This window comes from Zosterops lateralis (genome assembly GCF_965231275.1).
Source record: "Zosterops lateralis genome assembly, chromosome: 21".
Classification (NCBI taxonomy): domain Eukaryota; kingdom Metazoa; phylum Chordata; class Aves; order Passeriformes; family Zosteropidae; genus Zosterops; species Zosterops lateralis.
This window is the reverse complement of record NC_139781.1, coordinates 6,358,632-6,419,711: the sequence shown is the minus strand read 5'-3', so window position 1 is coordinate 6,419,711 and position 61,080 is coordinate 6,358,632. Positions and strand designations below refer to the sequence as shown.

Genomic DNA, 61,080 nt, shown 5'->3' with positions numbered 1-61,080 from the left:
AATCCCCGGGGGGGAACAGGGGAGGGTAGAGACAATTAACAAGGATGATTAAGTGCTCTTTGTAGCTATTTGCATAAGGCAGGCAGGGGAGATGGGAAAGGGATGGGAAATTGTGGGGCAGCATTGGGTAGATGGGGGGACATCTACAAATAGTGGGGCAGATGGGTATGGCACTGGGACAGTGCAATGGGGATGAGACTGCATGCTGGGCGTGCCATGGGGACTGTGTGGTGGGTTGTGATGGGGACAGCACAAAGGGTGTGATGAGGACAGTGATGGGTTACAGTGGTGGCAAGCACAGAGCCACCAGAAGGCAGCTGATGACTCAAGAGAGGCTCAAGAGCAGCCAGGGAGGGAAGACACGCGGCAGGGATGGACCCCAGGCACTGTCAGGGCACTGGTCTTGCTCAGGCACCCATGGCCCATCACCCCAGGGAGCTGCCAGATCCCATTTCCACAGATGGGAGAGCACGCACTTGCTAGTGCTCCCTGCCCTCTGCTTTGAGATTTTGAGATGTGGACCACACCAGGAGGTACAGAAAAGCTCCTCGATGTGAGGGTGCAAGGCTGATGCACCCCCTGGCCCCAGCAGGGCCACTCATCCCATCCCTACCCACTGCTTCTGCCCAAGCACTTGAAGAAAAGTGGCACTGGCAGAAGAAAAGTGCCACTGGCAGATGGGTCACCTCCTGCTCCTGGGAGAGTTTCAGTTTGGGACAAGGAAAGAAAATAGCAAATGGTCCCTGCTGTAGCTCTGCTATCAGCATCCAAACACCACTGTCCAAACGCTGGCCAGATCCTGCTCAGCTCCAGGCACAATTTGTCACCAGAGGCCCTCCCTGTCCCTCTCCATCTGTGGCAGCCGGTGAGCAGGAGGGGGCACCGGGCCAGCACAGCTCTCATTACCTTCCCCATTTGCTCCTCATTTGGGCCAGTCGTCTTACAACAACAAACCCCGTGGAGGACAAGCAGGGCCAGGAAGAGTAAACCAAAAGCTCAGGCTGGCTCTGAGGAGTGGGGAGCTCAACCTGCTGGTGTTTCACTGCCCCTCGAACCCCAGTACAGGCAGCACAGCCCAGAGTGGACACATGGATGGTGGTACAGTCACCTGCCAGCCACTAAGGCTGTCCAGAAGGATGACAGCAAGCCTCAAACCTGAGCCCATTGGGTGAACCTACCCCGATATTCACAGACAACAAGCAAAACGAGGCATCCCAGCTCCCCAATCCTTCCCGACGCCCAAAGGGTTTAATTCTGATCTGCAATAAGCCTCTGATCCCGGCGGAGATTTACAGGTGGATTGTGCAAAGCTGTAGCTGAACAACTGCAGCCCCTGATCCCATGGGCTGGGGCCCTGGCTGCTCTCCCTGCCCCAAGCAGCCGCCTCCAGTGCTGGGTGACCCCCGTCTGCAGCCACCCTGGGTCACACCCTGCACCTCCAGCCACCTCTGTAAGTACCACAGAGCTCCCTCCTGCACCTTTCTGCCCTGAGCACCCCAGGTGTTTCTTTTCCAGCCGCTGAAACAGTGTGGGAGGTTGGTCAGAGCACAGGAGAGGAGACAGAAAGGTGGGAAAAGTTGGTGCCAAGCATTTGAGGTGGCAGCGCGGGGGGGACAGGGGCAGAGGGGAGGCCCTGGGTGGTGGCAGCACATTCAGCCGGGAGCGTTCCCAGGGTGAGGGAGGCCACTGGCCGCCGTGCCGGGGCTCAGCCCGGTTTCGCAAGGCACCACAGAAGGAGGAATTTTTTTAAACAAAGCAGAGAGAAAACAAACCAAGCCTCTCCACCAGCTCTGCCAACCCGCCCGCCCGTGTACGGGGCTGTGGGCGGGAGGTGGCACCGGCACAAAAACCCAGCACGAGCTGCACCCCAAACTGCTCACCCCTCCACAGGACAGGTCCCCCGGCTTGGCTGGCATGCTTCCCAAAGCATCCCAAAGGAGATATCAGCCCTGATGGAATCCTGCCCTCTGTGGGCCTCCAGGCTCTCCTGGGGAAGTAGGTGCCACTGTCACACGCGTCCCTGTCCATCCTTTTCCCCAGCAGCACAGAAAGGCTGATATCCGTGGTTCAGTCTCAGGCAGCCGTTTCCCATTGTCCCAAAGGAGCCTCAGCAGCTCGGGGTGGGTCGTGGGTGACTGCAGATGCCTTGGGTGAGCCCCATTCAGATGGGGATGAGGTGCCATCCCCTTTCCTCAGCTGGAGGAGCTTTGTGTTCACCACCTGAAGTCACCCCCAGCAGGTCTCAGATAAGATGGTGCAGCCACAGCTTTTTGGCTTCCTCAGCTTGAGGCATCACAGAAGACAGGGGACCTCGAGGAAGGCAGAGGGCACTTTCCCCACACCAGCAGCTGGCTCTCCATCCCTGCCCGCGTCGTCAGTGCAGGGGAGGGCTTTGGCGTCCGTCCTTCCTGGGCAGCGCTGCTCTGCCTCTGGAGCCTGCCCGGGGAGATAGCGGAGGTGAAAGGGCGCTTGGCACTCCTCCACTGGCTTGGGTCAATCGTTAATCGGGGAGGGATTGCTTTCCACTCTCACAGGTAACCTCCCCGCGGCTCCCACCCCGCACAAAACCAGCACCCCCGGCAGTGGGGTGGAGCTGCAGCGCTGCGAGCCGAGCCTCTCGCAGGGCCATGGGAACGTGAGCACACGGGAGGGACCCGGGTGACGAGCTGCGAGCCCTGGGTAGGTGGCAGAGGTGACAGCCAGCCCTCACCATGGTGTCCATGGGGCTCCAGCTGCTGGGCTACGCCGTGGCCTTCCTGGGCTACATCGGCACGCTGACGGCCACGCTGCTGCCCAGCTGGAAGGTCAGCTCCTACATCGGCTCCAGCATCGTGACGGCCATCAGCTTCACCAAGGGGCTGTGGATGGAGTGCGCCACGTACAGCACGGGCATCACCCAGTGCGACATCTACAGCTCCCTGCTCAACCTGCCCGCCGACGTCCAGGCGGCCCAAGCGCTCATGGTGAGCTCCTGCGCCGTGTCCTCGCTGGCCTGCCTCATCTCTGTCATGGGCATGAGGTGCACCGTCTTCAGCCAGGGCTCTCCGGGCAAGGACCGGGTGGCGGTGGCGGGCGGCGTGGCCTTCGTCCTCGGGGGGCTGCTCTGCTTCATCCCGCTGGTGTGGAACATCCACGTGGTGCTGCGGGATTTCCGCAACCCCGTCATCCCCGACAGCATGAAGTTCGAGCTCGGCGAGGCGCTTTACCTCGGCATCGTCTCCTCCCTCCTCTCCCTCATCGGTGGCTTCATCCTCTGCGCCTCCTGCCCAGACCGGGACACCACGGCCGCCTACTCCAGTGCCTACCAGCCCCAGCTGCTGGCCAGCAAGAGCTCCCGGCCTTCTGTCAGCCAGGTGCAGAAGAGCAAGAGTGAAGTCAATTCCTACAACCTGACGGGATACGTGTAGTGGCTGCAGGTGGGATCCAGGCTGGCACCTCTCCTGGCTCCCCAGAGCGTCCGGGCTGGCACCAAGGGAACGCGGTAAGAGCAGAGGACACGGCAGCATCGCCCGTGCTCAGCCCTCTCATGTGCTTGGGGGGGTTGACCCAGCTCCCTCCCTGGGATTCTGAGAGCCTTGTGACTGCTTGGAGATCCCAGCTGGTGGCTTACATTGATGAAGGACCCTGAATCTGGCTTTGTTCTTTACTCCGTGCTGCCGGCTCGCAGGCAGCCCCTGGCACAGCGGGACCCCAGCCCCCAGCCCCGATGAACCTGCCTGGAAAGGGGAGTGGGCTTGTGGCCCCAGGGACTGGCTCACTGGCCGTGGAGGCATCACAGCAGGGTCAAGGGCATGTGTGTGGGTCTGCAGTCACTGCTGGGGGAGCTGAGTGCTGGTTGCAATCCGATGTCGCAATAAATATGTCTTTCTAGCCAGACTGTATCCGAGCTTTTCTCTGGCACTGAAGGGCCAGCAGGGGGGCTGTGGAGGGGCCAAGGTGTGAAAGGTTCCCCTGGCCCTTGCTCTGGCCTGCCTGCTCCACCCCACAGCTGATGGCTTTGTCACCCAGGAGCCCCGGCAGGTGGGAGCACTGCTGAGGGGGAGGAGGGCCACTCCCTGGCACAGTTTGTCCCTGGGCATCACGCAGGGAGATTGCCATGCACCACTACTGCCAGGGTGCCAGCAGGGACAAGCACAGCTCCCTGTGGGATAATAGCAGGCAGCACCTTCCCCTGTCTCCCCAACCCTTCTTGCTTCTAGGAGTGCAGGTGTGATGAGACTGGGTGCCTACAGGGGGATTCATTGCACATCCAAGTCCCTGGGTGGTGGGGAGCCCTGGCATTCCCACATCCCCATCCCAGGGAGCACTGGCACCCCTGGGGCAAACATGGTCCCAAGGGCCAGAGGCAGCTCCAGGCTGTGGTGGAGTCTGAGCAGCCCAGCTCAGCTGCAGAGAGACCTCACAGGCAGGTCCTGAGCCCTGACATCCTTGAAGGGTCTGACTTGGGAGAAAAATGCCACCAGTGAGACATTGGAAAGCTGCAAGGGATGGGCAGGCAGGAGGCAAGGCTGTGGAGGGACAGGCTGTGTGGCTGCAGCCCTGCACAGGAACAGCAGCAGAACATCCACACAAGCTGCTGGTGGCACTGGGGGATGCTGGGCACGTGCCAGGGCATGGCAGGAGAGGAGGTGCAGGCAGCCCAGCCCCACAGCCCACCAGGGAGCAAGAACACTTTAATCCATCTTATGTACCACTGCCCCACCTGAGAGACCCCCTGCTCTGCTGTGCTACAGCACAGGAACACCCACAGACCTCCTTGTCCTGGCTCCTCGTCCCCCAGGGAGCAGGAGGCCTTGGTCTACCTGCTGACCCCTCATAAAGCAATTTAGATTAGGTCATGGAGAGGAAGGGACCACGTCCTCCACTCAAACGTCACCACCATCACCCTTGCACCAGTGAAATCATGTTTGCTGTGGGGTTAACACGCTCCTGATAAAGTTGGGTCACACTTTCTCCCCTCCTCAGAGAGCAAGGAGTCACACAGTGACCTATCCCCAGGGTGACACTCACTGAAGGGGACCAGGGTGGATCTCAAGGCAAAGGCCAGTGACCTGATTTCCAAGGCCAAGGGACAAAGCACAGCATCAACCCTGCACCAGCTGAGTTATTTATTCCTGCCCTGGGGAAAAGAGTGCCCTGGGGTATGCAAGAGGCTTAACCTGCTGGCAGCAGCCCCCCCGGACGTGCTGTGAGTTCTGAGGGTCCTTTGGCCATAAATATTTGGTTTGTTTTTTTCTGGGCAGCTGGTGGAGAGAGTGGGAGAAAAAGTAGTCGGCACAAAAGGTCACACCTTAGAGGGGAGGAATTCCTGGGCACTGGGTCCTTGCCCCTCGCCTCCCACCCCTGTCTGCGGGCAGAGGCTGTGCTAATTAAACAAAGGGGCATTTGAAACGCTCAGAGCTTGATTGGTGCTGGGCTTATTAATGCTTTAATTCAGGGAGCAGAAGGGAAGCTTCCCCCAGAAGGAGAAAGGCAGCTGGCACAGGCAGAGGGGCAGGCAGAGCTCAGAGTCTGGGCACAGAAACACCCATCAGACTGAAACAGGGACCAGCCTTTCCCCAGGTCCCTGTGCCACCAGCCCTGCCACAGGGGAGCCCCTGCATTAAGCACTGGATGGATTCAGGGAGGGGAACGTTTCTCCCCTCCAGCTTTCCTGGCCTTCAGTGTGAATGCACACAAAGATGTGAAACCTGGTTACAGGGCAAGGCAGGTTGACACAGATTTTCCACTTGGGAAGGAGGATGGGGAAGGGGAGGGAAGGACACTGGGTGCACAAATGTGGTGACAGTGGTTATCTCTGCATCATGCAATAGCCATGCTCCTCATTCTTGATAAACTAGGTTCTTGAGGGCAGCCTGGATGTGGTCCAGCCTAGGGACAGAGAGAACAGGAGCCTCGGCTGCCCTGGGGGACAGCTCTGCTGATGGTGAGCATGAGTGAAGGGATGGAGCTGAGGCAGCCAGTACAGCACAGAGCCAGCCCCTCAGATGGTCCTTGCCCCTCACCAGCTCAGTGGCAAAAGCTGAGGGTGCTCCAGGATTCCCTGCAGGAGAGGCACAGGGGGGCAGAGCCAAGTTCAGGACAAGATGGGCAGCCAGGGGGAGAGCAGGGGTGGGAAGAGGGCTGGGTGGGGAAGAGCTCTCTCCATCTCAAGCTCTCACCTCTCAGGCCGGTGTGGTGGTGTGGGGAGCCTTGCAGCCCTCACTGGAGGGCCAGGCTGCAGTGACTAATCTCTGTCATAAGGAAATGAGTCCTTCCCCTCACCTCTTCTCACTCTGGATGATGCCTCAATGGAAGGAATGGGGCAATAAAATACTAATGTTCCCTTATCTTCAAAAGCAATAGAGGCACTATAAACACTCTGTACACCCCAACCCGGGATCAGGGATTGCAACCTCATCAGCTGGTCACGAGAAACATGCAAAAAGTCACAACTTCTTCTTCCTCCCTCCAAAGAGGGAACAACACAGCCCATCTCCAAGGCCTCTACATCCAGCCCTTGCCCACCAAGCACTGCCCCAGGTGCAAGAAGAGCACTGGGCAGGGGTGCCCGGGTCAGAAAGGGCACAGGTTTGCCCTAGACCCACCAGGATCACACACCTCCTGCCTCCCTGGAGCCCTCCAGGTTGGCATTCCCAACCTGTTTCTCATCTCTGCCTAGCACGGCTGACCTGAAGCAGCAGCAAATAACCCATGCAAGCTCTCTGGGGAGTATCAGCCACGTGCTGGGAGGGCCCACCTCTGCCCACAGCCCCCAGGAATTGCTCAGATAGGAGAGATGGGAGGGGGAAGGAAATTCAGGCCAAGTTCCTGATGGGTTGAGGCACTTGGAAAGGACCAGCACATTCCTCCACCCTCTCCCCAGCCACAGCACACTCCCAACTGCCTCCCACACCGTGTCAGAGCCTCCTGGCCCCTCAGCAAGCCAGGGCTGATATGGAAGATAGCCCATGGCTTTGCTGCAGCCTTTTCAGGAGCAGCAGAGGATACACAATTGAAAGGGGCTGCTCCCAGACACTCCAAATCCTGAGTCCCAGGCTGGGCTCAAGTCATGCACTGGTAGGAATGGGAGAGGCATTCCCTGCCCCAGCCATGCCCCTGAGCCCAGGAAAGAGCCTCAGGGATTCACCTCTGGGCATCTGTGGTGCTCAGCTGGAAATTGCACTCACATTTTACCTCCCAAAGGCTTCCTGCCCTCCTGGAGCCGTGGGGATGGCCCTGTCTGGAGTCAGGGCAAACAACATGGGCTCTGGGTTCCTGGCTCTTCTGGTCCTGATAGGACCATGCAATGGAGGGGAGAAACAAGCTCCTCTTTGGAAAACACCTTCCATCAGGGGAAAAGCTGATGCTCAAACTCATGGCTTTCCACAGTCTCCCGGAGGAGACCTGTTTAAAGGCACTTTAAAGGATCTTTGGGTCTTGAAGGAAAGAAATGAGGGAAACAGGGCAGAATGAACTCCATGACACTGCAGGGGACAGAGGCCTTTGGGTGCACCAAAGGAGATTGCTAGAAAGCACCTTCCTGTTTGAAGAACAGCTCAGAAATCTATCAGGAAAGTTATAAAAGGTGTTTATCTCAGAAAACCCGATACCCCCGGAGAGGACGCGGAGGTTTGATCTTCCAGGCATTGCATTAACATCACAATCAGATTGTTCCGTAATAATTGAGTCTAATCTCTACTGGAGGAGCTTGGGGTTAGTGATCTCAGCAAACCTCATGTACATGCAATTTGTAGCAGCAAAAAAAGGCTTTGCAGTAGAACCCACACAAATTCAGTGAGCAAGGTATATTGTTGTAGTGGTACAAACATTTTGACTTCCTTTCTTCCCTGCACACTAAAACCCCAAATTCTAAGTTTTCAGTACTCCAACACAAACATAAGCTCTTTTTAAAGAAATATTGGGGAAAACATACTTCATCTGCAAAATCTGCCAAAATCTGCTTTGGAGGGCTGGTTTAGAGAATTGCAGATAAATTGTCCTGCACCCTTGACAGCTCCACTGCCAAGTGATGGTTCCACAGCCCCATGCTGGACAGAAGAGAGGAAGACCAGAGGATCCCAAACACCTTTACATGGACAAACAGAGCTGCAGCCACCTTAGCAAGTCTAGAGACTCATCCCAAGCAATCCCTGCCATCCTGTCACCTCCATGCTTGGGAGCATCAACATTTGGGCAGCTGCTAATAAGGTTCATGCCTAGAAGATGCTCAGACCCCAGACACAGCTGAGCCCCTCCAGGGTCTCTGCTAAGCACCACGAGTCTGGAAGAAACAAATCACTCCATAAGCAGAGAAACCAGGAGGGGCTTCACCAGCTTTGGGGTTGTTTTATCTCTACTCAGGATTTCAGGGTGTGCTTTGGATGACGTTTTTCCCACACTGGCAAACTCATCTTTCCTCAAGTCAGGTGTCTTTTTTCACAGAACTTACAACACCCTCTATTTCTGGGATGTCCAGCCTGCTAAAAAAGGCTGAGCAGAACAAGACTCACGTCAGAAGCAGCATGATTGCCTCGAACTCGCCTTCCCAGAAAAGCTGTCTCTGGGTTTCTCAGGTCACTGGAGCAAAGTCCCACAGCACCAGCTCTACCTGGCAGGTGCTCTCAAGATTTCTCCAACAGATGCATTTTCATTACCCAGATTTTTAGCCCTTTCCTTTTGAGGCAGTGAGCACAATTTCAGCCTGCAGTATTTTTCAGGGCATAGAAAAGCCCAGAGACTCTGCAGGCATTACAGAGCTAAGGGCAGACCTCAGCTATCCCTGGATCCACCGTTGTGATGCTGTGCCTTTTGAACTATTCCAGAACACTTTTACAGGAATGAGGGCTCTGCTCTTTGCCTCTGATTCTTCCCCAGCTGCCCCAGAAGGCAGGCACACATCTCACTGAGCAATGGGAGCCTCTGAACGCCTCCTCCTCAGCCTTCTGCCCTTACCAAACACCCTTTATTTTAATGCTTCCAGATTGTGAACTGGCAGGATGTTTCACCCCAAGCCTGGCTGCTGGCCGGGGCAAGGCTCACTCCACCTCAGTGCTGCCCCGGGAGGCAGCAGGGGAGAGATATCAGGAGAAAAACAAAATTATCTCCTTGTTTTCAAGGCAAGGAGAGCAGGCTTCAGGTCCAGAGACATCCTCGGCAAGGGGAAGGCACCTCACTCTGTTGCAAGGCAAAGCCCCTGGAAGTGGCTCCCAGAACAAAGTCCCCATTGCCCAGCCAGGGGAGCTGCCAGGATCCTGCTAACACACAATAAATTTCCACCTGCTGTGCAGACCTGTCCCTGTAGCTGACACCCCAGGGCTTGCTCACAAGCAAGGCTCTTGCTGTGGGTTGTGCCCTCCTTCCCAAAGCTCAGGGAGTCCCATCTCCCTGCTGTGCCAGGGTGCCCAGTGTCTCAAGGGGCTGATTTCTGCCTTGGGATTCTGCAGCTGAAAGCAGGTGTGTTTTACCTCACAGGTCACAGACAGATGCAGCTAATCCACCCAACTTCAGTACTGAGTAAAATCCCCATGGGGAATAAAAGGGAATAAGCTGTGCAAAACACAGTGTGAAGGCAGCTCAGTCCTATGTGAGAAGACAAGTGTACCCTCAGCTGTCCCTGAGAGCAGCTGCCCTTTCCCATGGAAGTTCTTGGCAAAGCAGAGGGAGGCTGACCAGAGGAAATGCAGGACTGAAGCTCCCAGCTCAATGATGGAATGAAGAGAGCTTTCAGCAGTGTGAGCTGAGGGGAAACACAGCACTGCTCTTCCCTGGCTCCCTGCACTGCTGCCTGCTCCTGCTCCTGCACACCCCCCATGCAATGCTGGGACCCAGGGCAGCACAGGCTGGGTCCCCCCCAAGCCCTGCCAGGGCTGCAGCCCCAGGACTTCATGGGGCACAGCATGGTGCTGGCACAGTGGACACTGAGAGCTCTGGGAGGAGAAGGCTTTGCCAAACATCTTTATCTCTGAAGATGCCTTTCTGACCTCCTCACCTCCAATAAGTGTTTATCTCCACTACACAACTTAATCCCCCCAAACTGCTCTGGCAGCAGCTCCTGGCACAGGCATCTTTGAGAGAGCTTTGAAAGATGCAGAAGAGAAGTGCCAGGTTTCAAACCCAGCTACTCCGATACCAGCTTATCTAAGGAAAATTAATAGCTGCAGTTTGCCAAGCTACATCCATTTAGGAAACGCTCCATCACAGAACTACTTTGTGTGTTATTTCCTCACACTGGGAAAAACAAATCAGCTCAAGAAATGCCAAAAGCCCCATATATTGCTGTAAGGAGCATATATTTTTATCTTGCTGCTGATGTCAGACACAGAGAGGTGAGAATATGAAGCCTGCTAACTGTTCACAGGCTGCTGAACACTTCCGTAGGCTCAAGGATCTCTGCTGATGGATGCTTGCATCAAAGCTGGCCTTTGCTCACCACCTCCTCATTCAGCAGAGCCCATTCCTCTCACTAACGCCTGAGTTTCTGTTTTCTCTACATCACCATGCTGGGCTTGGCTGGGCAGACTTAATTTCCTTCCCAGCAGCTGCTGTGGGGCTGGGTTTTGGCTCTGAGCAGGAAACAGGGTTGATAACACAGGGATGTTGGATTCTCACTGAGTGGGGATTACACACAGCCAGGGCCTTTCCTGATCCTCAAGGCACGAGGATTTGGGGGGACACAGCCAGGACAGCTGACCCCAGGGATATCCCAGACCACACAGCATCACCCTCAGCACATACAGCTGGGAGAAGAAGGAGGAAGGGGGAGCACTCTGAGTTTGCCTTCCCAAGTCACTGTGACATGTCACGGAGCCCTTCCTGGGACACCTGCCTGCCATGGGGGGCCGTGGATGAATTCCCTGTTTTGCTTTGCTTGCACACACGACTTTTGCTGTAGTTATTAAACTGTCTTTATCTCAGCCCACGGGTTTTCTCACTTTTACTTTTCCAATTCTCTCCCCCATCCCGCTGGTGGGGAGGGAGTGAGCGGCTGCGTGGGGCTGAGTTGCCGGCTGGGGTTAAACCATGACAATCACTCAAACCATGTTCTCCTTTCCCTGGGTGGCAGAATAAACCAGGAGACAGCTTTTAGCCCAAGGGCTTGACACATGCCATGAAAAAAAACTCTGGGGATGTCTGCTGTGCATAATCTTCTGAAAAATAAGGTCAAGTATGTTAGGGATAAAGTTCAGATCACAGAGCTACTTAAATGGATGGGAATAAAAAAAGATGCAGAGGAGGAGCAGCAGCATCTAAGATTACACATATGTGCCGTGAAGAACATTGAGATCAAGTCTGAAGGAGGTGTGGACACTTCCTGCTTTAGAAGCAGCTTTGGAGGAGAAAATAAAGGTCTGTCTTTTCACCCGCCCAGGGTGGATGCTTCAAGGGATGATTGGCTTTTGGGATAAAACTTCCCAGAATGGTCAAAAGCATGGATGGTCCCAAGATCATTGGCTATTCTGTACTTCAGAAACTATATTTCATGCAACCATAAAAATGGGTGCAAGCATCTCAAACACTGCTAAAGTAAAACTTTGGCTCATTGCAATATCCTGGTACAGATTCAATCTCTTCAACAGCTCTATTGAAAACTGAATATGATCGTGGTGTAGGCCTGTGCTTTGAGGAGCAGCTGGAGAGATGTCAGAAGTAAAACATCAAACATGAATGAAGGTAAGAAAAGCTCCTTTCAAACCATGAATGGAGGGAGATAAGGGAGCTACCTTCGATCTCAAGTGTTCCCACCTGCAGCCCTGACCTGAAAACACAGTAAACAGCACAATCTGAAAATGCCAAGAGAGGTCACAGCAGCAGCTCTGAAATGTTGAAAGATGAGCTGAAAATGAAACAGGATTCAACCAAGCAGGAGATGAGGAATGGTAGACACAGACACAGGTCCTACAGTTGTATAGACGTGTCCTTTCTGCCTCCAGTAGCAACAGAGAAAGTCCCTTTGTGGTAAGGTGTAAGTGCAGCCCTGGGGGAAATGACACAATCCTCACCATGCAGGATGGGGCACTCTCTGCCCACATCACTATGTTGCTCAACTCTGACTCTCAGGCAGTACACGCGACACATGTTTGGTGATATCACCTAAGCACTGGTTTCTGTCACATGGCCTCATGCCTTTCCAGGTAAAATGAAGTGTTTGAGTCAAAGGAGTGATGCTGTGCTGGCCACCCACGCACCCTCTGCTCCATACCCACGGCCTGGGCGAGGGAATGTCCTTCAGGAGGGACAGGGAATGTGTGACTGTAAGGGTGGGCTCTCCTCAGCTCCTTGGGGAGAGTCATTTTATGGCATAAAGGAGGAAATCAGGTTTGATTCAAGATGCTTCTGCACAGGAATTGGACAATATTGAATCACAGAAGAGACCTTCAAGATCATCGAGTCCAACCCAGCCCCAACACCTGAACTAAACCCTGGTACCAAGTGCCACAGCCAGTCTGCTTTAAACACATCCAGGGATGGTGACTCTACCACCTCCCCAGGCAGACCATTCCAGTACTTTATCACTCTTTCTGTGAAAAACTTTTTCCCAATACCCAACCTATATTTCCCTTGGTGCAGCCTGAGACTGTGTCCTCTTGTTCTGTCAGTGCTGCCTGGGGAAAGAGACCAGCCCCACCTCCTTTCAGGGGGTTGTAGAGAGTAATAAGATCAACTACTTGCACTTGTCCTTATTTTCTTCCCGTGAACCATGCACTGCAGGCAGCACCGGGAGTTGCAGCATCTTTTGGGTGCAGCTGCTCCCCTTTGCCACATCTGGCTGCTCCTAAACTCCTCATCTTCCTCCAAACTCCCCATCATTCTTGACATTTCCCAGGTTTAAAGTACAGCCGTGCTGCTGGCTAAAGAAGAGTCTAAAAAAACAAGCCTAAACAAGGCAGGGCAGCATCAATGGAAGGAGCGGGGCTAACCCAAAGCCTCGCCGCAGGTCTGAGGCGTCACCGTCCCGCCGGCTGTTCCCATGGCTACACCGGAGGATAAATCCAGTTCAAGGAACCTCGTGTCGCTACATTATTTAACAAACAGTCACGCTCGAGAGGAAAACACAGGCGGGGACCCAGTTTAGCAGCTGCGTGGGCTGATCGGAGCGATGAAAGGGCCCAAATCCTGCTCGGGCTCAGCACCACAGTGCCCTAACCCGAGCCAGGCAGGGTGTCAGCCACAGGGAGAGTCCAGCACGGCCACAGAGGAGCCTCGATGGTCCTGAAAACCATGTCTGTTTGTCCACAAACACAACCAGACTTTGCACCTGACAGAGCCCTGCGTACCTGACCCATTTATGAAACAATCCAGAGCCCGACAAGGGAAGGGAAGGGAAGGGAAGGGAAGGGAAGGGAAGGGAAGGGAAGGGAAGGGAAGGGAAGGGAAGGGAAGGGAAGGGAAGGGAAGGGAAGGGAAGGGAAGGGAAGGGAAGGGAAGGGAAGGGAAGGGAAGGGAAGGGAAGGGAAGGGAAGGGAAGGCCACCTGCATGCCTGTGTTCTGGCCCAGGTCTCAAACTCAGCACTGGGAAAAGAGGAAAGGAATGTGGGCACAAAGAAAAACATAGGAGGAAAAAAGTGGGGCGGTGTTGGAACCCTGGAGGCTGAAAATTTCAGGCTTTCTCAGCTGAGGGGTGCTGACCCTCAGGCAGGCACTATGTTTGACTTGAGGCTTTGGAACAGGCTTCTGAGATTGAGTGATAGCAGTGGGGTTGTGGGTGTGTAGTTTGAATAGAATTGTGTGATCTCACAGAGTGAAAAATGTAGATTTCAGATTTTAGTATATAGTAATGCATGTGAGTCAAGATAGAGGATTTGGGGAATTGTCTGAATCCCTCTTCTTCACCTTCTTCCTTTATCATGGGTCTAGGTGGTTTTCTATAATTGGGTGGAAAAGGTCTGCATTTCAGGCCTTGGGTGGTCATTATTGGGTCAAAAGTATAAATAATAAGGTGTCACCCTCATAATTAGGTGGTTATTGCTTAAATAACCTTGGAAAGAGTTACAAGCTCTCCATTTTACCTCATTTCTCTAACTTGCTAGATTGAGCTCATGGCCTCGTGAATCTGTAAATAGATAAGGTATAATAAACATCCAAGTCCAAACTCGACATCTACATTTCCCGTGTGTTAATCCTGACCTCAGAAGAGAAAAAGAAATCAGAACTGTAACAGGGAGGAGTTATAGGGATGTCGGGAGAGATGAACAGGTTTTGAGGGTGAAGGTGTGGATGGAACTTGGAAGTGCTGCTGAGAGTTTATATTTGGGAAAAGTGGTTCAGCATGGCAGCAGTGAGGAGAAAGAAGAGTGGTCTGGGGGGCAGCTGAGGCAGGGAAAACAGGAGCATCAGGAGGTGTTTGTCCCCATGACTGCCCTGAGCCAGCGAGGGGTGAGCAGGACTCTTCTCATCACACAATGATTTCAGTGTAACCCAGGACCTTCCTCCTTCCCCAAAACCCTGCAAGGAGGAGCAGAAGGTGACCTAGATCGGTCTGTGATTCACCAAGCAGCTGCAGAGGGCCACGACTCTGTGAGATGCCAAGGTCCACTGGGCTGTTCCCTGGGCAGGCAGTGGGGACACTTGTGGGACACAGCCAGGCCAGCAGTGCCACCGTGTGGGAGCAGGTCACCTCCCTCTGCCAGGACACGGCCAGCAAAAGGGTTCCTGGAATGTGAAAGAGAGCAGGTGGAAACGCAAACACACATACATGTATAAATAAACTCATGTCTCACCCTCCCCCTAACCCGAAACTTAAAAAGAATGAGAGACTCATCCAGAGAAATTTTCTCAGCCAGAAACCTGCTCCTTGCTGGAAACCAAAAGACTGTGTTGTCTCTCAAGTGTTTTTCAATAATGCCCAGAAAAATAACTCTCTTTTACTCTCACTGAAGTGAGACTGACAGGGCTGTAATTACCAGGGTCTTCTTTCTTACCCGTTTTGAAAACTAGGACTTTGGCCAGCTTCCAGTCTGTGGGAACCTCTCCAGGCTCCCAAGACTTGAAAAATAATGGAGAGAGATCCTGTGATGACAGGGCCAGCATTTTCAGTACCCTGGGATGAACCCCATCGTGTCCCACAGATTTATGTGCACCCAGCTGGAGCAGCAAGCCTCAGACAAGTTCACTTTTGGCTGGGAGTTTATCCTTTGGGAGTTTATCCTTCTCCTGATCACAACACAGAGCTCTGAGGGTACCACAGCCCATCAGTGATGTTGATGACAGAGGTGAAGAAGCCATTAAAAATCTCTGCTTTGTCCATGTCCCTATTTGTGAGGTGTCTAACCTTGTCAAGTGTGGACTGATCTCTGATCCCTCTTTTGCTGGTAACATGTTTTAACAACTCCTTTTTGCTGTCCTTCACAGTGCTGGAGAGCTTGAACACTAATCAAGCTCTGGCCATACGAATTTTCTCCCTGCAATGGTGAACAGCATCTCCCTATTTTTCCTGTGTAACCTGTCCTTATATCCAATGTCCTTACACTGAGACTTCTGTTCCCCTCAGAAACTGGAACAGTTATTGTCCCTATGACAATAACCTGTCATCTTTTTCTCCACAGGAGTGATTTGATACAGAATGCAGGTCAACTTGACCTTGCTGATAATACCTCCAACCTCAATGGAGCATAGTCCTCAGCAATGATTCTATTTTTGGAGCCTGGTATCTCTGACTCAAGGGCACCTGAGACAGTGGGGTAATCCCAGAGGAGTGCACAGAGAGATGCAGTGTAACCCTGGTGTGCAGCACAGACCACTGGGGACAGCTGATCCCAAGGGAAGGCACCAGCACAGTCAGGAGTTACATGGAAACAGTGTTGGGAGAAGTTCTCTCTAGGCACCTCTGTATATTTGTGTTGGTGTCCTGAAGCACAAGGGGATAAAAATCTGGCATGTAGGAGTTTAAACAGAAATGTAATTATCACTTTTTCTGGCAGCCACAACTACTGCACAGGTGTTTTCACTGAACTGTCCAACACATTCTTAGGTCTCCATCCTCAGAAAATATTGCTTACCTTGACATTGATCCCTTCTCTGTTGAACCGTGCCTTCATTATCTAGTTTCTAGGTTATAAAAGCTTATTTCTTGGCCTCCAGAGCCAGCTGATTTAATTTCCACTTAATGATAAGGGCTATCTTATCTGGCTTTATGGAATGCTGAACTTCAACAGCTAACAGCCATTGGGCCGTATGAACTGGTTGCACCCTGGAATTTGTTAATCATAGATAATAATTTCCCTTCAGTAACATCCAGATAACTGTCCAAAATCTACCAGTTCTTTCCGCTCAGCATTTGAGCTGAAATGTTTGGTAACGAAGTAAAGCTTCTTGTTCTGCAACAGGTCAGGAGTTCTCAACAAGAAATTAGCAGTTTCACCATTGGAATGTAAGTCAATCAGCACATTTATCTAAAACCCACCCAATTCTTCAGAAATTATCTAATATAAACGGAAAGATTCCTCTGGAATGAAAGGATGTTATTTTAAACAGGAGAAAAAAGGCCGGGAAGTGATCAAAGAAAACAGGCACAGAAAAATGTTCCTAATTTAATATCGCCTGTTTGAATGAGACTTGTATTAACAGGTACGTGTCCTTTGTCCCGCATCCCAGCCCGGTGTCCCCTGTCCCGCACCCCCAACCTGGTGTCCCCTGTCCCTCAGCCCAGCCCGGTGTCCCTGTCCCTCAGCCCGGCTCGGTGTCCCCTGTCCCTAGCCCGGTGTCCCCTGTCCCCACCCCGGCCCGGTGTCCCCTGTCCCTCACTCCGCTCCGCTCCCTCAGCCGCGTCCCCCGTCCCCACAGCAACGCCAACACGCCCCGCCCCGAACACCCAAACAGCCAATCGAAGCCGCGGCAACGCGAGTGGCGGCTGCACTGACCAATGGGTGCCGAGAGCGGGAAGGCGCGGGGGCGGGCCCGGGCGGGACGCGGTGACGACATCCCGCCGCGCGCCGTGGCCCAGCCGCCGCCGCGCCCGCCGGAGCTCGGCCCGCGCCGCCGCCGCCGCCGCGCCATGAGCCAGTTCAGCTTCGGGGCGGCCGCGCCCGGCGGCGCCTTCAGCCTGGGCGCGGCCCGACCCGCCGCCACCACCGCGGCCACCGCCGGCTTCTCCTTCTCCGCGCCCGCCGCCACCTCCTCCGGCGGCTTCAGCTTCGGCAGCGCGGCGCCGGCGGCGAGCGGCGCCCAGCCCGCCGGGCTCTTCTCCTTCAGCAAACCGGCCGCGGCCGCGCAGCCCTCGGGCTTCAGCTTCGGCTCGGCCGGCGCGGCCCCCGCGGCCCCGGCAGCCGCCGCCTTCCCGCTGGGGTGAGAGCCCGGCCCGGGCGGACGGAAGGACGGAGGGAGGGATGGAAGGAGGGAGGGAGCGGGGCCCGTCGGGGCCGGGCGGGGGCTCCGCGGGCCTTTCTGCACCCAGCGAGCCTCGCCCCTTGTGCCGGGACTCCCCAGCGCCCCGCCGTGCAGCGCTCCCCTCCTCGGGCGAGGGCTCGGCCAGCCCCGGCCCCTGTCCCGGCCGGTGTTTTCATGGGGAGCTCTAACACGTGTTGGGGAGGGCGACGTTTGTGTCTGTCTCGGGCTGGAGACGCGGGCACAGGGAAAAGCTAAAGCTCTACTACCGGATAGAAACCGTCTTCTTCTTTCTGACTCCAATCTGGAGTGCCCTGAAGGTTTTCTCGGCACTTTGGGAGGGATTTGTCGTTAAGGAAAGGCTGTGAGTTCTGGGCCGGTTCTGCGGAGCTGCTGCTGTCAAAGCTGCCAGATGGCAGCTGTGGGAAGGGAGCTCGAATGGGCCCGAGCAGGGAAAAGCCAGCCTTGTGTAGAGGGAGTGGAAATGGTGAGCTGAGAGAAGGAGCAGCTTCACGTGTGCTGCCATCAGATGTCCTGTGGTGCCTGGGTGGGTGCAGGTCATGCAGGGACAGTCAGAAGCAGGAGCCCTAACGGGGGATGGCAGGTGACAGCAGCTGGATGGGGTCTGGTGTCAGAATTGGGACACAAGCCTGGGCAGGTGTGCATGTCTTTGAAAGGAGGTTCCTGCTGTCAGCAAATGGTCAGGGAGCAAGGCAGCTGTGTACTTGATGAGTGGATGTGTGTCTCAAGCAGATTGTCTTCTTTTCCTGCCCAGGGCAAACACCCCAAAAGTGAACTTTGGAGCCAGCACAGCCACTGCAACTCCTGGGATCACGGGGGGCTTTTCCTTTGGTGCCCCTGCAGCCACCAGCACGCCCTCGAGCCAGGCAGCAGCCCCGTCTGGCTTTGCCTTTGGCTCTGCCGGCCCCAGCAGCACCAGCACGGCCCCGTCGGGGAGCACAGGAGGCTTCACCTTCTCCAGTGGCAGCACGGCCCAGGCGGGAGCAGCCGGGTTCAGCCTGGGCCCCGCGGCCCCGCAGGCGACGTCGGCAGGGCTGACCTTTGGCACGGCCCCCGCGGCTGCTGCCACCACCAGCACGGCCACCCTGGGAGCTGCCACCCCGTCAGCAGCGCCCTTCAGCCTCGGGGGGCAGCCCACAGGTGGGGGAGCGGGCTGGGGGGGCAGCTGGAGGCTGGGAGCCTTTGGCAGGGGCGCAGCTGGGGGTGGAGTGGAGCTCTGCAGCCTCTGCCTTCTGCTGGGGCAGGACGGGGCCAGGGGCTGCAGCCAGAGGTGTTTGTGACAGGCCTTGCAGGGTCTACAGTGCTGGGCAGACGTTGCTCTTTAGGCTGTGGGAGGAAAGTCCATCTTGGCCTTTTGCTCCTGGTTCCAGGTCTGACCTTTGGGGCGCAGCCTTCAACAGCAGCTGCCAGCACAACCACAGCAACACTGAGCACAAGTACCAGCCAGGCACCCACCCTGTCCTTTGGAGCCAAGCTGGGAGGTAGGCAGCTCTTGTGGAAAACAGCTCCTCAAGGCTTTATGGAATCTGCTGTCCTCCTGGCAATATTTGTCTATTGGAAGTGAACAAATGTCTTCTACTGGGGTGTGGGAAGGGGCCAGGAGTGTTTGTTCCTGTGAGTTTGCCCTGGCAGTGGTGATCTGTGACAGCTCCTGGAGCCACTGGACAGTGTGTCCTGTGCTTGTGATTGTGTCCCACATGGCAGATTCTGTTCTGTGCTTGTTTGGGGAGCACAGTGGAAGGGAGGCACAATCTTAAAGGGCACAGTGTGAAAGACAGAGAGAATAAGAGGAAAAGGAGGTTAAAATGCTGACATCCCCAAGGGCCAGGTGTGGCTGGGCAGTTTGTGTCACCCTCCCAGCTGGGGTGTTGTGCAGTGGGTGGGAGCTCAGTGTGCTGTGCTTGTCCCCATGGAGCTGTTTGTCTCTGCAGTGACATCCACAGCTGCCACCACGGCCTCCAGCACCAGCAGCACCTCAGTGCTGGGCTCCACGGGGTCCTCCTTGTTTGCATCTGTGACAACTTCTTCAGCCCCAGCCTCCTCCAGCAGCACAGGCCTCTCACGTGAGTCTCTGCAGGCAGGTTTGTCCCTGGGGCTGCTGGAGCTGCTGCTGCAGTGGGAGGGGGAGCAGGCTGGGCACAGCTTTTCCAAGGGCCCTGCAGTTCATGGCTTATGCAAGTTGTCAATGGTGTCTTCTCTTTGCAGTTGGTGCCACTTCCACTGCTGCTTCCACTGGGACAGCCAGTCTGGGCACAATTGGCTTTGGATTAAAAGTTCCTGGAACAACAGCTGCCACAACAAGCACTGCCGCGGGTAGGAATGTGATGCTGAAAGTCACTGAAGAGAAGGGGGACTGAATTCAGTGCTCTGTAGAGGTGTAAAGGGCCATGTCAGAGTAGCAGCTCAGCAGTTCTGATTTGTAAAGCCCTCAAGGAACTGAAAACAGCACAGTCTGTCTTTCTCTGATCCTTTGCCATCTCTTTGTATAAATTCTCTCATGGTGTGTAAGGATGCAGGGGAGGAACTGGGTGTGCTGGTAGTTCTTGGTTCTAACAGTAAACAATGAGGATATTGACAAGGCTGTGGGCCAGGGATGTTTTCATTCCCTCCTTGACAGAGGTGGATTTGCTGCTGGTCCCTTCAGAGGGATCTACTGCAGCTCCTGCAGCCATGGGCACTGCAGCCTGGACCTGTTCTCTGGTTGTGAGGTACCAGCTGTGTCCTCTTGTGTGGCTGCACTTGAATCTCTTCCTGCAGGGACAACTTCTGCTTCTGGCTTTCCTTTGAATCTGAAGCCATTGACTACCACCGGTGCCATTGGAGCTGTGACCTCCACAGCTGCCACCACCACAACCACCACACCCAGGTGAGTGTTCTGTTAGCCCTGAGCATTTCCTGCCTGGGGCAGGAGCAGCTGCAGTTTTCCTGCTGGGGTCTGGAGGAGGGAGGGGAAATGAGGGAGTGTTGTGGAGTTTCTCCATCCTGACCTTGTGTCCTGTGCTGCCCCTCCCTGGCTCTCAGTGCCCCCCCAGTGATGACTTATGCCCAGCTGGAGAGTTTGATAAACAAGTGGAGCCTGGAACTGGAAGACCAAGAGAAGCATTTCCTCCATCAGGCTACACAAGTCAATGCCTGGGACCGGATGCTGATCGAGAATGGGGAGAAGGTGAGGTGACCTCCAGTGGAACCTCATTCTGCTGCTGAGCTCCTTAAAGACCTCTGTGTTACAAAGGCAGCAAGCTATTGCTTTTCAAAACCTTTCTGTGTTCTGGCCTCTAGTCCTTGGGCTTGGAAATCTGTTCTGTGACTTTGCTCTGTGATACCAAGTTCTCTTAGAGGGGATCATTCCAAGCTGAACCTCCCTTATTCCCTCCTTGGTCTGTAAATATTTATGTGACCATCTCTTGTTTCCAGAAGTTGCATGGGTGCTGCTTTTTCCCTCCCTCCCTCCCTCCCTCCCTCCCCTGTTATTTGGAGAGCTGACTTGTTGGTTTGCAAGGTGTAATGAACTGTCTTCTGTTTCCAGATTACTTCGTTACACAGAGAAGTAGAGAAGGTGAAGGTGGATCAGAAGAGGTAGGAGACTGGGAGCACCTGAAATTATTTGATTTCTTCTCTGCATTGTGCTGCCTGCTGGTGTGACAGCTCTGCACTGTCTGCAACATGACAGTTGGCATTTTCTCTTTGCAGGCTGGATCAGGAGCTGGACTTCATCCTGTCCCAGCAGAAGGAGCTGGAGGACTTGCTGACCCCTCTGGAGGAGTCTGTGAAGGAGCAGAGCGGGACCATCTACCTGCAGCACGCGGATGAGGAGCGGGAGAGGACGTGAGGCACAAACCTGCTGGGATGGGGATCAGCTCTGTGCTCTGGTCACTGCAGCCAGCAGGGGATCGAGCTGGGATGTGTGACAGGATTGACAAGGGGTGGCTGCTGTCAGACATGAAATCCTGTTTAAACTCACAGCAACAGATTTTTCTCATTAGAAACAAGAACAGTGAGTGGAAGCCCCTGAATTGCCATGAAAAGCTCTTCAGATGTTAGTGCAATCAGCTCTCTGGGAAGAGGTTACTAATTTTGGCATAATCTTGAAAAATTAATGATTCTTTAGTGACAGAAGTGGTGAGAGCAGAGTGAACTATATGTGGCACAAGCATCCTCATAAGCCTTTAGTGATGCATCATAGGTTAATTAAAGGCAATGTTTGTCTGGTTCAAGAGATGAGGAATCTTGAATCTAGGCTTGATGTTTTCTTCAGTTCCTGCAAAGCCTTCCAGGAAGTCCTTCACTCTCTTGCTTGTCTGTAGATCAAGGGAGATGGTTTGAGATTCATTTCTTGGGGGTGATGGAGCCTCTCTGGGTGCTGTTCCCAGGTCTCTGGCAGCCTTGGCTGCAGATGTGGAAGTTCATTCTGATTGCCCATAGTTGTGAGCAGGTCTTGAAAGTTGATTTTAACCATTCTTATCTTGGTTCCCATGTGCTCTGCAGCTACAAACTGGCTGAAAACATCGATGCTCAGCTGAAGCGCATGGCACAGGATCTGAAGGACATCACTGAGCACTTAAACACGTCAAGAGGCCCAGCAGACACAAGTGACCCGGTAAATGCAAGCTTCTGTTTTTATTTTTTATGATTTATATTAAATTGATCTTGATGCTCCTTATAGCTGTACTAAGCAGCTTTTTTTTTTTTTTCAGTAAAAATTTCCCTTCAGTATTGCAGACTGAGTTTTTTCCACATTCATTATTAATTTTGCCACCTCAACCCTAAGGTGATGAATGTTCTGCTGCTTCCTAAGTCTAAACTAAAATAAGCCAAAGCCACAGACACACCATCTAAACTGTGCAGTTTTCTTGCTGCTAAGAAGCAAAGTAGCAGCATTGCTGCACACACTTCCCTGCCAAAGTGGCTGCTGCCTTAGGGATGCTGTGCCAGGAGAACCTTGCCTTTGACTCCTCTTGGTCTTTATGCAGTCTCACAACTGACTTGCACCTTCTCTCTCTGCTCAGCTTCAGCAGATCTGTAAAATTTTGAATGCACACATGGATTCCCTGCAGTGGATTGACCAGAACTCAGGTGAGATTTGTCCTATAGCCTTTTGGGAATGTGAATGGAAAGCAGGAGTGTGTCTGTGAGTGTTTGTTCATTCCTGAAGGTGCCTGAGGAACCTTCCTCCTCACCTTTAATGGCACTGTCCCTTCTGGGCTTGAATTCTTCTGATGTGCCTGATTAGAGGCCTCTAATGAGAACTTACTCCTGGCAACTGCTGTTGTTTTACCTAAAAAAGCCCTCCTCAAATGTTTTTCTTTCTCCTGCCAGCAAAACTGTGCAGGGTTGTGTTCTGGGGTGACTGTGACGTTAATTTTTGTTTCTGCCACAGCTGTGCTGCAGAGAAAGGTGGAAGAGGTGACAAAAGTTTGTGAGAGTCGCCGCAAGGAGCAGGAGCGCAGCTTTCGCATCACCTTTGATTGAAACACTCCCACCTTCAAAGGATGAACATCAAGCCTCTACACAAAACAGAGGTGTTTGGGAGCTGAGGACTGAAATCTCATGACCTGGTTTTTTGTTTCTTTTCTTGTAATAAAATGTGCTGTTTGTTCCAAAGACAGTCTTCGTTGTGTTGGACAGGAGAAGCTGAAACACTGCCTGAGTTTGTGAGGGAAGTGTGGTCTCTGTGCTTTAACTGTGCCTGCAGACAGGTGAGATACACAAATGCACTTTGGAGGGCTCAGGGCAGTCTCTGTCTCCAGGGGAGCCAGCAGAGCTGGGGCTCTCCCAGGACTGCCGTGTGGACACAGTCCTGCAGCAGCAGAGTGCAGCACACTTAGCTCTAGACTTGTGGACTATTAAATACATCAATAAGCACACACACTAAGGAAATAACACAGGAAGTGCATTTATTTACCTGGCCTCTTTCTCTCCTTGCCACAACAGTGAACAGGCACTGCCTATCTCTCAAGAGCCCAGGCCCCAGCTCTCCCTTCCCCACTCTGAGATTCCTGGACCTGCACCTTCACTCCTCACAGTCCTTCACTGTCCCAGGTCCAAGCACACATTTCCCACAGCTCACTAAACTCCACAAGGCTGCTGGTTTTCCATCCTCAGGTGGCAGGAGCATTCTCTGCAGCAGAGGAGCTGGGGGTGGCAGAGTCATCCTCTGGCAGATGCTTCTTGTTTTTCCCAAAGGCGATCACCAGGGGCTTCCCCTGCAGTTTGTAGCCATTCAGCAGCTGCAGGGCGCTCTGGGCTGACTCTGTGTCTGAAATGAGAGGGCACAGTGGGCACAGGGCACCCAGCAGCTGTGGGGGACACAGGGTCTTCCTAGGGGAGTTCCTAGGGTATAGGAGCATCTGTGGACAGCAGGGAGAAGGAACTCTGCAGAGCTGAGATATTCTAGAAACACGTGGGTTTATTGCAAGGGTCGTGGGTAAAAAGGGCTTTACCTTCAGCCACCAGCCTGGGCTGGAGGGAACCCCAAAGAGAGAGGGAGAGAGAATGAGGCAAGGGAGATAATAGGGATAAGGGAGCTAAGAGCTAGGGCAGGTAAGAGGGCAGGGGTTAGAGCAGTAAGAGAGGTAAAAGCAGTAAAAAAGAGGGCCTGATTACAATACATTCTATCTTCTTTTGTGTTGAATATTCTAATTTACAGTGACCAACTGGCACGAGATACAAAACCTACAAACTGCATGCAGTCTATGAGAACTGCTCTATCACCATATCATCCTATGTTCTAAATTCTAAAGACTACTTTTCTTATCTACTTTTTCCCTGATACCTTGGCAGGGTGGAGAGGGACTTCACTCTTGGGTCCTTTTGTTTTCTATCCCTCAACCTGACTCCAGCTAATCACCATCTTCCTGCCTGCCACGATCACATCTCAAAGCTGCCCTTCATTTCTATTTCACTCACGGGTTTTACATTTTTAGCAATTCTTGCCAGGCAATCATATTTGTAAGCCCTTCCTGTCCCCTCTTTCCCAACAGCAGGGGACCCTGCAGCCACACTGATGTGCTGAATGAACACTGCACAGGCTAGAGCACATCACTTCCACCCAAATAAATCCTCTTCCAACCCAGGGAAAGGGCTATGGCACGACAGGAACAGAAGGGTGTGAAGTCCCCTGCTTTTTTTGGAAAGCAGGCTTGGCAGCAGAGCAGTGCCCTGCAGGAGGATGTGACACCTTTGGGAGTCAGGGAAGAACTGAGCCACGAGGCAGCAACTCACCAGGAAAGGTGATGAAGGCCTGACCCCTCATGCGGCCACTCAGGAGGCGGAACTGGATCAGTGGGCTGTCCTCCCTCTGGAACCGAGCAAACAGGGACACCAGGTCCTTCACTGTCACCCTGGGACCCAGGTTCTTCAAATACAGCACCTGTAACAGAGGGTCAGCCAGCCCTTGTCATGCACAGACACCTTTCAGCCTGGTCCCAAGTCAGTACAGCTCCACTGTGTCAATTAGCTCAACCCTCACACCCACATCTAATTATGCCATTTGGAGGACAGTTGGGTGTACAGAGAAAGGCAGCTCTGAACTCAAAGCATCACCCTCCTTGCCTGCACCAAGCGCTGACAGTTTCAGTTTATTATAAAAACAGTTCAGTTTATTCAGTTTATTTATAAACACAATAATCTCCAGCTACCAGATAGGCACAGTTTGAGTGACAGCAAGCCTCAGTCAGGCCCAAACAGACAGAGCACATCTTGACAGCTGACCTGCTGGAGCCAGGGAGGGCTGGGATCACAAGGACAGCTCTTTGCCAGGCTCAGCCCAAGGTCCTTTTCCACCCCAACTGGACGCTGCTCTCCCCCTTAGCCTGGAAGATCAGCCAAGTAACTTCAAGCCCTTTGCCTACTGCCACAGCTCCAGGGCATCTTGCTGAGCCAGGATAAAGCCTGGCTCATCTCAGCTTACCTTGCTGGGCTCCCCTGGATGGTAGGATGAGAACTTGGGTATTTTCCGGAGCTCTTCCTCTGAGAGGCGGTTCCTGAGGATCTCCTCCTCCGGGACAAACTCCACCTGCTCTCTGATAACCACAGGCCTTGGGGGGGACTGCTGGGGCTCTGTTGCAGAAACACTGGGACTTCCTGCCTGTTCTGCTTGCTCCTCCTGGTCTGGAAGTGATGACTCCTCAGTCACAGCCCCCTGTGGCGTCAGGGAAGGGGACAAGCAGGGGTCACTTGTAGCAGACTGGACTTTTTCAGGGCACTTCTTGCTCAGCAGCTCTTGGTAAACACTCTCCAGATGAACCATGGGGTCCTTTTCATCTGCTCCCCTCTTCTGAGAGTCATCTAATTCATAACAGAGATACGTGGTAACCGTCACCAATAACCTGGAAAACACACAGACTGCAACAAGAGACACAGAAAGGAGAATCCCTGTTTCACCCCAGCCTCTGTGCCCAGACCCTGCAGGGTGTTTAAAACAAGAGCAGCCCCAGCAAGTGCTGGTTCCCCAGCTCAGGATGAACCTGCAGAGTAGCAGCTCCACCCCTGCCACATCATAGCTCTTTTCTTCAGGGATGACCTCACTTGTTTATCTGCAGCAACATTTTAGCACTTTCTAGGGACTCCTTCAACACATCTTCCACCCCCTGCATGTGTGGCCAGGATGGGCCATGCTTCTTTTCTGTACCACTACATGGAATAGAAACATTTTGCTTTCAAGGACATCAGATTAAGCTCCTGGGTTTAAAGAAGGTCCATGATATGGACTGATCAACGATCTCTCTTAATTCTATTTAACGGAAATGAGGATAAATGTGAGAGCAGCATCTCCCAGCCTTCAACTGGATCCAACTCCAGGGATGAGGGTTTAACAAGTCATTCCTCCTCTTACCTGCTCTGTGCCTTTGCTTCCTTCACCCCCTGCAGTTACCTCAGAGAAGGAATAATCTCCAGTCCCACACAGGCACCTTGTGTAACTCAGCCCCCAGGGCTCTACCAAAGCTCCTCTCCCACACCTCAAGCTGCTCTGCACTAATGCAACACACCAAGGAGATCCACGCTCTCCAGAAATGGATTGGGCTGTAGTGTAGGATGTACACAAAGTATTTATTCTATCACCATGTTCATGAACTGTTGGAACCAGGTGGGGCAGTGTTTTCCCAGGCCCCTCCTTTGGGCTCTTCTGCTCATGGCCCATCAATGCCTTGCCCAGGACTCACAGGGAACTCCCTCCAGGAGCTCTCTCTGTTTAATGGGCCATCAAGGAGCCACTGCACGACTCCTCATCCCATTGGGAGATGCTCCCAATGCCCAGGGGGAGGAGCCAAGCATTCCCACCTGGAGAGAATCTGGGATTTGGGACAGGACAAGCAGCCCTGAGCCACTGGATTCCCAGAGGAGCAGAGCTGCCAGACCTTTCTGTGGGATCACTGCTTCAGGAAGAGCCCCTCACCTGGACTGCTCCCACCACCCTGCTCAGGGTGTGTTTTGACTCTGTTGGTGGTCTTTTGTATTATTGCATTTATTTTATTTTATTTTACTTTTTACCTTTCTTCTTATTAAATTGTATTTCTAACTTGGAGCCTCTCACTCATTTTTCTTTCAAACCACGACACCTCTATATTAAACCCTTCACAGAACCAACTCTCTGTCTGCTCCTGCAAGAGAAAAAAATATCTCCTCCCACACAACACCAAAGCAGAACCACACCTCCATGGATAGCGGGCCAGACAGAAAAGTGTTGGGCTCCCACAGAGCCAGGCTGTGCGTGCAGGCAGAGAGCCCTGAGCCCACAGACCTTGGTGGTAGAGGGCCCGGAGGAAGGAGTGTCTGTCTGTCCCCTGGAACAGGGCGTTCTCGATCTCCATCTCCCGCCGGCTCAGCTGCTTGCTGCCCGCAAACCTCTGGGGCAGCGCCAGGATGCGCCGCCGCTCCTCCAGCTTCTCCTGGATGGCATCCAGCCTCTCCTGCGTGGCCTCCGGGGCTGCCCCCAGCCCAGAGCCCTGCAAAACAACCACAGCTACGTCATTAAGAATACAAAGTCTCTTGCAAGAAGCTGACAGAGCATTTGAAGTGACCAACTTGGGAGTTTCGTAAGAGAAGTGGTCACGAAAAGCCTGGAGCACTAGAATTTGACAATTGTCCCTCCTCTATACACCAAAAGTATTCAAGAAGGTCGGTGTCAGCTGAGGAACAGGAGACTTGAAACAAAAATCCAAGGAAAACAACGGCTTTATAGCAATAACTGGTTTTCTTTTTTTTAATATTTTCTTTTTTTATATATTTTTACTAAGGACAGACATTTTCATTAGCAGTACTCCGGACAGGTTCAGAAAACAAACCCAGGTTTTCCTGGATGACGTCTCTCCCTTCAGTAACTGGAGCAGGCTGCTCCGGCAGCCAACTGATTTCAAAAGCAGCAGCATCTGTGTGGGTGATCAAAAAGTGACAGAGGCACTGGGCCTCAGAGAGAGGCAAACCTCACAGCCTGCAGTGGCTGCAATTAGGAACCACCCCCAGGGCACCAAGAGATCCTGTCACTGCAAGGGCAGGACAAATACAACCACACAGTTCTTGAGGGAAGTGGAGAAACAGCTCCTTTCTCATGGCCTGTCTGTGCTGCTTCCCTCTCCCTGGTTTGTCTCCCTCCATCCCTGCTGCCTCTGACATCTACAGCCATTTCCTACAGCCACCTTCAGGACTGCACAATCCTCTGGCAAGTCTTTCCCCACACCTACAGCATCCCCAAGCTCAAGTTTCCACCAAGCTCTTTGTCTGTGACCCCAAGAACTTTATTTGCTGAAAAGTGGACCCCCAGCTGCTGCTTGGCACCCGAGGGGAGGTTTATGCTGAGGAGTAAACCCAGACAAATATCACTGACCCAGAAAGCTGAGCCTGTGTGGCTCCAGAAACCACAGAAGAACTGCAGCAGAGCCCTCACAGCTCACCTGTGAGAGGAGCATCCCTGGGTAAACCTCACTGCACAGCCACTTCATGCTGCCAAAGCACAGAGGCACATTCCAGCTTCTGAAAGGGCATTTCTGCTCCCCCATCCACCCAACCAGAACACAGAGAACACGCTTTCATGGGGTTGTGGGTGGATTTTCTCTTCTCAAATTCAGTTTGAGAATTACTGTGGCAGATCCTTCTGCCTCAGGCAAGAAACCAGGCTTTCCATCCCTGCACTGAGCACAACCTAACATAGTTTCCCATGGTACCTCTGCCCCACATCTGCACAGCTTCTTCCATTCACCATTTCACAGCTTCCCTGAGGCACAAAAGGCTGTTTTATATGGAAAATCAATTCCCGGAAATCATTTGTTGTACTTTGTTTTCAAAAAAGCTGCCACTTAGCAGCTGAAAATAACAGAAATCTGCACTCAGTACTTTGCCAAGAGCTCTCCAGGCAATCTGAAGTTCTCTGTGTCTCAGCTGACATTATTCATCAGTCGTGGTGGAATCTTTCACTCAGGGCCTCCACCTCCAAAGCTGCACATCACTACCTGACTTAGGCTTTCTCTCTAATTATTCTTCTCTCAGAACCTATAGAAGGCACACCCTGATGTCACCATTCTTTTTCTGTCAGAGTAGTGTTTTCCATATAAATCATTTTTTGCGAACATCCCAGAATTCATTTCATACTAAATATAACAGCTGGTACTGATGGCATTGATATTCATTCTTAAATTAACACCACCCCTCTCTACACCAAGCTTTAATCAGGCCCCACCAGATCTGGATTTGCATTTGAACACCAGAACAAGTAATGATTTCAGCTGAAAAGAAGTAAACAACAGACAATTCTCTCCTGTACTCAGGAAGAGGAGACAGAGGGAAGCCAAGGATCAGCCCAAGTCCTGTTCTGCATTTTCTAGTTTGGCAAATTAAGAGCAGGACGGTCCAGTGCACCTGACACAGGACAACCACAAAAGCCTGTTGTCTCTGGAATGTCAAAAAAAAAAAAAAAAAAAAAAAAAAAGGGTAAAGGTAGAGGAAGGGGGAAAAACCTGCTGGAAGAGCAACCAGGGAAGAGCCAAGGCACTGCCACCACACACTGGGTCTGACAGCTCTGCACTATTTTCACGTGGCTGTCCCAGGGCCCCTGGAGCACCTGCAAACCCCTCAGAAGAACATTTCCTACAAACAGCCATCCCAAATCAGCAACAGGATCCAGGGATATACCAGGATACTCAAAGGAGGATGCTGAGGTGCTTTAAACATTTTCTCCTTCTTCTCTTCTGGCATTTAAATCCTTCCTACACAGCTATAAAGAGGTGAAATGATTTGTTTCAAGGCAGAGGCAGGAATATATTCATGTCCTGCTGTGTTCCAGAGGACCCACTCCTGTCTCCACCATATCTTTTAACACCGACCATTCCACCCAAGAAAAAAAGGCCAGAAGAAATGTAGGATAGGGCTAAAGGTGAGGGATACAAGGAATTGCCATTCTTTACCAATGGTCTGCAAAGGGCTGGAATTTTCTACCAGAGTGCCACAGGATCAGAGGAACTTGACCACACTCACAGGAGAGCAGAGCAGTGGTCAGGACATGGATTCTCAGGCTCCAGGCAGTGCCTTGAAGCCTGGGGGAAAGCCAAGCACAGAACTCTCTCAGTCTGGCCTGGGAAATCATAAGGAGGAACCCAAAACAATCTTGTAAATCTCTTCCTCCTGACACCTGGTGTTTTTCCAACTCATTTACTGGTAGAGATGTTTACAAAAAGGTGGTGCCCGGTGCCCTAAAGGACCAACCCTATTAACTGTACCCAAACACTGTATAAAAAGAATCTGCCTTTCAATAAACTTTGCTAAAAGCCCTCTGAAGAAATCAGAGTTCTACTGTCTTTACATGAGCAATCCTGAACTGTAACAACCCATGCCCACCTTGCTGGCTGAAGCCCGGTTCTTCCAGAGCAGAATCTCTGAGTCAGAGAGCCCCAGCTCCCGGAGAGAGGAGGTTTCTTTGTCACTCTCCTGCAGGGCCTGGAACTGTGACAAGGTCAAAGCCCCCGCGGCCTCTTCCCCAAAAGGTTTGTAAAAAGCTGCAGGGGCAAAACATCTCCGCTTCGACTTGCACCTGTGAGCCAAAGCAACACAGACAGCACAGACAGCTCAGCACCGAGGAACTGCGGGACAGGAAGGGGCTGGTCTCTCTCAAACCATACCTAGGGTTCATTTTTTTTTTGTAAAATTTAAAAAGTTTAATAAAAAGACAATTAGGAGACAGAAATAAAACAAAAGGTTACGGCCAAAAGCACCCCTACCATCTCAAAAACACTCTTTAAACCCTTTTCTATTGCATTAGCTTGTTGCATATTCATACACCATTATGCATTATTCAAACAATGAGTTTAGCTGTTCCTTTGCTTGGTTTTAACCTTTAACTTGTCTTAGATTAAAATCAATATATTTTATTTTTCCTCGTGGTTCAATCTTTTTGTTCTTATGCTCCCTGATAACAGAGAGGCAATAAATTCTTCCTTTGGGGTTCTGCTTTCTGTGACTATTATAGGATAATCCACAAAAGGGAGAAATCACCTAATTGCTTTCACTATCCTCTGAGTTAGTTACACGAATAAAAGCATTTTTAACATCACACAATCTCCACTTTAATATTATGCTGCGGCCTAAGATATATTTATCCCACTACTATTTAACAGCAGAAATGAAAACTATATTTTATGCAGCAGCTATCTCAACATTATACATACAGCATTCATTTTAATATTTGCAAAAACCCAAGAACAGAATAGAATAGAATAGAATAGGTGTTTATAACAGGCAGATCAGGACTTACTGCTCAATGGAGACAGTAGTATCAAGCTGGTGGTGAAGGAGGCTCTTCAGCTGCCTCTCTCCCTCTGTCTCCAAGTCCTCCAGGAGAAGCTCATCGCTGGACAGGCTGCTGTTCACCCTGGGGCACACAGCCAGGCATGGTCAGTGAGGCAACAGGGGAAACACAGCTCAAAACACATCCCTGCTACAGCTCCTCCACCTCTTGCGCTGCTTTTATAGGATTTAAAAGACAAGGAGCCAAAATTATGTCACCAAAGCTCCTTTTAACATTACTAGAAAAGTCAACAGATTTGTACTTTGAGAATATTAAAGTACCGCAAGGAGTCTTCGGGTGTTTTTGTAGTGTTGGGGGGGGAAGTGTTGTTTGTTTACTTTAAAATCATACGCCATCATTTTTATTGACAGAATCGTCTCGCATCAGCACCTAGACAGACAGTCTAGGCCTGACAGTTACTAATGAGGCGGGGGAGAAAGAAGCGAAACCGTGAGGATGAAGAGAAAACTGTGAATTTCAACAGCGGCGCTTTTCCCTTTCCGGGGTCACCCGCACCCCAAACCCACCCGGCCCGGACTAGAGCGGGCCCTGCCGCCTCCCGCACCGGGCCCGGGGGATGGCAGCGGGCCCGGGCCGCGACCGGCGGAGAGACCGAGCCCCTGAGGGCACTGAGGGCAGTGTGAGGGCAGTATGAGGGCAGTGAGGACACCCCGGGCACCCGCGGATCCCCCGCTCACCGCCTCATGGCCCCGCCGCTCCGCACTGCAAATCCCGGCAGCGCCCGCGCCCCACCGGAAACCGCCCCGGAAATACCGACCGGGCCGGGCGGAACTGGGATAGGCGGAACCGGGACAGGCGGAACCGAGGGCAAGGGGTACCGGGACAGGGAGGTACTCAGGGCAGGAGGTACCGGGTGTTGGGAAAGATGGGACAGGAAGGGCTTGTGGATATGATTGCCTGGTAAGAAATACTGGAGATGTAAAACCTGTGAGTGAAATAGAAATGAAATCCAGCTCTGAGATGTGATCAGGGCAGGCAGGAAGACGGGGATGAGCTGGAGATGAGTGGAAGGACAGAAAACAAAAGGACCCAAGGGTGCAGCCCCTCTCCACCCTGCCAAGGTATCAGAGAAAAGGTAAATAAGTCTCTTTAGAGTTTAGAATACAGGATGACATGGTGATAGAGCAGTTCTCATAGGCTGCATGCAAAGTCTGTAGGTTTTGTATCTGACGCCGGTTGGTCACTGTAAATTAGAATATTCAACACAAAAGGAGATAGAATGGATTGTAACAAGGTCCTCGCTCTCTTACTCTTCCACCTCTCTTCTTCTGCCTTACTCTTGCTCTGACCTCTCTCTTACCCCTCTTAGCTCTTTTACCTCCCTCACCTCACACCCTCTCCCTCTCTCTTTGGGGTTCCCTCCAGCCCAGGCTGGTGGCTGAAGGCAAAGCCCTTTTTACCCACGACCCTTGCAATAAACCCACGTGTTTCTAGAATATCTCAGGTCTGCAGAGTTCCTTCTCCCTGCCGACCACGGATGCTCCTACACCGGGGGCCAGGGGGGTTCATGGGTTGAGATAAGGATCAGAATAGATCTCTCGTCAAATGCCATCACAGGCAACACAGGCTCAACTTAATTCATATTCTCTAAGTTTAATACTAACTGAAGTAGAGCAGGATAATGGGAGGTAAAATGAACCCTTAGAAACACCTTCTCTCCTCCCATCCCTCCTACCCAGCTCTAGCTCCTTGGGAATGGGGGTTATGGTCACTGTCACGCCTGGTTTTCCTGATGCTCAGGGATAGGAGTTGTTCCCCTGCTGCACTGTGGGGTTCCTCCCACAGGAGACACTTCTCTGTGAACTTCTCCAATGTGAGTGCATCAGGGCTCTCAGCAAACTGCTCCAGTCTGGGAGCAGGGCACCTCCACCACGGGCTCACAGCCTCCTCTCAGCCCTGCCCCTGCTCGGCCCTGGGGCTCCTCCATGTGCTGCAGGTGCATCTCTGCATCCTCTCTGTGCTCCAGGGGCACAGCTGCTTCACCCTGGGCTGCAGAGGAATTTCAGCCCCAGCACTGGAACACCTCTTCCCCCTGACCTTTTTCCTCACACATGTTCTCACCCTGCACTTCTCTGGCTGCAATTACAACTGTGCCACAACTTTGTTTGTTTTCTTTCTTCTTAAATCTGTTTCACAGAGGCATTACCACCAATTCAAACCAGCCCAGAGCCTTGGCCAGTGACTCATCTGTCTTTTGACTGTTGGACATGGTGGAAGCTTCAGGCAGCTTCTCACAGAAGCCACCCCTGCAGCCACCCCCACTACCAAAACCAGGCTGTGCAAAAGCATGCAGAGCCCTCCAAGGCAGCATTCCTGTTATCTCACCACTCTGCAGGCACAGCTAAAGCACAAAGAGCACACAATTCCTGCCCAAACTTCAGCCAGTTTCTGATGGGAGCAGGTGAAATCCAGTCCAACGCCACAAACACTGGCTTTGAACAAACAACACATTTTATTGTAAGAAAAGAAACAAAAAAAACAGGTCATGATTTCAGTCCTCAGCTCCCAAACACCTCTGTTTTGTGTAGAGGCTTGATGTTCATCCTTTGAAGTTGGGAGTGTTTCAATCAAAGGTGATGCGAAAGCTGCGCTCCTGCTCCTTGCGGCGACTCTCACAAACTTTTGTCACCTCTTCCACCTTTCTCTGCAGCACAGCTGTGGCAGAAACAAAAATTAATGTCACAGTCACCCCGGAACACACACACACAAAAAAAAATCTGCACACTTTTTTTTCTGCAGAAATAAAAATATTATCATGTTGACAGTCACTCAGATTTGAAAATGGACAAAGCAGGAAGAAAACTTAACCCAAAGCATTGCCAATAAGACAACTTCATTATTGAATTACAGAGGAAAAAACGGGTCTCCTTTCTAGGAAAATTTAAAGAAAACAGCTCTTTTCACACACATTCTGTAAAGAATTCAGGTGCCACAGGAGCTGTACCAGATTTCCGGGAAAAGGCATGTTTGGAATGTGGAACTTAGCATAAGTGTTCTGAAAGAAAACACCCAATTAGATCCAGACCTAAGCCAATAATTCCATGTGAACATGGAGAACCTGCTTTCAACACAAGAGGTTACACCAGGTGTGAGCGTTTTGCTGTAGCCAGGCAGTGCAGTCTGGGGCTGCTGAGGGAAGAGCTGCTTTAATCTGCCGTGCCCCCGTGTGGCTGCTTCCAGTTAAAATCCAAACGGCACAGAATTCCAGAATCCCTCGCCAGGAGGCACTCCCAGGGAGAAAAGTTCCTTCTTTCTGTCTTGTTTTATTGTGACTCCACTGTCAGGCATTCACTCCTGAGTGCACCTCTTGCTCTGCACTGGATCTCAAGCTACTGAGGCTGTGAAATTCTCACATTATTCCTCCAGTTACCCCACCTGCAGATCAATGCAGGCTGCTCCATCTTGCCTGGATGTGGCTTCCTGTTCTCAGAGAGGGAGGGATGATAACATTCAAAACACACACTTCCCCTCACCAATTTTCCTGCACCACAGGCAAACCCCATGCTCTTTGAGAAGTCGAGCTATTTAACATTAGTTTGACAGAATGAATTACAAGGTTTTCAAGTTCTCTGCTTTGCACTGATGCATTTCAAGGAGGGCTTTTTTGGTAAAACAGCAGCAGTTGCCAGGAGTGAGTTCACACCAGAGGCCTCTAATCAGGCACATCAGGAGAATTCAAGCCCAGAAGGGACAGTGCCACTGAAGGTGAGGAGGAAGGTTCCTCAGGCACCTTCAGGAATTCAGGTATGAACAAACACTCACAGATATGCTCCTGCTTTCAATTCACATTCCCCAAAGGTTACAGGACAAATCTCACCTGAGTTCTGGTCAATCCACTGCAGGGAATCCATGTGTGCATTCAAAATTTTACAGATCTGCTGAAGCTGAGCAGAGAGAGAAGGTGCAGGTCAGTTGTGAGACTGCATAAAGACCGAGAGGAGTCAAAGGCAAGTTTCTCCTGGCACAGCATCCCTAAGGCAGCAGCCACTTTGGCAGGGAAGTGTGTGCAGCAATGCTGCTACTTTGCTTCTTAGCAGCAAGAAAACTGCACAGTTTAGGTGGTGTCTGTGGCTTTGGCTTATTTTAGTTTAGACTTAGGAAGCAGCAGAACATTCATCACCTTAGGGTTGAGGTGGCAAAATTAATAATGAATGTGGAAAAAACTCAGTCTGCAATACTGAAGGGAAATTTTTACTGAAAAAAAGCTTCTCAGTAAAGCCATAAGGACCATAAAAATCAATTTAATAGATATCAGAAAGAACTGGTTATTCAGATCATATTTTATGAGGATATAAAAACAGCATAAAGAAAAAGTATGAGTGGAGTATCCACATGGGGACAAATGAAGAGTTAGAACTATTTCAAGATCCTTTGCCTCTTCAGCAATATAAAATAAAAAACTTTCATTTACCGGGTCACTCGTGTCTGCTGGGCCTCCAGATGAGTTCAAGTGATCAATGATGTCCTTCAGATCCTGTGCCATGCGCTTCAGCTGAGCATCGATGTTTTCAGCCAGTTTGTAGCTACAGAGCACACGGGAACCAAGATCAGAATGTTTGAGGAGAACTTTGAAGACCTGCTCACAACTATGGGCAATCAGAATGAGCTTCCACATCTGCAGCCAAGGCTGGCAGAGACCTGGGAACAGCACCCAGAGATGATCCATCACCCCAAGAAGCAACACCCAACCCCTAGATCAATATATGAGACAGACAAGCAAGAATGCACAGAGCAAAGAGTACAATCACATGCATAAAACAGGACTGAATGTCTGACAGCAGCCACTCCTTGTCTATCCTGTCACACATCCCAGCTCCATCTCCTGCTGGCTGCAGTGACCAGAGCACAGAGCTGATCCCCATCCCAGCAGGTTTGTGCCTCACGTCCTCTCCCGCTCCTCATCCGCGTGCTGCAGGTAGATGGTCCCGCTCTGCTCCTTCACAGACTCCTCCAGAGGGGTCAGCAAGTCCTCCAGCTCCTTCTGCTGGGACAGGATGAAGTCCAGCTCCTGATCCAGCCTGCAAAGAGAAAATGCCAACTGTCCTATTGCAGACAGTGCAGAGCTGTCACACCAGCAGGCAGCACAATGCAGAGAAGAAATCAAATAATTTCAGGTGCTCCCAGTCTCCTACCTCTTCTGATCCACCTTCACCTTCTCTACTTCTCTGTGTAATGAAGTAATCTGGAAACAGAAGACAGTTCATTACACCTTGCAAAACAACAAATCAGCTCTCCAAAGAACAGAGGAGGGAGGGAGGGAGGGAGGGAGGAAGCAGCACCATGCAAGTTCTCCTGGAAACAAGAGATGGTCACATAAAGATTCACAGACCAAAGAGGGAATAAGGAGGTTCAGCTTGGAATGATCCCCCCCAACAGAACTTGGTATCACAGAGCAAAGTCACAGAACAGATTTCCAAGCCCAAGGACTAGAGGCCAGAACACTGAAAGGTTTTGAAAAGCAATAGCTTGCCACCTTTGTAACACAGAGGTCTTTAAGGAGCTCAGCAGCAGAATGAGATTCCACTGGAGGTCACCTCACCTTCTCCCCATTCTCGATCAGCATCCGGTCCCAGGCATTGACTTGTGTAGCCTGATGGAGGAAATGCTTCTCTTGGTCTTCCAGTTCCAGGCTCCACTTGTTTATCAAACTCTCCAGCTGGGCATAAGTCATCACTGGGGGGGCACTGAGAGCCAGGGAGGGGCAGCACAGGACACAAGGTCAGGATGGAGAAACTCCACAACACTCCCTCATTTCCCCTCCCTCCTCCAGACCCCAGCAGGAAAACTGCAGCTGCTCCTGCCCCAGGCAGGAAATGCTCAGGGCTAACAGAACACCCACCTGGGTGTGGTGGTTGTGGTGGTGGCAGCTGTGGAGGTCACAGCTCCAATGGCACCAGTGGTAGTCAATGGCTTCAGATTCAAAGGAAAGCCAGAAGCAGAAGTTGTCCCTGCAGGAAGAGATTCAAGTGCAGCCACACAAGAGGACACAGCTGGTACCTCACAACCAGAGAACAGGTCCAGGCTGCAGTGCCCATGGCTGCAGGAGCTGCAGTAGATCCCTCTGAAGGGACCAGCAGCAAATCCACCTCTGTCAAGGAGGGAATGAAAACATCCCTGGCCCACAGCCTTGTCAATATCCTCATGGTTTACTGTTAGAACCAAGAACTACCAGCACACCCAGTTCCTCCCCTGCGCCTTTACAGTGGATGAGAGAGCTTCTACATTTTCACAAAGAGATGGCAAAGGATCAGAGAAAGACAGAATGTGCCGTTTTCAGTTCCTTGAGGGCTTTACAACTCAGAACTGCTGAGCTGCTACTCTGAATGGCCATTTACACCTCTACAGAGTACTGAATTCATTCTCCCTCCTCTTCAGTGACTTTCAGCATCACATTCCTACCCGTGGCAGTGCTTGTTGTGGCAGCTGTTGTTCCAGGAACTTTTAATCCAAAGCCAATTGTGCCCAGACTGGCTGTCCCAGTGGAAGCAGCAGTGGAAGTGGCACCAACTGCAAAGAGAAGACACCATTGACAACTTGCATAAGCCATGAACTGCAGGGCCCTTGGAAAAGCTGTGCCCAGCCTGCTCCCCCTCCCACTGCAGCAGCAGCTCCAGCAGCCCCAGGGACAAACCTGCCTGCAGAGACTCACGTGAGAGGCCTGTGCTGGCGCTGGAGGAGGCTGGGGCTGAAGAAGTTGTCACAGATGCAAACAAGGAGGACCCCGTGGAGCCCAGCACTGAGGTGCTGCTGGTGCTGGAGGCCGTGGTGGCAGCTGTGGATGTCACTGCAGAGACAAACAGCTCCATGGGGACAAGCACAGCACACTGAGCTCCCACCCACTGCACAACAACCCTGCTGGGAGGGTGACACCAACTGCCCAGCCACACCTGGCTCTTGGGGATGTCAGCATTGTAACCTCCTTTTCCTCTTATTCTCTCTGTCTTTCACACTGTGCCCTTTAAGATTGTGCCTCCCTTCCACTGTGCTCCCCCCCAAACAAGCACAGAACAGAACCTGCCATGTGGGACACAATCACAAGCACAGGACACACTGTCCAGTGGCTCCAGGAGCTGTCACAGATCACCACTGCCAGGGCAAACTCACAGGAACAAACACTCCTGGCCTCTTCCCACACCCCAGAAGAAGACATTTGTTCACTTCCAACAGACAAATATTGCCAGGAGGACAGCAGATTTCACAAAGCCTTGAGGAGCTGTTTTCCACAAGAGCTGCCTACCTCCCAGCTTGGCTCCAAAGGACAGGGTGGGTGCCTGGCTGGTACTTGTGCTCAGTGTTGCTGTGGTTGTGCTGGCAGCTGCTGTTGAAGGCTGCGCCCCAAAGGTCAGACCTGGAACCAGGAGCAAAAGGCCAAGATGGACTTTCCTCCCACAGCCTAAAGAGCAATGTCTGCCCAGCACTGCAGACCCTGCACAGCCTGTCACAAACACCTCTGGCTCCAGCCCCTGGCCCCGTCCTGCCCCAGCAGAAGGCAGAGGCTGCAGAGCTCCACTCCACCCCCAGCTGCGCCCCTGCCAAAGGCTCCCAGCCTCCAGCTGCCCCCCAGCCCGCTCCCCCACCTGTGGGCTGCCCCCCGAGGCTGAAGGGCGCTGCTGACGGGGTGGCAGCTCCCAGGGTGGCCGTGCTGGTGGTGGCAGCAGCCGCGGGGGCCGTGCCAAAGGTCAGCCCTGCCGACGTCGCCTGCGGGGCCGCGGGGCCCAGGCTGAACCCGGCTGCTCCCGCCTGGGCCGTGCTGCCACTGGAGAAGGTGAAGCCTCCTGTGCTCCCCGACGGGGCCGTGCTGGTGCTGCTGGGGCCGGCAGAGCCAAAGGCAAAGCCAGACGGGGCTGCTGCCTGGCTCGAGGGCGTGCTGGTGGCTGCAGGGGCACCAAAGGAAAAGCCCCCCGTGATCCCAGGAGTTGCAGTGGCTGTGCTGGCTCCAAAGTTCACTTTTGGGGTGTTTGCCCTGGGCAGGAAAAGAAGAGAAGACAATCTGCTTGAGACACACATCCACTCATCAAGTACACAGCTGCCTTGCTCCCTGACCATTTGCAGACAGCAGGAACCTCCTTTCAAAGACATGCACACCTGGCCAGGCTTGTGTCCCAATTCTGACACCAGACCCCATCCAGCTGCTGTCACCTGCCATCCCCCGTTAGGGCTCCTGCTTCTGACTGTCCCTGCATGACCTGCACCCACCCAGGCACCACAGGACATCTGATGGCAGCACACGTGAAGCTGCTCCTTCTCTCAGCTCTCCATTTCCACTCCCTCTACACAAGGCTGGCTTTTCCCTGCTCGTGCCCATTCGAGCTCCCTTCCCACAGCTGCCATCTGGCAGCTTTGACAGCAGCAGCTCCGCAGAACCGGCCCAGAACTCACAGCCTTTCCTTAACGACAAATCCCGCCCAAAGTGCCGAGAAAACCTTCAGGGCACTCCCGATTCGAGTCAGAAGGAAGAAGACGGTTTCTATTCGGTAGCAGAGCTTTAGCTTTTCCCTGTGCTCGCGTCTCCAGCCCGAGACAGACACAAACGTGGAACATCGCCCTCCCCAACACGTGTTAGAGCTCCCCATGAAAACACCGGCCGGGACAGGGGCCAGGGCTGGCCGAGCCCTCGCCCGAGGAGGGGAGCGCTGCACGGCGGGGCGCTGGGGAGTCCCGGCACAAGGGGCGAGGCTCGCTGGGTGCAGAAAGGCCCGCGGAGCCCCCGCCCGGCCCCGACGGGCCCCGCTCCCTCCCTCCTTCCATCTCTCCCTCCCTCCCTCCATCCCTCCGCCCGGGCCGGGCTCTCACCCCAGCGGGAAGGCGGCGGCTGCCGGGGCCGCGGGGGCCGCGCCGGCCGAGCCGAAGCTGAAGCCCGAGGGCTGCGCGGCCGCGGCCGGTTTGCTGAAGGAGAAGAGCCCGGCGGGCTGGGCGCCGCTCGCCGCCGGCGCCGCGCTGCCGAAGCTGAAGCCGCCGGAGGAGGTGGCGGCGGGCGCGGAGAAGGAGAAGCCGGCGGTGGCCGCGGTGGTGGCGGCGGCGGGTCGGGACGCGCCCAGGCTGAAGGCGCCGCCGGGCGCGGCCGCCCCGAAGCTGAACTGGCTCATGGCGCGGCGGCGGCGGCGGCGCGGGCCGAGCTCCGGCGGGCGCGGCGGCGGCTGGGCCACGGCGCGCGGCGGGATGTCGTCACCGCGCCCCGCCCGGGCCCGCCCCCGCGCCTTCCCGCTCTCGGCACCCATTGGTCAGTGCAGCCGTCACTCGCGGTGCCGCGGCTTCGATTGGCTGTTCAGGTGTGGGGGCGGGGCGTGTTGGCGTTGCTGTGGGGACGGGGGACGCGGCTGAGGGAGCGGAGCGGAGTGAGGGACAGGGGACACCGGGCCGGGGTGGGGACAGGAGACACCGGGCCGGGGTGGGGACAGGGGACACCGGGCTGGGTGAGGGACCGGGGACACCGGGCTGGTGTGAGGGACAGGGGACACCGGGCTGGGGTGAGGGACAGGGGACACCGAGCTGGGTGCGGGACAGGGGACACCGGGCCGGGCTGAGGGACAGGGGACACCGGGCCAGGGTAAGGGACAGGGGACACCGAGCTGGGTGCGGGACAGGGGACACCGGGCTGGGGTGAAGGCTGGCGAGTGGGCAGAGAATCTACAAACAGTTCTGCCGGGTTACCTGTGACACGGCCGCTGCCGGAGTCATTTGTAAGGTTTGAGCTGTGCTTGCAACAAAAGGCAGCCGAGCAAAACTCCGTGGTCTGGGCACAGAGGGAAAAGGTTGGGAATTATTCCCTTGGCATGGCAGGACCCGAGGGAGCGGCTCTGGCTCTCTCAGGGGACGTTTAGGTTGGATATCTGGAATGGTTTTTCCCCCAGAGGGTGGCCAGGCACTGGAACAGGATCCCAGGGAAGTGATCACAGCCCCAAGGCTGACAGAGTGTGAGGAGCATTTGCTCAACGCTCCCAGGCACTTGGTGAGACTTGGGCTGTCCTGCACAGACCCAGGAGCTGGACTCGCCAATCCTGATCCAACTCAGCATATTCTTTGATTTTATGTTCCATTTTACATGTGTTATCATCTCACATACAGGAACTTGGCTAAACTTTTCCTTCCCAAACACACAGCAGGAAAATTGTGCTTTCCAGGCTGTTCCAGGCACATTTGGTCCCTGCTTCATCTGTCACTTGTTTTTCTCCATAGGTGAGCAGTGGGTATGGATATGGACAGCCTGTTCTCAGGCTCTTCTCTGCAGAGCCTTGCCAGGCTGCTCCGTGATGCTCCAGAAGAGGATGATGATGATGATGATGATGTGGTGAGCCTTTCTGCTTCTTTTACATATTGTACCATAGCCTTGTCTTGTTAATCAGGGAGAAGCAAATCTATTTTTCTCCAAAGTGAGTAAAAACCAGAATGAAAACCTTACAAGGCTTTGGACTGACTGAAACAGCTCGAGGATACTTTCAGAGTAACAAGCTCTTGAGGGAGAGGATGAGCAAGATGCCCCAGGAAAACAAGGAGAAATTGTGAGCACAGCATATGAGGGAGGTTTAGTTTTTCACCCTGAAGGAAATGAGAAGATGGAGTTGAAAGAGCTTTAGATACTTCAGTCTTCCCCCTACTTTTCCCTGAACTCTGCTAGAGATGAAGGCAATTACAGACACATATTAGGGGAAAAACTTGCTGCTAAACTTCTGAGTGAGGACCAAAATATCCAGAGGCAACTGAGTGTATTAATTGTATATGTCAGGCACTGAAGAACCGTAGAGATAATTGGTCACTGAAGTGCAATAGGTATTTTGGTGGTTGTAAAATAGAGAAAGGTGAACAATCATTCTAAGGTGCATAATCTTAATGAATAATGAGAAAAATATCTGAATATATTCTTCTATAACAATTCCTCTCAGGCGCAGATGAAAATCCCAGCGTTTGGAGAACATGCATTATTCCTGCAAAATGACCACCTGCTTTTATCTAGGCCTGCCTGTGTGCTGGGAGGAAATATTCCAAGGAGCTCCACGGGTGCCAACAATGTAGAAGGCCCAAAACTTTTCCAAGTCTCTCAGGATTTTGAACAGATCATATTATGACATGGATAACAAAAAAAAACCCCCACAGATAACAAAAATGGCAAATGCCCCTGAGTGTTCCTCCAAATCACTCCTCAACAAAGAGCTGACCAGCTCCAGCAGTGGCAATGCAAGTAATTTTTGGGATAAAAGGGATGCATATGCCTTGAAGTTTTCTTTCAGTGGGTTACAGATATGGTCCTTCACACTCCTAACTATCCTCCAGCTGTTTAATGCATGCCTTTTAAACCCAGCATTATTGCTGTACATCTCTGCAGTAAACATCCTGTTTTTAAAAAGAATTTGTTTACATCTTATTAATAAAATGAATGACACTTCAGAGACAGAAATGGAAAATTGCCACGAGGGATGTCAATTAAGTCTGAGTCAATCTGGATAAATTGAAATCTTTATTTTGATTTAATTTAATGCTCTGTGCATATGAGGCACTTTTATTGAACTAAGGAATCTTCATATATAGAGAAATGCCTCACATTGGCCTATTAGCACTAAATTGATTCATAATTAGAGGAAAATGTTGTTGCCTCATGATCTCTACTGTAGAAAGGAGTCCAAGTGCTGTGATGGGGCTTTCATGTAGCACCCTTGGTTTCCTGTAATATTTTCATGGCAAGCAACGCATGGAAATTTTGCCAAAATGCCATGGAAACCCAAACTCACAAAGCACATCTGTCTGTATTACTGGGCTTCTGAGAGTCCTGCTTAAACCCAGCGTGTCAAGGTCACTTTTTGCTCTGTGAGAGTGAAGAAAAGAGAATATTCAGTGGTTCAGTCATGAAACTGCGAGATAATGTTTTTTCAATTTCAATTCTATCAGGGATTTGTTTGACCTTAGATAATGTGTTGTATTTACTGACAGTGTGGTTGTAAGTGAGCTTGGCTCTATAAAAATTGATTTGAGATCCTCTTGTCTTTCTTAGCAGGTACGCTGTTCTGTTGGTGCCATGACTCCTGCCAGTGTTGGACCAGTAAAGAAAGACACCACCAGTAAGGAGTATTTGTGTGTTTTGGCATTCAGTCTCACACCAGCAGACTGTAACAGCTGTTGTGAGATACCACAGCAGTAAAGGAGTGGTCACTGACCTTTAAGATGGGCACAGCATGACATTTCTTACAATTACACTGTAAAATTATTCCTTTCCTGAAAGCTTAACTCTAAAACATGCAAAGAGAAGCAGAAGGGGTAATGCAAGAGCAGCCTCCAGTGGAGATGGTAACAGTTCAGAGCACAGCCTGGTCAGGGGCTGCAGGGATCATAACTGAGCAGCAAAAGCTCCATCCAAGTACTCAGGAAAGACAGGAAGACAGTTTGGGTAAAGACTTGGCCAAGTTAATGTTAAGGGGTTTTTTTGTCACATTATTGGGTGGTTTAGTTAAGAGCCCTAAGAAAAGCCAGGGTGAGTTTTGCAGGAAAGGAACTGTGGCAAATATAATAAGTTATTTTTGCTTTGGATTCCAACAATATTCAGAGATTCTACTCTAAAAAACTTCAAGTTTCACATTTATCAGCTTACTAAAAGAATATTTTTCCGTGCAGGACTGATGTAAACCATACCATTCTGCCCACAAACTTTCATGTGTCTTAAACACCTTGTCTGGACTGTGCCCAATAATTAATGGGAAGAACTGAATTTCTATGTGAGGAGGTGGTTCTCTTGTGAATGACTCTGCTCACTGAAAATCTCATGTCTTTTGGAAGATTAGTATTTCATCCCTCTACACTTTACTGATTTTGAAAGCTAGATATTATATGCCAGAAAGGAGGATTTCCAGGAAATAAAGGTTGGGTAAAGGAGATTTAAGTAAAAGGAAAACATCCTCCCTCTGCAAATCCTCATTCATAAGATAGTGCAGTGAAGAAGACTGTAATGATTACCTAGAATGCTTTTAATGCAAAGACTTTTCTAAAGCCTAGAAATACTTTTCTAAGCTTTAGAAATGGCTTTTTTTTTTTTTTCTTTCATTCCTGAAAAATATTCTAAGCTTTCAGCAAGCCTTGAGGAACAGAGACGTTTCAAAAATGTGTCAGTGATTTTTCTCTTCACTTACAGGTACTTTTCAAGTGAAATCTGAAAACAAGAAAACCATTTGGAATACAGAGGAGGTCCCAGAAGGATCTGAATTTGATGATACCTGGGACCCTAGAGAAAAGCCAGAGTAAGAAAGCTGAGACTGCCTGTGTGGGCTTTACATAACATTAATGGAAATGGGAGTTAAACAGCATCTAGAGCCCAGCTGAAAAGCTTGTGTCGTGCAAGAAAAAAGGAAAGATATCAGTGTTGCATCTAAAGCAACATCTGAGGAAATCTTCTTGAAATCTTCTGATCTCAGAACAGAAATGTAATGTTGGTTTTTCCCATCATAAGTTTATGTGCAGTGTCAGTTACTTGTATAAAGTGGGATAAGGAGGGGAAGTAGGTCAGAAAAACGATTTATTAACTTTAAAATATGCCATTTGTGTGAAATACCTGCTTTTTCCTGCTGCAATTGAGATGCATCCATTTTTCCATACTCATAAATTCATAAAGTACTCCAATGTATATTTGCATTTCAAAGATTTAAGCTCTTTAGAGACAAATAGTACTGCAGGAAGAAAATCTGTGTGCAGGCAATTTTGAGCTCTTAGATCTTGTCATTCAATCTTAGTCTGTCAAAGCACTGTTTAAAATCAGAGCCTTTTCCCTTGCTCATAGAGACAGTAGCAAAAATATTCTTGAAATCAGGCATGTAAGTTGGAGTTTGTAGAGGTCAATCCATAAAACAACTTTTTTCATTTCAAATCATTGTTTCAATGCCATGTCCTGAAGTGTTAAATGCTGGAGCACATGGACTGTAGCCCACAAAGCTGCTCGTTGTACACCAGAATCTTCACTTTTTCCTGCCTGTAAGTCAGGACACGAGGAGTCCAATTTCCCAGTTAAACACAGGACCTGAGCCCCACCTGAACAGGGACTCAGCCTTTCTGAAAATGATTTGGAATTCACCCTCACACACAGTTGTCCTTGAAATGGTCACCTGTCAGGTACAGAACACGTTCTCTTTGTATTGTGGGCACAAAGAAGATTTTCTCATGCCATTCTTTCACCTTTCTCCTCTGCAGTGCTTCTCCAGCCTCAAGCTGTTGTGCCCCATGTTGCACAGATGAAGAGAGAGTATAAGTCTTTATAATAGTTCATCAAATGAAGCAAAGAAAATGTCCTAAAAGGAAAACAGATGGCTACAGGGGTGCATCCAGAGCTATTAGACACATTTGCCATCGACTTAGGAATTATTACATATGCAGATGCACACTGGAGATGTGAAAGACTTTCTAAGAGCTTAGACAAGTGATCCACCCCAGTAATTTTGCTGAACTTAGTAGGAGTAGCATATGTTATAAATACAAATTCAGTTTTCATTTCTTCATTCATTAATTATCAGGAGCAAGGGAATACGTGATTCTACATTTTGTAGATGTGAAGGAGAAGAAAATAAATGTTGGCTGAATGCAAAACAACTACAGTCTGGCTTTAGAGTATTCTGCTTAGGCTGCAAAAAGATGCTAAAGGACAGAATAGCAGGACAGAACACACATAACTGTGACATCCCCCTTTTCAAATCCCTTCCCCAAGAGTTTGTGGTGTTTGACTGGTTGATAAGTATTGTATCCACTTAGGAAGCATTTCCTGATCCTGCAAAGGCTGGTGAGGGAAGCAGAGGCAGCATGGTGAGTGCTTTGGGAGGTGGAGTGATTGACCTTCACCTGTCTTCCAGCTCTCTCAGTCATGGCTCTGAGCAGAAACTCAGTGCAGATGGATTGGAGCCTTGAAGGGAGACTGCAAAGGAGGAGAGACAGTGTGAGGAGGATTTTCAGTCCTCTGAGAATCACAGTCTCCTTTAGTCTCCTGCCCCTGCTCCAGGCAATGACTTCTCTTTGGCAGGTATGAGATTTCATTCAAGCAGCATGTGGGAACAGAGGATGTCTTCTTTGGGATGACTGGGAAAGATCCCTCCACTGCCTGCTGTGAGGATATAGTGGTGAGCCTGGAGCTCTGATCCCTTCTTTGTGCTCTTTCTCTGCTCTTTTCTATCTTCCCATCTTTTTGAGGGACAGAATGTAAACACCAAGCTCTGCTGCTGCCTTTGACCTCCTGTAGCATTTTCTCGTGGTTCTCCAAGCATTTGTAGATGACATTTACTCTCGCTAACCTGAGGAACTTGTGTATCTCCTCAAGGACCAAGTCTGCTCAAAGGAACCTGTGCAAAGGCATAAGCCCCATATAAACTTAAAGGGAATAAAACTCTCAGATGAAGTTTTATCTTGGACACGGTTTTGGAGAGGAGAGGGGCTGGGAAGGAGATTTTTTTTTTTTTTTTTCATCTTCCTGCATTTTTTACAAGGTGTGTGGGCTAGCAGAATGCTACAATGCTGACAGCCTTTAAAGTTCCAGCTGTCAGATCCTTCCTCATCATTATATAATCAAAGACCTCCCTGGTTTCTGAGCTCCAGGACAGGTAGGACTGCTGTGTTATCTTTCTAGCAGAAGCACTGTCCTTGCAATACACAAAAGCCTGAGGCTTTTGCTGGATGTAGAACACCTGTCAAGCACATTAGCAGCTCAGGATCTGGAAGAGAATAGGATATCAATACACATCACTAAGCTATTGAAAGCAGTCATTATCACTGTCGTATTTTCTCTGATACAAATTACCTACTCAAAACGTTGCTCTTTGATACTAGCATTGAAATATTCATGAAAATAAGATCTTTTAGGGCAACATATGTAATCACAGCTTTACCTCTGCCCATCGTTTTCAGATTAAAATCAAGCTGCCAGAGACAAAGTACTCAGACATCACATTGGACATCCAGGACAAGGTTCTTGACCTTCGAACTCCCAAAAAGTAAGTGTAGCACAACTGATAGAAGTACAATTAATGTCCTGTTTGAAATGGAGTTTAGCCAAGCTTTTAACTGCAGCCTCTGTGGAAAACAAAGCCAAAGATTGTATTATTAACTACTTGTGAAAAATAAATATAAAAGAAACCACCCATAGTCCATCCATAGGTGTACAGTCTGCTGGCTTTGAATCTGTGATACTGTCCAGTAAAAAGCTTTAGAACAGATTTTGACTACTTCAACAACAAGGCTTCTAGGGCTCAAAACATCTGGCAAAAAGCTGCCCAAGGTCTTGAAAGACTTAGTCTAGTATTTCTAAGCACTAATTTGTACAGATACATATGACCGAAGATGGTAAAAAAAGTGCTGATAAATTTTCTGTAGCTGAAAGCCAAATGATGGACATATCTAAGCACAGATGCAGAGATGGAAATGTTACGAGGTTTCTGAAAGAGATTTCCATTTCCTTTGTTTGTTGTTGTTTTTTTGTTGTTTTTTTTTTTTTTTTTTTAATAGGGCTGTTTCAGGCTACAAAAATAACCAACTGACTGATGCACTCTTAGATTTCTCAGTCTTCCTCCATCTCTCCCTCAGTGTGCTATTCCTCTGCCTGAGATTTCCAGATAACTCCCATGTCTGTTTTGCCCAAAGTCCTTCTTCACAAAGAATGCTTTCTTAAGAAACCTTAATCCTCTCTACGCTGACTTGCTGCACTGAATGGGATGTGGGAAGATCTATATGTGAATAGCTTTCTGCAGATAAATTTGAGGTGCAGGCCATGGATTAAGGCCTAAATAAGTCCCCAATAGACTAACTATAGAAAAGTCACTTTTCTCTGCCCAAAACCAGGCAGAGTCAGTTAACCTGTGCTTGATTTTAACCCAAGGATGCAACAGGAGTGGAAGGAGGTTTGGGAATGTTAGTTTTGAAGCTGGAAAATTGGGAGGAATAAGTGTTCAGCTAATGACTTGCTGAACCTATGAGTAGTAAAAGAAGTAGCTTAATGCAATGCTGCAGATGTAGGAAAACCTCAGCATTCTTTTCCTTTTGCAATTCTATCTTTTTGGTGACTCAGATTTGCCATTATCATCTCAGTACCCAGCTGTCTCTAGTCACAAGTCTGGCAAATAAAAAGTTCACCATAAATCTGATGGTTGCCTGGGTACAGCCTGAACCAGTGCTGCTTTCACAAATATAAGTGCAAGTCTTCTCAGTATGAAAGAAACAATCAAGATGTCAACTTCTACTTACTGAGAAACCTTGTTCTCCCACAGATGGGTAGGAAGACTCAGCGCAACTGCTTCCAACTCTGTAGTCCTGGGGCTGCTTCTAAGCCAAGCTGCTTTTAAGTGATGGAAATATTTCAGGGCCAGTCTTGCTGTGCATGAGGTATTGCAGGAATCCCACAACCTGTCACAACGAGGAGATCTATTGGAATAACATTCCCTGGCATACTGACTGAGGAATTGCAGGAGTTACTGGCAGTGACATCTCAACTGCTCACCTGATCTGAGGCACTGACATTCACTGTGTCCTCTTTTTACAGGAAGCTGCTGCTGCACCTCCCCTACCCTGTGAACAGCAAGGAGGGTAGAGCTCGTTTTCTCTCTGAAGAAGAGATCTTGGAAGTCACCTTGAGAGTATCAAGGAAGTTGGATTTCATAAATTTTTCTGATGGGTAGAGAGATAGAGAAAGTTTGCAAAAACCAATGTTCTAGTTTGAAGCCTTTTGGAAACCCAACTTGTTCTGAAATAGTAGATTGTTTCCCTTGAACAGTCCAGGGGAATGTCCCTGGGGAAATGAGTCAGGAGGAACACAGCACCCACAGCTTCTAACAGCTGATGCTGTCTGGCTCTTACACTGCTCTGGGTAACTTTCTGCTTCCTTCAGTCTGATACAGACCCTGTGAATAAGAAAGAGGGACATTTCAGTTCTGTAAGCCAGAGAAAGCCTTTTGTGTGGTTGTGGCTGAGAAGTAGCACAGTGAGGCTCTGGACAATGAGTCTGGTGCTCTGGTACCGTTTCAAGACTTCCAAGTGCTCATGTCCTTCCTTGGTCTCCAGTTCTGGGACTGGGGCCAGTTCAGAATCTTCTCTTGCCTGTTTCTTGGTGAGAAGATCAAAGTTTTTTTGGGATCCATATCCACATCTGAGGCTTCTTTGCACTGGCAGAACAAGTTAACCAGCTATAGTTGGATTGCTGAACATCTCAGCTCTTTTGAACGTGTTTTTGACAATTTATGGTCCAGTGTTGTTTATTCATCATCATAGGTGTCCCTCCACCTATTTTTCTGATCTTTCTTGATTAATAAAATAATAGGTTCTAAGGAACAGTTCCAGTTATCTTTGAGTCTGCCTTCCCTATATTTTGCTCTGAGAGACCTGGTAAAAGTTGAGATAAAAGGAATTTTGCATAACAAAGCTTCTCTCAAAGGGCTGAAATGCTGCAAAATCTGTTCTTTGGCCTTCAGGTCCAATCTGAGAGATGGTACCCAAGGTGTTTCTCTCAATAGCTGCTGGGCAAATATATTCATTTAACATTATTAGTCCTGCAGGAAACAAAGTGGAGAGGACAAGCAAGCCCTGGCATATTAATGGCACACTTAACCAAAAGACTGTGAGTACTTTCACAGCAAAATGGTTTGAGTCCTGCATTCTTCTGGGGTGGAAGCAGAGGAAAATAATTGATCAGCTGTGCTGCAGACAGCACCCATGCAGCTAAATTTGTGGCAAGCTGTAATGAGAAGATGGATACTCCATGATGGATTGCAGACACTGGCAGTGAGTTTAAAGGTGTAGTCACAGTATGTTTGTAATTCACTGTGTTGTAACTCCAGGACAAATTAGGCTGATGCCTGGACATTTCAACCACTTCCCTGAAAAGTGAACCATAGCTTGGGTCAGAATAATCCTAATCAACTTCTGCTTTAGCCTTAATGCACTGGAAAGCAGATACTTCAGTTATGATTCATCACAAGCAATGAAATATGCTGATAACACTCAGGGGCTACTCCAATTGGTATCTGCTTAAGTTTCCATAAATTAGATCTGAATGTCTCCTATTCCAAAGCTGTGGTTGAGCAGGACAATATAGATGTATGAGAAAAGGCTGACATCATTCCTCCTGACTCAGTTTTTCCCTCCTGTGCTTGCCAAACAAGCTGTTTCTTGGAAAAAGGTTGTCTTTGTGGTCCCTTGACAATATGCTGCCTTATTTCTTATACTCATTACAATAAAAGTGGAACATTGACCAGTATTTATACACATGCGAAGATAACATTTGTCCAAATTAGTTCAGTAACTTCGTGGCAGGGTACAACTCTTCTGAGCCCTACTCCAGTGCTCTATCCACAAGGTTATGTTGCCTTTATAGTTGGCAGTAGTAATTTACTAAGCCTTAAATCATCAAGTTCTGCTTAATTTAATGTCAGTGTTTGATACTGAAAACAGTGATGAGCCTGGCTCATTGTGCCTCTCTCCAGTGTTTTAGTGTCTTATGGAAATGAGCATATGCCACACTGGTATCTGTATTGTAATTTCTCTCCAAATATTTTTTAACCTGAGGGCATTTTATCAGCATTCAGGAGACAAAAATCTGAGGTAAGTATGTTTTGTAAGAAAGCCAGCTGCTGAATAGAAAAGGGAAGTACAAATTTGTACTGCTCAAGGGGGAGGTTGTAATGTGGTTTCTTGTACCTGCTGGCCACACACTCTGTGCATCCACCTCAAGGCTCCTGTAGGTCATCCCTGGGGGGAAGCTGGCAGGTTGGTGACACTGGGTGAGAAAAGGGTGATATCCTGGCAGGGGGAGGCTGAAATCACAGAGTGAGGATAGAGGAACACAGGGAACAAACTCAGAAGCAACCAGGCTTTGTGTGTTGCACTCAGGATAAGCTCTACTACCCTTTTCACTAAAGTAGGGGCACTGCTCTGGGGGTGGGCAGTTTGCTGGGCTGGTCAGATCCACTGCCTGAAGGCACCATCATCACCTGGAGAGCCTCTCTCATTCTCACTTTCTTCCTGTCAAGGACACACAGAGGCTGCCCTGGGCAACAGTTTGAGTTTTGGGGTCTGGATTTTTTCCATATATCCTCCCAAAAGGAAAGTGGTCAAAACAACTCACAGGTTGTCAAAATTCCCAGGAATCTGGAGGCTCCTACCAGCTACAAGAGTCGATTTTTTTGCACAGGCTTGAGGGCAGCTTTGCTTTGCTGAAGTAGCACTGGCAGGAATCCTCCAGGAGGGGAACCCCCTTTGCCTCTGAACATCAATGCTGCTGCCAAAAGTGCCACTCCAACACCTGCAAGCATCTTAATTAATCAAAATTATGAGCCCAGTTAAACAACCCAGCCATTAAGCCCCAGCCATTAAGCATCATCAAGCTTTATTTGGTTCCCATAAGAAGCAGCTTGATTAAATGTATTGCAGTTAAGTAGAGGGTACTGTAGATGTGGAGCTGAGATAGAGGCTTGTTTGCAGTAATATCCCAGTAAACTGCAGGTTCTCATCTCTCCTTGTTCACACATTCTGTCCTCCTGTTGTGGTTGCAGAGCCACCATCCCCATTTTGACTTCTTCCTGCCTTCTCTCAGAACTATGGTGGTGTGCTAAAATACATGGCCCAGCTCACTCTCTGAATTTTACTTCTCTTCATGTTCCCCTTTGTCCACTTACTGCCCTGGGGCCAAGATACTTCCCTCATTCTATACCTTTAGGAAGAGAAAACCCAGATGAGTTGCTCCATATAAATACCTCAAACAGTGCAAGAACTTAAATTTAGATTTTTCCCTTAAAACTGCAGGCTTTCATTCTCATCTTCCTCCATGTCTGCTGTTGATGTCATCATATACCCCTTCTATTTGTCTTAAAAGACTACGTCATTTTTTTTGTTGTTTAGTTTAAAGTTTGTATCCAAACTCTGTGTACTTCTTGCACTGTGTGAAACACTGCTTTATCAGTATATCCTTCCCTCCAGACAAAGTTTATCTGAAATGACTAAGCTGTACCTACGTGTACAGACAGACCTGTCTCCCTCATGCTGGAGCAGCTCCTTCTCAACCTGCTGGTGTTGGTTTTACCCTCTGCTCTGCAGCACCATGGATTTCTCCTTGTTCTCTGGGATCCCCTTCAGGAGCTGCTGCCACAGACAGACAGTTGTTGTCTGCCTGTGGTCCTGGCTCCAGGGAAGCTGCCTGGAATATGCTGGGGGCTGGTTCATTTTTTTTCCTATGATCTTCACAAACAGGAGATGATTTGTCTCTTGGTGTCTCTCTTTGCTCTCTTTGTCTCTCTCTTCATTCATTGTTTTCTCCTTCGGGCAGAATTCACTTTCAGATTGTGATGAATTCATCAGAGGATGGTGAACAGCATCCGTTTTTCCCCTTTCCCTCCCAATTGTTTGTTTGGTGCTCTTTTTAGGGTACTCTGATCTCTCCTTTCCTAAGTGCTTTATCTCCCCTGATTGTTCTCACATTAGGACATTTCTCACCAGAGCCTCCTGGCAGTTTGCAATTGCCATATCTGACCCTTGCTGGACGTGCCTGGCGTGGGTGAAGTGTGTGATTCATTTCCCCTCTCTCCCATCAGCGCTGGGTGAAGAGCTTTGTCCTTCCTTGATGTGTGTCCTGTCTGTGTGGGTGGGAAGGGGACACAAGCAGGAGCACCAGGGGCAGCACCTGGAGCGTGTTAAGGCACTCAGAGTGAAGGGCCATGGCACAAAAGCAGCAGATGCTGCGGGCTGTGTGAGCAGTGTTGGCAGAATTGAGAGGCCACTTGAGGCTTTGCTTCAAATGTAGCCAGTACCACACTGCCCCAGTGGAATCTGGTGATGAAGAAAGGAAACAATTCAGAAAAAAGTCGGAATCATTCAGAATTTCAGCCTTCCCCAAGGCCTGGAAAGTTTCTCTCTGCTTCCTGATGTGTGTCCCTGCATCCCAGATGAACACTTAAAGAAGTTTTTGAAATCCACTCCAGGGCAACAGTGACACAGGCAACACAGGAATGCCTTTGGTTTTGGAGCACTTCTCTCAATCCATAGGAATCTTTGATCATTTGGGGCTTTCTCATCTCAAGGCCTCCCTTTCATCTTTTTTCTCTGCCTCCACACACTCATTTCTGAAGAGAAGATCATAGGAAGATGCCAGAATGATAGAAGATACTGTCCACCTACAGTCCTTAGAGACCACCTCTCTTTAATTGGGTGTCTCCTTTGTGGATCCAGCAGCCTGGAAACTAACTTCTGATGCTGATCAATATTTTTTTTTAAACCATGCCATTTTAACTTGATGGTATCACAACCCAGCAAACACTGCCAAGAGTGCTATGTTGTATTTACTGAAACAATTCTCTGATTCTGTTTGGCAACCTGTCTCCTGCAGCTGCTGAGCAGAGAGAAAAAGAGCCACACACCTCTTCTGGAAAACTCTTGTCACGTTGGAGAGCTGTGTTAAAAAGGAACAGGATAGGAATGGAGATGAACACAGCTGATTTTGTTAACTCACCAGGTGATGTGGGCAAGGCAGACATTTGCCAAACAGTGGCAGATTAGGAACTGTCCAAATGTACTTGAGTTTAATGACATGGTGAGTTCTGGGTGGGTTCCACCCCTCACAAGGGGCCAAGTGCTGAGACTTTACCGTCCCTGGGGGTTTCTGTGATTGGGAACCCTGGTGATGGGATCTCCTGACACAGATTCCTGTAGTTATATCCTCAAAGCTGCTCCTGGGGTCACTGTGGCCAGCTGGCAAGTACAGAGAGGAGTGACTTCACCTGGGATAGTCAGCTGTACCTTTTCTCACCTGAGCTGATCCCAAGGGAACCAGAGGATTCCATCCAGGGTGAGTTAAGTGGTGAGGAGCAGCACTGTGAGAAACCAGGGGAGCAGGGACTGTGTTTAAGGCAAACTAAATGGTGGGTATGGAGTGAGATGCTGAAAGTGAGGGAGTGATGTGAACTGGGCAAAAGCACAAGTGGGAGAAGAAAGACATTATCAAAGTTTCTTTGAAACCACTGTGTTGAAAGGGAAGTTCAGAGCAGACAGTTGCCCTGAGCTCGGGGCTGATGAGATACCTTTGATAGAATGTCACCAGCACTGAAAATCCTGTGCCAAAGGAAGCTGTGGGAAGGGGACTGTGCCTGGAATAGCTATGAGGTTTCCAAGAAGGCCTGAGTGCTTTGGGTCATGGAGATTTATTGGGCTGGGAACCTTGGCTCACTCTGGGGTCACACTAAGGTGGCCCATTGCAATTACTTTTATCAACAGCAGATGAAAGGGGAATTGGTGTTGGGAGTTCATGAACCCTCTCAAATGCTCCCAACAGCCTGAATCTCTGTGTTGCCCTTGCAGCACCTATTTCTGGGTAAGCAGAGTTAGTGTGTGCAGTGCCTGGGTGACAGATTGCTGTGCCCTGACCTGGAACAGGGGATGTCACATCTAGTTTTAGGCCTACATGCATATGCATGCTTGCCTTCATCCATTTCCCTATTTAGAGCAGCCCATGTTTATTTTTAAAAAACCACAAAAAACTAAAAAAATCCCACACTAAAAAAAAAAAAAAAAAAAAAAAAAAGCCACCCACCAAAATAAACAAAAATAAATACCACAAGCTTTTGCTCTAAGATCAGTATGTAAGTAGAGGGCATTAGAATTGTTCTTACTCTGGAGCCAGGTGCTACTTTCAGACCAGGGTTAGGGCATCCCTCAGATGAAAAGTTTCACAAAGATTCTGCAAGGTTGCCTTGAACCAGTGCTTGTATAAGAGAGCTGAAGGTGATTAACTGCTTGCTGTGATACAGATGCTGAATGAAGAGAATGGCTGAAGTAATAGAAAACTCCATTTCTGTTCTCTTGCATCATTGAATTCCCAAGTTTATGCTCAGTGAGTTTATTTAAATTGGACCACTGCTTCTATTTGGAACTAATATTTTTGTTTTCTTGGATAAAATGTGTTTTCCAATGCTGTTGCCCCTCCCCAAACAACAGCCAAGCAGCATCTCAGCCTACTTCCTTAAATTAAGAGAATTGTTTATGTCCTTGGGAGCTGGCATAATACCATCTGAAGGAAGCCATGAGACACAACAGGAATTCATTCCTAAGTTAATGAAAGCTGTGCAGTGCAACATAAGGATGATCAGGGCAGGTCTTGGGCAGCATTTGTCAAGCTAAATTCCTTTCTGTGAAATTATTCTGCTTGGAAAAATCATGGACCAGCTTAAATATTGCTTCTATACAGGTTTGTTATAGAGTATTCCTTGGTATGAAGATGTGTAATAGAACAGGGTACAGGACAGAAACAAGAGAAAGTTGATATGGATCAAAAAAGAGAGAGAAAATTGTCTGAATGCCCTACCAGAGAGGGGAAAAAAAGTACCACCTGGGTAGTGTGGCATATTTTCCATGGAATTTGTCACCTGGAAGCAGAATGTTCTGGTACTCACTGGAGGGGACTGAACTGGAGATGCCAAACACCTGATAAAACTAAAGCACACAGAGCCTGAACCCATCCAAAGAAACACAGAAAAAGCTGGGAATGAGTTTGTGTGCAAAAACTTAACCAGAAGACAAGCTGCTACAGTGAGCAAGGTCGACTCTTCCATTGATTTGGGATTGCTCTTGTGCTGGGAAAATGAGGTCCCACAGTAAATATGGACTGGAATGCTAAAGCTGTGCCTCGGTGCTCAGAGCAGGTGGACAGAGCAGGCCAGGGGTGGAATATCACAGCATCTCCTGGGCTATGAGTCAGAGCAGACTCGTCACCATCATGTGGCTTTCCTGTCACAAGGACATGCTTGTTACCTCTCAGACTTGCACTGCCGTGTGCCTTCAAGGAAAAGGAGCCACAGCTCAGTTCTGTGCCTTCCTCTGCCACAGGTCTGCAGCGGGACACTGAACAGACCTGTTTCTCTTTCCTCCTGCTGCAAATGCAAGCGGCAGTGTGGCAATGGAGGGCCACTTGCCCTCCTGAGGCACTGGAAGAGAAGCTGGAGGGGATGTTATCAGCCCTCTGCCACATGGAGAGTGGCCCGTGCTTTCCTGCCTGGGAGGAGTTAAAATAAACAGAGTCAACTTTGCAGGTGTGAACAACCTCTCTCAAATGAGAGCAAGGAGCTGAGTTACCAAAGCCTGTTTTCTCTGGATGTGTCCTGCAGTGCACACGGGAGGATCTAACGTGGCCCTGGGTGATCAGAGTTCTGTTGCAGAGCAGGATGTGCCTGTCATCCACATGGACTGAGATGCCTGAATCAGCACACCCGTTTCCCCAACAGTGGGAGAATCAGTGGGTTTATTTTCCATCGAGATGCTTGTTGACATGCATGGTGTAAACCCATCATCCCAGCTGAGACTGACAGAGGCAGAGAGGTCTCATAGTAATTAACCACCAAGCTCAGATGTTGCTGAGAGTGGGAGGGGAGAGGAGCTGCAAACAGCATAGTCACATCAGCTGCCTCTTTCTTAAAAAAATAAAATCTGCCAAACAAGTTTAAATTGCTTAGAAAGCTCTGGGAGTTGGAAATAAAAAAAGCCCACAAAGCTGCAATTGCTCTTGGGAAGGAAGAGAGAGACAGATTTGTGGTACTCTAACAGAGCTGCTAAGAGCCCAGCTCAGAGCAGCTAGAGGAGATAGACATCATGCTTGCAGTGACTTCTCAGACTGGGAGGGGTTAAGCAAGCTGTTAACTTTTCCATTCCCAGCACCTCAGGCTACAGGATAAAGTTGAGTTCCCAGGGAAGAGCCCATCTCCAAATATTGGCAAGCTGTGAGCTACAGCTGCTGTTGGGCTGGAGGCTGATCCTTGAAAGCCCAAATGCCTGTGCTCCCCAAAGGCTGATCATCAGCCTGAGCCTCAAAGGAAAGATCCACATGCAGCACCTGAAGTCCCTGCACTCACAGGTAAATGGAAGCAGTGCCTTTTTCATTTGCTGCAATACTAATTCTGTCTTTGAGAGAAAGAAGAGTTAGTGGATAGTGGAGCAGCCACTTTGGACACTCCTCAGAACTGGGCAGTGCAAGTGAGGCTGTCATGGGTGGATTTAATTTCACTGACCCAGAGCCCCCTCCCTGCTCTCTGTCCTGTGGAATCTCAGGATGCAGCTACACGAGAGAGGCTGGTTTATTTTCCTGTCTCTGCTTTATCTCACTGAGATCTGTCTGCTGACTCCTGGCCTGACGCTCTGCAGGCTGGCTCAGGTTGCCAAGGGAAGCAGACATCCCTCCCCAGGTCCCAGCTCACCACTTGCTGCTGCTGTCTGAACTCGATTAAGATAAGGGGCTCTGTGGGCAGGGACATGGCTGCCCTCCTGCTGATGCAATGCCAAGCGGGCTGGGAGCTTTCAATAAAAAGTAATTAATGGTGAAGCAGACTCCTGCAATCCTGCAGTCTCTTCTATTTCTGTTACTTAGGCTTTTAAAGGCAACGGGATCACAGTGGTTTGACTTCCTTCTGCAGCCAAAAAAAGGAAGCACACTTAATCTGGTGACCTCACATCCATCTTCTGCCCTTTATTAGCACCATCTGTCTCCTCCTGCCTGCTGAAAGGAGACTGTGCCTATCCTCATGGCTGGGACAATACAAATATTGCTCAATTACAGCCATGCTCCAAATGCAATTACTCAATTGCAGTGTTAATTGAATTATTTGAGTTTAATTATCCCATTAGGACTTTTGTCGGTACAGTCTAAGCTGCTTGCTTTCTCTCTAGCATCACAATGCAGCATTTGGCCACACAGGGAAGGACTGGTTTTATTCACTCAGACCTAGTTAGGCTGAGGAAAGTCTGGCATTGTTCAAAATGGTGCTCTCAAGCTCAAGGAGAAGTGTCAAGGCTGCAGTCTTCTTTTCTTCAGTCAAAGCACAATACTTGTAAGCAGAGAGTAGGGACTGTTAATGCAGAAATAATTTTGTGTGAAGAGTTAGTGACAAAAAATACTTGTGAGGGTTTTGTAAGTGAAGGAATCAGTCCTAGAAGATGCCTGGCAGAAGTCAAAAGGAGCAGTTGCACAACATGAGCCTGTAATAGGGGCAGTGCATAGTCAGTGAGACAGTGGCTAAGGGCTGCTTACAGTCACACAGAGGGGCTGAAATGGGGCTGCAGTGAGAAGTTCTCCAGTTCTTGTGATAAATTCATCCAGGCAAACAGAAAAACTACTTGGAATTTATTTCTGATTTCTACCCCAATATCCTGCCACTATCACCAAGTCACAGATTTGTTAGGGTAGGAAGGGACCTCTGGAGATCATCTAATCCAACCCATCCCTGGGTTTTTCTTACTCCTAACATCACCCAGAGCCCTTGACTCCTGGTGTACACCATTACTAAAAAGGGTACTCAAATCTTCCCCTCCCTTCAGCCATATGAGCTGCCCTGGTTGATGTAAGTCCTGCAGCATCAGTTTAGAGCTGTGACAGGTGCACTGGAAATAGCCCTGCCTATCTCAGAAGGAGCTTTTCACCCACAGGCTCTTCTCCTGTGAGCAGAGCTCAGGCTGTGATGCCTCTGTTCTGCAGCAGCCCTGGGCTTTGTGCTTTGTGTGTGCTGTGCTTTGGAAATTCTCCACTTCCTTTAAAGCTGCTGCCCTTGAAGCTCTGGGAGCAGAAGTTCCTGAGATTTGCAGGTGCAGGTGTCACCTCTCCAAGAGACAGCAGGGTGCAAGGCAAGGATCTCTGGGGTGGGGACATCTCTGATATCCTGGGGTGTCTTGGGGTTGTGTGTCAGATGGACTTTTCCTTCATGGGAATCCTTACGGAACCCTGTGGGGTTCAAGTTGCTGGGACAGTGCTCCCTCAATCCTTGATGATCCCAGGGAATCCATCCTTTTGTCTCTTTGCCCTCCTCCCTCACACTCCCCTGTGCTGCCTGGTTTTATTGCATTGGTTTTATTGAGGCACAGGAGAGGAAGCAGAGGTCAGAATCAGGGTGTGAAATGGCAATTTTGTGGCAGCTTCAGGTGAAATGTTCTGCCCCAGCAACCAGAACTATCAAGGGATCATGGTTAATCACAGATGTAAGGGGATTAGCTGGTACGCACAGCTGGGCTTTAAATATTTTTTGCAAACATGGGCTTTATCTGCCATGTGCCTCATTAACAGTATAGAGATATTGGCACTTTGATCCTCGCTGATGTGGTGGAGTCTGAAGGTGGCAGGACCTGCTGTGGCTGTCATTTCTCAGTCCCACTTTGCAAACATCCCTCTCCTTCTGAAGGAGGGTTGGTTTTCTTTGCAGGGTGCCAGACCTCCCCCAGCTCTGGTGAGCACTGCCTCCATCAGACCCCCCTGGTGAGCTGTTTGAGGCTGGAATATTTGGCATGGATGTGCCAAGAGTCCTGTCCTCCTGATGGATGTGGGATTTGTGACTCTGAATTCACCCTCGAACAAATGGAGAGGTTATGCCAAGAAAAAAGGATGAGCCTCTCTGGGGCACAGTGGTGGCTAAACATCCTACAGAATAACTGCAGAGAATTGTGAAAATAGCTCCTGAAAAGCCTCAGAGGCTGAGTGACCCTCAGGGCTGCTCCCAGTGCCCTGGGCGCCACCACTCCCTGGTGCAGAGCTCTGTTTGCTGCTCAGAATGACCTCAACTCATTGTGTGGCACTGGTGGATGGAATTTCCCACGTTCTTTGCTGTGTTAATTCCCACATTCCCCAGTAATACACCCGGGGCTCTGTCAGTCCTTTCCTCTCCATGCCCGTGTGTGTCTTTCTGCATCTCCAACCTGCAGCATCACCCCACTTTGAGAGACAGCATAGTCATCAAAGCCCTGCATTTCCCAACCGAGCAAGGAATTGGATTTCCATGCCTGCAGTATCTCAGCATCTCTCCCCTCTGTGCCTGCCCTGTTTCCCTGTCTGCTCTCTGGGATGTCTCTATTTCCCTCCTGGCAGATCTCAGGTCTTTGAAGCTCAGTTTTGCAAAGTTGCTTCAGTGCCAGCCGAGATGCCAAGGCACTGACTGGGGCTTCTCACAGGCACCTGTGGCAGCCTCCTGCTGAGCCTCCCTGGCTATTCCATGGCCAAATGGAGTGGATTTATGGGAAAAGCAGTACCCTGGCCCTCACAAGCCTTCCTCCATTACCCTGCTCTGCCCCAGGCTCTGTGGGGAGCTCTGAATCCTGACAGCCTCTTGTTTAAAACACGAGGGAGCTGGGGGAGCTCTGAGCATCACCAGGGCCCTGGCATTAGGCAGGGACAGTGCAGCACCAGCCCTGCCTGGGCCTGCCTGGGGTGTGGATGTGCAGGAGCCACCCCCTGTCCCCTGCCAGCTCTGGTGGCCCTGCTGGGGTGGCTTTGCCATAAATCCATCCCTGTTTACGTCACAGGCAGCCAGAGCCAAGCCCGGGGGGCATTGGAAAGGAGCCTCTGGATTTGTAATTTTGTTCTTTCGACTCTAATGCCTCATTTAATATTTCACAGCCCCGGCAATGCATTCCTGTGCCAGAGACAAAGGCTGGCTGGAGGTTCAGCCACTGACATTTACATTATTAGGTTGGGCTCCAGAGCTTGTGCCCAGCGAGGTGAGCAGGGTTCTTCCTGTGCTCCTACTGCAAATACAGGGTTGGCAAAAACTTCTGGCACTTGACTTTTAGTGCTGATCCAGCTGATGGTTATGGATGGTGGAGAAGAAACACGATAACATTGCTTTTGGAAATTTTGCCCCAAGTTTTCTTTAAATGTTAAGTTTGGACTAGAGTGAAGCCATCAAGAAGAGTGTTGGGCCCACACAACCCCGAGTCAGAAGTTGTTTCCAGCTCCTGTTCTAAACAGCTTCCAGACCCTCTAAATATACAGGTTTAAATAATTGCCCTTCAGTCTGGAAATATTGGCTCTTCTCTTGTATCAAATAACACCTAATGTCATTGTTGCTGAAGGCAACTAGGATGAAATTGCCTGCCTTATTTTTCCCAGTGTGTTGGCTTTATGCATTTGGCAGCATTTGGAGTCAAATCAATCTTGCTTTCCTCTCCTGGACAGGTACTTAGTTTTGCTGATGTCAGGGTACAGCTTCAGTGCAGAGAAGGGAGAGGAGGCT

General features: G+C 50.2%; 5 protein-coding genes and 1 long non-coding RNA gene across 6 annotated transcripts; 4 read left to right on the top strand and 2 right to left on the bottom strand.

Moving 5' to 3' along the window:
* Positions 1 to 1,994: 1,994 nt before the first annotated feature.
* Positions 1,995 to 3,866, top strand: CLDN2 (claudin 2). The gene has a single exon (XM_083876357.1). The coding sequence runs from the start codon at positions 2,712 to 2,714 to the stop codon at positions 3,405 to 3,407; it is 696 nt and encodes a 231-aa protein (XP_083732483.1). The 5' UTR covers positions 1,995 to 2,711; the 3' UTR covers positions 3,408 to 3,866.
* A 13,106-nt stretch (positions 3,867 to 16,972) lies between these two features.
* Positions 16,973 to 22,923, top strand: LOC310917803 (uncharacterized protein; the record flags this gene model as incomplete). The annotated part of the gene is made up of 12 exons (XM_083876355.1): positions 16,973 to 17,262; positions 18,077 to 18,462; positions 18,693 to 18,803; positions 19,254 to 19,385; positions 19,528 to 19,635; positions 20,080 to 20,188; positions 20,344 to 20,488; positions 20,849 to 20,898; positions 21,013 to 21,147; positions 21,808 to 21,919; positions 22,329 to 22,395; positions 22,700 to 22,923. 12 exons carry the CDS (start codon positions 16,973 to 16,975, stop codon positions 22,789 to 22,791), a joined length of 1,737 nt encoding a protein of 578 aa, XP_083732481.1. The 3' UTR covers positions 22,792 to 22,923.
* A 285-nt stretch (positions 22,924 to 23,208) lies between these two features.
* RBM41 (RNA binding motif protein 41) lies at positions 23,209 to 31,847 on the bottom strand. The gene is made up of 7 exons (XM_083876356.1): positions 31,792 to 31,847; positions 31,061 to 31,177; positions 30,148 to 30,340; positions 27,062 to 27,266; positions 25,232 to 25,608; positions 24,544 to 24,691; positions 23,209 to 23,578 (listed from the first exon to the last, which is right to left on the bottom strand). The coding sequence occupies exons 1-7, from the start codon at positions 31,797 to 31,799 to the stop codon at positions 23,421 to 23,423; spliced, it is 1,206 nt and encodes a 401-aa protein (XP_083732482.1). The 5' UTR covers positions 31,800 to 31,847; the 3' UTR covers positions 23,209 to 23,420.
* Positions 31,848 to 31,951: 104 nt separating this feature from the next.
* Positions 31,952 to 34,912, top strand: LOC310917919. Its single transcript, XR_014591526.1, has 3 exons — positions 31,952 to 32,014; positions 33,252 to 34,735; positions 34,841 to 34,912. It is a non-coding gene; the product is annotated as an uncharacterized lncRNA (long non-coding RNA).
* Positions 33,548 to 40,201, bottom strand: LOC310917918 (uncharacterized protein). Its single transcript, XM_083876536.1, has 12 exons — positions 39,908 to 40,201; positions 38,692 to 39,077; positions 38,352 to 38,462; positions 37,764 to 37,898; positions 37,514 to 37,621; positions 36,954 to 37,062; positions 36,654 to 36,798; positions 36,247 to 36,296; positions 35,998 to 36,132; positions 35,526 to 35,637; positions 34,932 to 34,998; positions 33,548 to 33,769 (listed from the first exon to the last, which is right to left on the bottom strand). The coding sequence occupies exons 1-12, from the start codon at positions 40,198 to 40,200 to the stop codon at positions 33,678 to 33,680; spliced, it is 1,743 nt and encodes a 580-aa protein (XP_083732662.1). The 5' UTR covers position 40,201; the 3' UTR covers positions 33,548 to 33,677.
* A 1,095-nt stretch (positions 40,202 to 41,296) lies between these two features.
* Positions 41,297 to 48,788, top strand: DNAAF6 (dynein axonemal assembly factor 6). Its single transcript, XM_083876523.1, has 6 exons — positions 41,297 to 41,402; positions 43,098 to 43,164; positions 44,229 to 44,334; positions 46,098 to 46,194; positions 46,976 to 47,061; positions 48,603 to 48,788. The coding sequence occupies exons 1-6, from the start codon at positions 41,304 to 41,306 to the stop codon at positions 48,736 to 48,738; spliced, it is 591 nt and encodes a 196-aa protein (XP_083732649.1). The 5' UTR covers positions 41,297 to 41,303; the 3' UTR covers positions 48,739 to 48,788.
* The last annotated feature ends 12,292 nt before the right edge of the window (positions 48,789 to 61,080 follow it).

Excerpts from the sequence above, each read along its gene's own strand:
- CLDN2 (XM_083876357.1), top strand. The coding sequence starts at position 2,712 with ATGGTGTCCATGGGGCTCCAGCTGCTGGGCTACGCCGTGGCCTTCCTG.
- RBM41 (XM_083876356.1), bottom strand. Across the intron at positions 27,267-30,147 it reads ACCGGGCTTCAGCCAGCAAG|GGCTCTGGGCTGGGGGCAGC; the intron begins GTGGGCATGGGT and ends GTTGTTTTGCAG. Across the intron at positions 24,692-25,231 it reads ATCCAGGGGAGCCCAGCAAG|GTGCTGTATTTGAAGAACCT; the intron begins GTAAGCTGAGAT and ends CCTCTGTTACAG.
- LOC310917918 (XM_083876536.1), bottom strand. The coding sequence starts at position 40,200 with ATGAGCCAGTTCAGCTTCGGGGCGGCCGCGCCCGGCGGCGCCTTCAGC. Across the intron at positions 37,899-38,351 it reads CTTTGGAGCCAAGCTGGGAG|TGACATCCACAGCTGCCACC; the intron begins GTAGGCAGCTCT and ends TTGTCTCTGCAG. Across the intron at positions 34,999-35,525 it reads CAGCAGACACGAGTGACCCG|CTTCAGCAGATCTGTAAAAT; the intron begins GTAAATGAAAGT and ends CTCTCTGCTCAG.
- DNAAF6 (XM_083876523.1), top strand. The coding sequence starts at position 41,304 with ATGGATATGGACAGCCTGTTCTCAGGCTCTTCTCTGCAGAGCCTTGCC. Across the intron at positions 43,165-44,228 it reads AGTAAAGAAAGACACCACCA|GTACTTTTCAAGTGAAATCT; the intron begins GTAAGGAGTATT and ends CTTCACTTACAG. Across the intron at positions 47,062-48,602 it reads GACCTTCGAACTCCCAAAAA|GAAGCTGCTGCTGCACCTCC; the intron begins GTAAGTGTAGCA and ends CTCTTTTTACAG.